General features: G+C 35.8%; 5 protein-coding genes across 6 annotated transcripts in view; 3 read left to right on the top strand and 2 right to left on the bottom strand.

The window, feature by feature from the left end:
* The window catches only part of LOC130472104 (uncharacterized), a 1015-nt gene extending 263 nt beyond the window's left edge, over positions 1-752 (bottom strand). Inside the window, exons 1-2 of the mRNA XM_056842543.1 lie at positions 554-752; positions 1-365 (exon numbers count right to left, since the gene is read on the bottom strand). The exon at positions 1-365 is cut by the window's left edge and continues 263 nt beyond it. Of these exons, the coding sequence (XP_056698521.1) occupies positions 1-365; positions 554-687 (499 nt within the window). The 5' untranslated portion in view covers positions 688-752. The remainder of the gene's footprint in view (positions 366-553) is intronic.
* Positions 753-39306: 38554 nt separating this feature from the next.
* LOC110788711 (uncharacterized) lies at positions 39307-43370 on the top strand. Its single transcript, XM_021993358.2, has 15 exons — positions 39307-39634; positions 39729-39859; positions 40221-40329; positions 40458-40522; positions 40647-40685; positions 41146-41242; positions 41347-41431; positions 41515-41667; positions 41754-41835; positions 41988-42067; positions 42158-42242; positions 42348-42416; positions 42523-42590; positions 42681-42729; positions 42817-43370. The coding sequence occupies exons 1-15, from the start codon at positions 39568-39570 to the stop codon at positions 43177-43179; spliced, it is 1542 nt and encodes a 513-aa protein (XP_021849050.1). The 5' UTR covers positions 39307-39567; the 3' UTR covers positions 43180-43370.
* A 491-nt stretch (positions 43371-43861) lies between these two features.
* Positions 43862-49664, bottom strand: LOC110788710 (mitogen-activated protein kinase kinase 3). The gene is made up of 10 exons (XM_021993357.2): positions 49187-49664; positions 47517-47723; positions 47175-47429; positions 46703-46921; positions 46455-46592; positions 46206-46373; positions 45972-46085; positions 45088-45195; positions 44541-44635; positions 43862-44429 (listed from the first exon to the last, which is right to left on the bottom strand). Exons 2-10 carry the CDS (start codon positions 47616-47618, stop codon positions 44060-44062), a joined length of 1569 nt encoding a protein of 522 aa, XP_021849049.2. The 5' UTR covers positions 47619-47723; positions 49187-49664; the 3' UTR covers positions 43862-44059.
* A 3504-nt stretch (positions 49665-53168) lies between these two features.
* On the top strand, positions 53169-59208 carry LOC110788709 (APO protein 4, mitochondrial). The gene is made up of 4 exons (XM_021993356.2): positions 53169-53393; positions 53527-53803; positions 56235-57110; positions 58820-59208. The coding sequence occupies exons 2-3, from the start codon at positions 53538-53540 to the stop codon at positions 56977-56979; spliced, it is 1011 nt and encodes a 336-aa protein (XP_021849048.1). The 5' UTR covers positions 53169-53393; positions 53527-53537; the 3' UTR covers positions 56980-57110; positions 58820-59208.
* An 818-nt stretch (positions 59209-60026) lies between these two features.
* On the top strand, positions 60027-71300 carry LOC110788707 (peptidyl-prolyl cis-trans isomerase PASTICCINO1). 2 transcript variants are annotated; one of them, XM_021993354.2, is made up of 20 exons: positions 60027-60391; positions 60479-60566; positions 60688-60757; positions 62511-62608; positions 63400-63522; positions 63623-63655; positions 64069-64127; positions 64772-64856; positions 64966-65124; positions 66344-66401; positions 67170-67318; positions 68058-68155; positions 68326-68395; positions 68949-69008; positions 69284-69340; positions 69691-69759; positions 69894-69971; positions 70107-70208; positions 70577-70648; positions 70749-71300. In XM_021993354.2, the coding sequence occupies exons 1-20, from the start codon at positions 60312-60314 to the stop codon at positions 71073-71075; spliced, it is 1935 nt and encodes a 644-aa protein (XP_021849046.1). In that variant the 5' UTR covers positions 60027-60311; the 3' UTR covers positions 71076-71300. The 2 variants fall into 2 exon arrangements, with proteins under 2 accessions (XP_021849046.1, XP_021849047.1); XM_021993355.2 differs by lacking the exons at positions 60027-60391; positions 60479-60566; positions 60688-60757; positions 62511-62608 and adding an exon at positions 62782-62877.
* Positions 71301-71574: the final 274 nt, after the last annotated feature.

The following is a 71574-nucleotide window of genomic DNA, read 5'->3' as shown; positions in this document are numbered from 1 at the left end:
CATGCCAACAAGGGATCCCCATCAATGTCCACCTGTAGCAACCACGGGATTTGTTCTCCAGATTCACCACAAAACAGTCTCCACCATGTTGAACCTCAAAAACATGCAAATCTGCTTGTATCAGCCTCATGTTGTATATTTCCTTCTGCCCCCTTTCTATCATCTTCACAACTGAAGGCATGATTGTACCCTCAAAGTTTTTCAAGCCTTGTCTCTTTGCACAGCATCTCATCATCACATATCTCCTGATCCATTCCATCAGAGACAAGATAGGTTTTGTCCTTGCATCCTTCAACACATTGTTGAAGCTTTCACAACAATTATTCAACAGCATTCCTGACTTGGCCCTAGGACTAAAACCATGCCTAGACCAATTACTAACAGGAATTGTAGTGAGGTAATTGAAAGCATCAACACTGAGCTTCTTAATCTCAGCCATGTTTTCTTGGAATTCATGTTGTACATTAAAAAACAAAAAAAATTTCAGAAACTAAGACCAACAGATGACTCACTAAATCTCAACAAAAAAATGGATGTGAAGGTATTAGTTTACTTTGGTTGATGACCTTGCTGCCTTCCAAAAGAACTCCTTGTAAACCTCCCCTGGGAATTTAAGTTTGAAGTTGGCCCATATATGCCTACAACAGAACCTTGTTTCAGCATTTGGGATGACTGTTCTGAAGGCATCAAACAACCCCTACATTGTCACAGAGATGCATTAGACATATCTTTAGTTAAGTTGACTTTCACATTATCATAGTGACCTAAGTTGACTTTTACAAAGAACCATTGATACAAGTGTGAGTGAAGCAAGTGTGAGTGAAGCAAGTGTTAGACTTTTCAAAAAATGGATTAGTTGAGACATAAGCAGTGAGTGAAGCAAGCAAAGTGTAGTGAAGCAAGTGTGACTGAAGCAAAGTTGACTTTCACATAGTGACCAAAGTTGACTTTCACATAGTGACCAAAGTTAACTTTCACATAATCCCAAACCAAAGTTGACACAGTGAGTGAAGCAAGTGTTAGACTCGGGTACGTGTCCAAGTGTTAGACTCGGGTACGTGTCCAAGTGTTAGACTCGGGTACGTGTCCAAGTGTTAGACTCGGGTACGTGTCCAAGTGTTATACCATTATAAGTCCAGCTAATAATAATAAGAAACCAATTCATCTAATAATAATAAGAAACAACTTGTTTCACAACTGAAAACAATAAGAAACAACACAACCAGGCATCAAGTCAACAAATTTAAGAACAAAAACAACCACATACCTTCTGCCTGTCAGATATGAAGGCCACAGTGCCATCTGCTCCTTCCACAGCTTCATCTCCTTTCTCATGCACCCAAGTAACTGCATCTGCTACAGAACCAAGATCCTTAACCAGCAGCTCCAAAAACCAGATCCAAGTTTCTGAGTTCTCTGTCTCAACCACAGCCCAAGCAACTGGGAAAATGTCGTTGTTCCCATCTTTCCCAACAACAGTCAGTAATATCCCTGGGTATGGACCTCTAAGGTGACACTCATCCACACCCAAAATTGGCCTACAACCAGCCCTGTACCCTTCTTTGCAAGGTTGTAAGCAAATGTACATCCTTTGGAACAGGGGAGGGGGTTATCAATGCTCTCAAGCTTGACCACAGTTGTGCTACCTGGATAGTATGTTCTAATTGCCTCAACATAATCCCAAACCCTCTTGTACTCATCTGCTGCACTACCATTAATCATGTTCCTAGCTAATCCCCTTGCATTGTAATATTTATAGTATCCCACATCTGACTTCACCTCCCTCCTGACTCTCTTGATAAAGTACTCCATGCTCATTGAGGTTCATCCCTAAAATCTTCCAAATATCTCTCTGCTAAGTACTCAGCAGTCACCTTATCATTGCCATGTTGATGACCACAGATATGCTTTAGGTTTAAGCTTTTAATTTGTACTGTCTCCTCACCCTTTAATTTCCTACAATGAACCTTAAAGGGACACTTCTTCTTCTGTTTGCAAGTACATTTCACTATCCTACCAGCTTTCCTAGGGCATCCACACTTCTTTTTACAGTAAACACTGACTCTGTGGCTCTTGTTATGCAAAAAATAATAATTTCCACCAGCATCTATCTGATGGTGCCTCAAAGCGTTCCTAAAACCTTATTTGAAGGAAATTTTAGCCCAACAGTTAGGTTAATCTTGTGCTTAAAATCTACATTTGGGTTAAAAACTGGGTATTTTCCCCCCTCATCATCAGATCCAGCTGGACTATTTAGTTCCTCATCAGTGTCATTCAGATCCTCATCACTGTCTAAGTGATATTCCCCATTATCACCTTCCCCTGCAACTGGATCTTGCACCACTACCTGCTCCACTGGCACCTCTCCCTCCACTGGCTGTCTGTTTTCAACCCCACCAACTAACCCACTAGAAAAAACCTCCCTCACTTCTGTGTCAACAAACTCAGCAAACAAGTCATCATCACTCTCATCCTCATAGTCTCCCTCACTCAAATACACAGACTCATCAGTGCTAGACTGTCATAACCAAAATCTAGGTCAGACCCAAAACCACCTGGTTCATCAGTTTCTGGGATTGCATCAAGCCCTAGATTAGCCCTACTAGGAACAAATTTCCTTTTGCTTTGAGTTGCCTTAGAAGCTGCAGATGTTTTTTTTTGTTTCTGGGATTGTTTGTGAGGTGGGAACTGAATCTGCAGTGGTTTGAGTTGTCTGTGGGATAGTTTCTGGTGTGGGAATGGGGTTGGTTGGTGGTGTGATAATTGAAGCAGCTGTATTGTTTTGGTGGTTAGAGGTAGGGTTTTTGTCACTAGCATCTTGTTGGGCCCCACTAGTACTACCCCCACCCCCAAATATGCTTCATGATGACTCACCCTTTGATGACTCACAACCCATTGATGAGTCACCAGAATTAATGCTACCCAAATCCCTTCCCCTAGGCCCCCCACTCTCACTTTCTGAATCAGTGTAAAATGTTACACCTGGACCAAATTTTAAACTCTGAAACACCTCTTTCTCAGGCTCATGGATTACATATAGATGGTACCACCCATCTGCCTCCCTACTAAACAGAAAATCAGGTATATCATTATCACTCACAAGTTGTTTCCTCTCAGTATACAGAGTCTTCCCATGCTCCCTATACCAAATTGTCCCCTCATTTTTATAGCCTAATTCACCCTTAATCCAGCCCACAAATTCAAAATAACAGACTTCTTGGACATTAGGGTGCAACGTTAACCCGTACTTACTACTTTCACCTTTCTCATACGTTGTTTTCCCACTACGAGTCACAAATTTACCCCCATGATAAAGCCTAATGTCTATTGGATCCTTCATTCTATATACGGGGTAATCAACCGGTATCCTCCCGTTAAATCTGGTTTACACATTACCAAAAAACAAACAACAAAGGACATAATTTAGGAACATGCTCCAATAAATACAATACCACTTAATAAACCAATCAAGCTAATTGAGGAAATATTTAACACTAATTAGCCATATATATCAAATTAACAAAAAATAAGCAAATAAATCCAATTAACAATCCCTAAGCATATCATCCTTTATTTAATCCAATTAACAACAAATGTATCAAACCCTAATTTTTTTGTCATTTCAATTGGGGACAAAAATTTGGGGCTTTTCAACAAAATTGGTTATTTAACATACATAATACTTTAATTAATTATCTAATCAGTTAAATTAATCATATTAGTCCACTAGCAATTAAACAAACCCTAAATTCCCAAATTATGCGATTAAACTAATACTCACCTTGATTTTTGGATTACTTTGAAGGTAAATATCACTGGCTTACTTTTACCCCTTGCCTTGCTGGTTCTGGTCCCCCTTGCCTTGCCTTTATTACCTTTCGCCATTGATGCACAAAAAAAGGACGAATCTTTCAGAAATATTTGTTCGATTTTTTTAGGGCTAAACAGATGCGAAAATGACAGAGGAGAGAGGAATTTTACCTTTAATACCCACTTCAACAACCTTGGTTCAATGATTTCTGACTTAAGCAATCAATTTCCATTAATGATGTGAAGAGGAAGACGAAGCTGAAGAGTTGCGCATCAGGAGAGAGAAAATCGAGGTGTTTCTCTTTTCTTTTCTTTTTTCTGGTTAGTTGGGGCAAGTGGGGTGGGGAATTAAATTTGGAGGGGAAATCTTAAAAAGTAAAAAAAATGGGTAAAAGTCAATCACGTGCTTGTCACGCGCCAGTCAACGCCGGAAAGTGATGGTTGACTGCTGGAAATTGACACTTGGTCCTGATTGACAAAAAAAATCCAATTTGGGCCTTGGTTGACAACTTTTTTTTTAAAAGGTCCTTTCTCACAATTTTTGTGTTTTAAAAGGACCTTTTTGACAAATTTTCCATAAAATTATAAGCCTAGACATTGTGATAAATTGAAGTGTAGAGTTAACAAAAATTAATGAGAAACACCGCAAGAAATTATTCTAATGCACATAACCAATTTATCTAAATCATAATCGTTATGTCCAGATTACACAAAACAGAACCGCTCTATCAAGATTATGCCTAGATCATAATGGATTTGTCCATATCACGTTTAGATCAAAATCGATATGTCCAAACTGTTAGGTTATGATACATATGAATAAACATAAATCATGCGGAAAATCCATAAAGCCAGGAAACATATTATTTACACATAATTATTTAGCATAATTCAGATGCATACACTTTGTAGCGTGCCCTCCCTAGCTGCGCCCGAACCGAACAAGAACAAGTCTTTAGGACTCCAAGTGTCGTCCCTCCGTAGATAGTCCACAGCACGTCCGGATCCACCTTAAGCTTGACCAACTAGAATCGCCCTTAAGGTTACTAGGATTTTCGGCTATTTGGGTTGCAAGTGTTTGGCTGATTTTTGCTTAAAAATCTTACCTTTGAATACTTCAAAAATCGTCTATTAAATATGTGACCCTAGGCCCTTATTTATAGAGTTTATGGAAAGAAATTATAATCCTACTAGGATATGGATTTATTAATTAGAATCCTAATAGAACTCTAAATAATAAATTTAATCTTTTAGGATTAGGATTTAATCAATGCACGAATTCCGATAGGTTTAGGATTCGTTACAAACACGAGTGTTGCACGACCACGAGGAACGCACGCACCCGCGCAGGCCTTGCGGCCCACACGAGCAGGCGCTGCCTCGCAGCCCACGAGCATAAGCCCGCGCGCGCCTATGGCCTTGCTGGGCCTGGCGAGGCTGTGGCAGCTCCGTGTTTGGGCGCTTGGCTTGCTGGGCGCGGGCCTGGCTTCGTGTTGGGCTTTCGCCTAGCAAGCCTCGTCCGATGCTAATTCGTACGATGCGATTCCGATTAAATTCCCGGTTCCGGAATTCATTTCCGATACAAACAATATTTAATATTTCCGATTCCGGAATTAATTTCCGTTTCGAACAAATATTTAATATTTCCGTTTCCGGAATTATTTTCCGATTCCGATAATATTTCCGATTCTGACAATATTTCCGTTTCCGGCAATATTTCCGATTCCGGCAATATTTCCATTTCCATTGATATTTTCCGATACGTACCATGTTTCCGTTTCCGGCAACATCTACGACTTGGATAATATTTATATTTCCGATACGATCCATATTTCCGTTTCCTGCAATATCATCGTTTCCGGTGTGTTCATTTCTTGCCTTTGACGATCTCAGCTCCCACTGGAACCAAGATCCGTCGATTCCGAATATCCATAGATGGAGTATTTAATGCCATTAAATACTTGATCCGTTTACGTACTATTTGTGTGACCCTACGGGTTCAGTCAAGAGTAAGCTGTGGATTAATATAATTAATTCCACTTGAACTGAAGCGGCCTCTAGCTAGGCATTCAGCTCACTTGATCTCACTGAACAAGTCTTTAGGACTCCAAGTGTCGTCCCTCCGTAGATAGTCCACAGCACGTCCGGATCCACCTTAAGCTTGACCAATTAGAATCGCCCTTAAGGTTACTAGGATTTTCGGCTATTTGGGTTGCAAGTGTTTTGCTGATTCTTGCTTAAAAATCTTACCTTTGAATACTTCAAAAATCGTCTATTAAATATGTGACCCTAGGCCCTTATTTATAGAGTTTATGGAAAGGAATTATAATCCTACTAGGATATGGATTTATTAATTATAATCCTAGTAGAACTCTAAATAATAAATTTAATCTTTTAGGATTAGGATTTAATCAATGAACGAATTCCGATAGGATTAGGATTCGTTACAAACACGAGTGTTGCACGACCACGAGGAACGCACGCACCCGCGCAGGCCTTGCGGCCCACACGAGCAGGCGCTGCCTCGCAGCCCACGAGCATAAGCCCGCGCGCGCCTATGGCCTTGCTGGGCCTGGCCAGGCTGTGGAAGCTCCGTGTTTGGGCGCTTGGCTTGCTGGGCGCGGGCCTGGCTTCGTGCTAGGCCTTCGTCTAGCAAGCCTCGTCCGATGCTAATTCGTACGATGCGCTTCGGATTAAATTCCCGGTTCCGGAATTCATTTCCGATACGAACAATATTTAATATTTCCGAATCCGGAATTAATTTCAGTTTCGAACAAATATTTAATATTTCCGTTTCCGGAATTATTTTCCGATTCCGATAATATTTTCGATCCTGACAATATTTCCGATTCGGCAATATTTCCATTTCCATTAATATTTTCCGATACGTACCATGTTTCCGTTTCCGGCAACATCTACGACTTGGATAATATTTATATTTCCGATACGATCCATATTTCCGTTTCCGACAATATCATCGTTTCCGGAGTATTCATTTCTTGCCTTTGACGATCTCAGCTCCCACTGGAACCAAGATCCGTCGATTCTGAATATCCATGGATGGAGTATTTAATGCCATTAAATACTTGATCCGTTTACGTACTATTTGTGTGACCCTATGGGTTCAGTCAAGAGTAAGCTGTGGATTAATATAATTAATTCCACTTGAACTGAAGCGGCCTCTAGCTAGGCATTCAGCTCACTTGATCTCACTGAATTATTAACTTGTTAATTAATACTAAACCGCATTTATTAGACTTAAGATTATATGCATACTTGGACCAAGGGCATTATTTACTTCAGTCTCCCACTTGTCCTTAGGGACAAGTGTGCATTTCCTAATTCCTTTGTCGCTCGATGCTTGCTCTTGAACATAAGGTAAGAGTTGTCATCCTTATTATGTCCAGAGGTGTTTCTCGGTTTCATAGTTCAACTGATCAAATAAACAGATAATCATAGCCTATTATTCATCCGAGCACGGCCATGCATTTTACAGTTTCTAACTCTCCGAGTGGCCTTGTACAACTTTTAAGCATCTCATCCCGATTTATGGGAGGACAATCCCAATCTTGCGATCTTGAGATTTGACTTCGTTTGATAGGTGATTACCTGAGCGTTGCCTTTATAGCCTCCTTTTACGGTGCGACGGTTGGTCAACGTCAAAGTAACCAGTTCTCAAACAAGTAATCTCAAATCACTCAGGTATTGAGGATTTTCTAATAATTTTAATGAAATTTACTTATGACAGATTTTCATCTCTTACAGTAAAGTTTCATAGGTCTGTCCGATACTAGTCTTCCCAAAGTAAGTATCTATGCAAATGATTGCGACATTGCCATGTCCACATAGTTCAAGAAACAGAACTACTAGTCATCTTGCATTCTAGTCGTCTAATGTTTTCTATGCGTCCATCTTTATAGAAAACTCCGACCAGGGACCTTTTTCAACTTTTGACATTCAAGTTCACTTGATAGACATTTCTTAGTCACAGGACTGGTCCTGACAGTCTATCTTGAATATATTGTCAAATTGAAGGGACTCATCATTTAATACTAAACCAAGATTAAATGGAATATGAAAATGCATTTCATATATGATAAATGTTCAACCCCAATGTTTTACAACCATGGGCCTCAAACCCATCTTTAAAACAATTCATGGAATTCAAATATGCTTGATTTCCAGTGCCTCACTGTGAGTGTTTTTTCTCACTTGTTGCATAGGTTTAGTTATCATGCTTTGTCAATCTTATTATCCTTTTCATCGAATGTTCTTCGAGATAGATGATAAGATCTTTTGAGTATATTTATTTTGTGATCTAGTCTTTCTTTCTACAATAGTGGTTCTACGCATTTTGCAATGAAGAACCATTAAGTCAACAAACATGTGATCTTCCCAAGTTCAATGAAGAACTCATTAATATAAACAACTCTGTTTTATTGCTTCTTAGGCAATAAGTACTTTTACTTCAACTGTTTAGGTTGCTAGTGATGCTTTGTTTGGATTTACTTATCCAAGCAGTTCACATATATGTGGAATACTTTCCAGCTGTATCTTAGAACATAGAAATTAATATTTTAATTTCCCACGCAACAACTCATGGTCTCCAATCCATGTTGCCATTTCAAAACACGATGCTCTATAGCTTGTCCTTATCAATGGTTAACTCTAAAGGGTCTTGCTTGATCCTTTGTCAGTGTTTATGCGTGTAGCATCAATATTTAGCATATCTTTATTTCCTTGAATCAATAACTATTCCTATGTACCTTTTCAAGTACCATAAGTATTCTTGATCTCAATCTAGTTGATCTTCACTTAGATCAATAGAGATTGGTATATGTTCGTCATGCCTAAAGTCATACGATACGTTTTTGGCGATCCTCATATTATATCATACATGATAAATTCTTTTGCATAATAATTCCCAATTGAATTCTATTCATGTAACTTTAGCTCATTCAATTTCAGTAGATACTGAATCCAGCTAAATTCTTTGACATGTAATATAGGTTAAGAATCTTACTTAGATTCTTTGATGTTTAACTTAGTAAATGCTTATACATAGTTCAAACATCCTTTACTTAGATTTATTCATATGGGTCAAATGTCTCCAATTGAGACTTTCGTGTTTGATTTAGTAAATGTCATTACTTAATCCAAAACAATATTATAAGATCTTTGTAAATAGATCTTAATACCCAGTATGTACTAAGTTTCGCCATGGTCCATCATTGATGAATAATTTCAAATCTAAGTCATTAGCATTTGAATGTTATTTCACAATAGAGAGATATGTCTGTGATACACATAGGACCAATTAAGTTTTACGTACTCCCACTAAACTTCTTATATATCTATAAGAGTCATGTACATTTTATGAAACTAAAATACTTATTAGCTTCACTAAAATACATTTCTTATTCCCAATTGCTTGCTTAAATATGTACTTAGATTTCATAAGCTAGCTTTCCTTTTCAAGTATTTATTTGGATCCACAAATCCTATGACATACCATGTACATAGTTTCTTCCAACTTTTGATTGAGGAATACGTTTTATCATCCAATTGCCATATGTACCAATATGCAATCATTGCTTGATTTATAGACTTGAGCATTACGATTATGCATGAGGTTTCAACACAATCCATGTCATGAATTTGCTTGTAACCTTTAGCAACTAATCTAGCTTTGTGTGTTAACACAATTCAATGTTTGATGGTTTTTATCCTTAAAACCAATTTGCAATCAATATGTGTTTAATCTATTCTTGCAAATCAACAAAATTTCAATTTTGTCATCAAAACATTAAGTATGTTTTATTGCCTTTAACCGTCTAAAACATTGAGTCTATATATGGCCTCTAACCATTTTAGGGAATCTAGGTTTCGTCATAGCTTTCTTACAGGTCACAAACTCATTAATCTACATGATAATAGTTTGACTGCAAGTTGTAGGTTTCTTCACTATCTAATTAGAAGAATCGCATAGCTTCAGTGGCCTGAACTCCATGTTTCTTTACTATCTAATAGAAGAATCTCATAGTTTCAGTGACTTGAACTCTATGCCTACTTGGGTATAGAACATCAAACAATAGAATATCAATAGCCACTTGAAAGTCCTTTGAATATTCTGTTCTCCTTGAAGCACTTGTAAAGTCTTCTAAGAGATGTCTATTCTTTAAAGCCACTTCTAAAGTCCTTAAAGAATACATGTTCGGATTTTCTAAAGAACTTCGAAAAGCCTCCTGAATGTTCGTTTATGTTTGTTGTTCGCCTCGAAGACTTTCGAGGTCTATTTTCTCCCACTTGTCATTTTGGAAACGAATCTCCAAAAAGACATTATTTCGAGCAAACAAACATTATGTTCTCAAAAATTCGTGGTAGAAACAATACCCTTGTGTCTCATTTGAATAAATCACAATGAAACATATATCTATACTTGGGCCTTAGTTTGTTGAACAACAAACACTAAGCTCCCACTGAGTTTAACAACTCTCTAGATATATATTATGAAAAGATATTTTGAAATTACTTTTCAATAGCTTTGACGAATTTGGTTTAGTTTGGTGGTAGTTGAGCATTTTGTTTTAGAAATTATAGGAAAAGTCTTTATGATTCATCATTGATCGAATCAAGTACTAATTGACTTCGATCATTCAACTTAGATGTGCCATATCTTATGGAGCTAGATTGTGAATTTACTACACACAATCATCGATGATCTTTTTTGGTCTTCAAGTAATCATCAACATGATCTAATCTAGATCTTTGTGATTTCTTGCCAGGTGGGATTTATACTTCTGAATCTTTGAACTAGCCAAACAGATTCAAACTTATATCACATTGATTAAATAAACCTATATTCACTCAAATCTGTGTGAAATAATAAAGTCATAAAACCTTTCTTTAGCTTTGAACTCTATCGTCTAGGCGTTCTAACAATAGTTCATATCTTTTGTTACTTTCAACAAGTAAGACTAGTTGTCTTAAATTAATCTAGAAATCAATGAACTTTCAAAAGTCCATCAAAATAGAGCTTTTGAATGTTAACTTGTTGATATGGTCTAAGAAACAATGCCAAAGATTAGTGGAACTCAAATCAAGGGGTTGATTTGAACCTAGTAAAGTTCTTATTGTTAAAGAGTTGTTTGTTTTAATCAAGCATATTGACTCATTGACCATTTCATTCAAATAAACAAACAAACATTGTTTTTGTTTTTCTTGAATGTGAGTCTTTCTGTGTTTGAAAATAGAAATTTAGGTATGCTGGTTATGGAACAAATAGCCATTAAGTTCCAGCCTTGAAAGGACTTAAAACAAACTAGATGACCCTACAACTAATGTAGCATTGCCATGCTTCATTTCCCACTTGTAGGTCATTAGTGTAGCCTAGCTTCCATTGTTTGAGTTATTACCGAAGTAAGAACCTCAAGCGGTATATGATACCAAGGAAGTTTGATCGCTAGGTCACTGCTCTTTAAACATAAACTTATAGGTAGAAACGGAATTGTAAGTTCCTTTCATTTGTTCCTTTGTTTTCCTATTTCTTGTACCCTTTCTAATAGCCTTAAGAATTGAATTCTCTAGTGTTGACTTTTATACTTTGTCCAATGTCACTCCAACAAAGTTCTTACCATTTATGTTGAATATTCTGTTTCAACTAGACTATCTTACCAGAAGCTTCTAAAGTTTTCTAAGCATCGATCTATTCGAATGTCTAAGGACTAGACTCATTCGAGAATTAAATGGACAAAGATATTAGGTTGTTAACCATTGGTAAAGCTGAGCGTTTAAACTCAATGCTTTATGATCTCAAAACTACATTGTATTTTGAATTCACAAGCACCAATCGGTTTTCCATTCGACTTTGATATTCGAAAACAACCATAAAAGTCGCTAAAAGAAACGTACATTTTAAATTGCTCATTTTCTCTCATTTCCGTGAATCGTTCTTGGATTCACTACCAATCGAGGAAATTTACTGTTACCTTTCTAAAAGGGTTTACTGCAGTGCAAGATATTTAATTATAAACAATAATTAAAACATACATTGAAGCATGCAAAGTCTAAACATTTATCATGAGTAATAACTTGAAAATTAAAGCAATCATGCAATTTGAACAAGTTATTGGAATTTTATTCGAATTTATTGTTCCGGCAGGTGTGAATAAAATAATTCCAATACCCTAAAATCATTGAAGAATTAAGCACATTATGTATTTAGACTCAATTCTAAAATCTTTTAGGTAAACAAAAGCCTTTTGCTAATAGTCTAGAAACTACTCTTGGTTGATAGGTACGTCTAAGAACCTATTAGGTAAACCTATCGATTTTGCCACGACATAAAAGGACTCCTTACTTATATCGTTGAGTTTCACCAAAACTAACATGTACTCACAATTATTTGTGTACCTTACCCCTTTAGTATCAATAAGTAACACCTCTCTATGGCGGAAAAATATTACTAAGATCGATGAAAAAATGATATCCAAGTAAGTGTTATTTTGGCATGGCACCTTTTAACTCAATTTTTAAGTTTGAAACTTAAGGCTTTTACTATGTTGGTTAGATTTTAAGTGAGCTAAAATCCTTAATCATGCAACATAATCAAGCTTTGATCTCATGCATATTTAAGACATATTTAAAAGCAATAAATAACTTAAAGCATGCATAAGATAAATGTGATCTAGTATGGCCCGACTTCATCTTGAAGCTTCAACTTCAAAGTCCGTCTTGAAAATCTCCGTGGGAGGCGCCATTTTCTTCAAATAGGATAAGCTATAATTAAACTAATTACAACTATTTGATGGTACGCAGACCATATTTGAATTGAAAAACGAATTTGGTGCTTTAGACCAATTACATTCAAATTAATGGTACGCAGACCATATTTTCTATCCTATTTGGGCCATACTAGTCACTTCATAACCTGCAAAACACTACATATACAATATATACCATTCACCCATTCATTATCATGAATGGCCCACGTAGTTGGTTAGTAAAACACGTTATGCATCACATAAATATTTGCGGCAATTAATCAAGGGCACCAATAATCTACCAATTATTCATTCCTTATTAATTCTAATCAAGTTGTTTAACCTTAAAGGATTTGTAGACCTAATCAAGAGTTTATGACTAAAATTGCTCCCACTTAAACCAATAAATTCATATGCTTTACTAATTTTAAACATAAAAATGTATTTCTAGTCTAACCGGAAACATACAAATTTAATTAAAATTTAAAGCTCATATAAATTTATAATTGAATCCACTTATTTAATTTATTTTCAGTCGAATTTAAATTAATTCAAGGTTTTTAATTTTAGTAAAATAATTATAATAAATTAAAATTTATAATAATTATAATATTCAAAATTAAAATCCAAGAAAATAATTTAAATTATTAATTTTAAAATTAATTAAAATTACTCAAACTGAAAATCTCAAATTAAAATTTGAAACGATTTAATCGTAACACAAGGCACGCACATCACCACGCAACGCACAACCATAGGCAACACGCACACGCAGCCATCGCTGGCCACGATGCGCGCAGCCTTTGTGTTGTGTCGTGCTGCTGCTGCTCACCCTCGCAAGGCAGCGCTCACTGCGCAAGCCAGCGCTCGATGCACGCGAGCCAGCGCTCGCTGCGCGAGGCAGTGCGCGTTGTGGCGCAGCTCGCTTGCTGCCCACACGCGACTGCTCGCTTGCCTTGCCCCTCGCCCTCGCCCATCGCATAGCACACACGGCCAGCTCCTTTGCTTCGCGCGCGCTACGCTATGTTGCTCGCTGCATTCGTACCGCACGGGCGACGAGCTCCCTTGCTCGTTGTCGCGTGCCCGCACTATACAACACCCCTTAAGGGTAACACGTAGCTTCCATTGCTTTGTGCGTGCAACATTCATGAGAGTTTTCATAAAAAAATTAAATTTTTTAATTTAAAATTAATGTCAAATTAATAAAACATATTAATTTCATAATTTTAGGGCAAAAAATCGAAAATTTATTAATCAATTAATTTCCGATTAACATGGATTCAAATCTAGGTCATAAAAATTAAAATTTTAACATAAATTAACAATTTTTATGGTGGATTTTAATCATTGGTACCTAATTAAATTATTAATTAATTATGAAAATCAAATCAATTCTAAATTATTCGAATTTCAACAAATTAATCATAATTACAAATTAGGTTGTATAATTAACAAGTCTAGGCATTCATAATTGTTAAACATATACAGTAGGTCAATCAAAAACTCAAGATTTATCAACAAGATTCGCAAATACTTAATTTAACATCTTAAATTTACAAACTTTTGCGTTCGAAAAACTAAAACTTCCGAAAAGTCATAGTTAGGCTTCGAATTTGGGAATTCTGGCTTCGGCCGAAAAAAAAAAAAATTGTCAAAATTTTAGAATGCCTTTTACATGCGGAATTGACACAAAAATCACTCGATTTGGATGAGTAACAAAGAAACTGCCGAAAAACTGCTTACATATAATTAAATAAATGCAATTTGCAATTAATTAACAATTACGAAAATTAATCACCCCTTTTAATTCTTTGCAAAATTGTAAAATTTAACCATGTTCATGCAATTTAGATTATGAAAATAATAAGAGGCTCGTGATACCACTGTTAGGTTATGATACATATGAATAAACATAAATCATGCGGAAAAACCATAAAGCCAGGAAACATATTATTTACACATAATCATTTAGCATAATTCAGATGCATACACTTTGTAGCTTGCCCTCCCTAGCTGCGCCCGAACCGAACAAGAACAAGTCTTTAGGACTCCAAGTGTCGTCCCTCCGTAGATAGTCCACAGCACGTCCGGATCCGCCTTAAGCTTGACCAACTAGAATCGCCCTTAAGGTTACTAGGATTTTCGGCTATTTGGGTTGCAAGTGTTTGGCTGATTTTTGCTTAAAAATCTTACCTTTGAATACTTCAAAAATCGTCTATTAAATATGTGACCCTAGGCCCTTATTTATAGAGTTTATGGAAAGAAATTATAATCCTACTAGGATATGGATTTATTAATTAGAATCCTAATAGAACTCTAAATAATAAATTTAATCTTTTAGGATTAGGATTTAATCAATGCACGAATTCCGATAGGTTTAGGATTCGTTACAAACACGAGTGTTGCACGACCACGAGGAACGCACGCACCCGCGCAGGCCTTGCGGCCCACACGAGCAGGCGCTGCCTCGCAGCCCACGAGCATAAGCCCGCGCGCGCCTATGGCCTTGCTGGGCCTGGCGAGGCTGTGGCAGCTCTGTGTTTGGGCGCTTGGCTTGCTGGGCGCGGGCCTGGCTTCGTGTTGGGCTTTCGCCTAGCAAGCCTCGTCCGATGCTAATTCGTACGATGCGATTCCGATTAAATTCCCGGTTCCGGAATTCATTTCCGATACAAACAATATTTAATATTTCCGATTCCGGAATTAATTTCCGTTTCGAACAAATATTTAATATTTCCGTTTCCGGAATTATTTTCCGATTCCGATAATATTTCCGATTCTGACAATATTTCCGTTTCCGGCAATATTTCCGATTCCGGCAATATTTCCATTTCCATTGATATTTTCCGATACGTACCATGTTTCCGTTTCCGGCAACATCTACGACTTGGATAATATTTATATTTCCGATACGATCCATATTTCCGTTTCCTGCAATATCATCGTTTCCGGTGTGTTCATTTCTTGCCTTTGACGATCTCAGCTCCCACTGGAACCAAGATCCGTCGATTCCGAATATCCATAGATGGAGTATTTAATGCCATTAAATACTTGATCCGTTTACGTACTATTTGTGTGACCCTACGGGTTCAGTCAAGAGTAAGCTGTGGATTAATATAATTAATTCCACTTGAACTGAAGCGGCCTCTAGCTAGGCATTCAGCTCACTTGATCTCACTGAATTATTAACTTGTTAATTAATATTGAACCGCATTTATTAGACTTAAGATTATATGCATACTTGGACCAAGGGCATTATTTCCTTCACAAACCAGAACAAATCTATACAATTTATGTCAAAATCGGGACCGGGATATCTAGATCATGTCCATATCAGAACCGATATGCCCAGATTAGAATATATCCATCTAGATCATGTCTGAATCATAACCGATATTCTCAAATCATGTCTAGAACTGAAAGAAAAAAAATCTATCCAAATTTTGTACGTCAAAAATATGAAAACGACAAATTTACGGTTCAAGTACAAATAAGTACAGATAAAAAAAAATTTAAAAAATCAAGAGTGATTCAAATACAATTTATAACTAAGATACGTTATAATTAATTAATATAAGTTCAAATATAATAAGTGAAACACAAAATCTTGTTTACAAAGGGTGTACAATAATTTATTGTACACCAAGCCCATTTTAGGCGAGCCCAATGAACTCACACGTGTGAGTTTATTTGAACTTTTTTTAAAATTTCTAAGGGGTTCTGCTTCCTCGTTCATTTTTTCTCTCTCTCTTCAACCAACATTCGTGTCTTTTCTCTCTCCTCCCTCTCTTCTGCGAATCCGTTTTGCTTGCGATTTGGCCGCGATTTGTTCCTGCGATTTTGCTGCGTCCTCTTCGATTATTCAAAGTTAGTCTTCTTCATATTTTTTTTCGTTTTTTGATATTTAGATTTTCATATTTTAGGTTTTTTACTAGGTTTTATGCGAGATTGTTTATTGATTGTTGCGATTTTTATGATTTTGTTTTTCAACTTTAACAATAGAGTTACAGTTGCTATTAATAATTATCCTTTTATATCATGTTTGTGTATGAATACTCAATTGATGGTTATAGTCGGCATTTTCTGAATTGTCATTTTGACATGATTACGGGAAAGGATTTGTGGTTGTGATTCTGTGACTGTTATGTTGATCATCAAAGAGGAGAAAGGCATTGATCGATCGATGTTTAACAAAACTAAAATAATGTAAACAAGCTATTGAAAAGCAATTATTGTGTTGTGGTTATAATAGGAGTATAGTTAACTGTATGCATGACCAATGCTACTACAAAAGGCTATTAGCTCAAATGGCAGAGCAATGTGCAATTATGTACATAATGTGGGTTCAAATCCCACATAGCCTACATGCTTGCAAGTTGCGAACTAAGTTATGGGTTTTACTTAAGTGAAAAGTTAGGAATATCAACATAAAAGTTAAGATTATCAATATAAAAGTTAGCCATGGTTTAGTAAAAGTTAAAAAAAGTTTTATATCAGTTTACCTAACTTTTACTACACAAAGACTAACTTTTAATGCAAAAAGGCTAACTTTAACTTTTTTTTTCACTAAATAAGACTTAACTTTAATGTCTGAAGTTTAAGTTAGGAATATCAATATAAAAGTTATCTTTGGTGTAGTAAAAGTTAAAAAAAGTTTAAATCAGTTTACCTAACTTTTACTACCTAAAGCCTAACTTTTAAAGCAAAAAGGTTAACTTTAATTTTTTTACTCAAAAAGACTAACTTTAACTTACTTGGGTTCACTTAAATAAAAAGTTATGGATATCAACATAAAAGTTAAGGATATTAATATAAAGTTAGCCATGGTGTAGTAAAAGTACGGAAAGTTATATATCAGTTTACCTAACTTTTACTTTCACTCAATAAGACTTAACTTTAATGTCTGAAGTTTAAAAATCGGAATATCAATATACTCCGTAAAAGTTAAGAATATCAATGTAAAAGTTAGCTTTGGCGTAGTAAAAGTTAAGAAAAATCTTATATCAGTTTACCTAACTTTTACTACATGAACGCTAACTTTTAATGCAAAAAAGCTAACTTTTACTTCTATTTGACTAAAAACGGCTAATATTAAATTTTGAGGTTTCACTTAAATGAAAAATTATGAATATTAATATAATCCGTAAAAGTTAAGAATATCAATGTAAAAGTTAGCTTTGGCGTAGTAAAAGTTAAGAAAAATCTTATATTAGTTTACCTAACTTTTACTACTTGAAACGCTAACTTTTAATGCAAAAAAGCTAACTTTTACTTCTATTTGACTAAAAAATGCTAATATTAACTTTTGGGGTTTCACTTAAGTGAAAAATTATGAATATTAATATAATCCGTAAAAGTTAAGAATATCAATGTAAAAGTTAGCTCTGTCTGGCGTAGTAAAAGTTAAGAAAAATCTTTTATCAGTTTACCTAACTTTTACTATTTGATCGCTAACTTTTAATGCAAAAAAGCTAAATTTTACTTTTTTTTACTCAAAAAGGCTTATTATAACTTTTGGGGTTTCACTTAAGAGAAAAATTCGGAATATCAATATACTCCGTAAAAGTTAAGAATATCAATGTAAAAGTTAGTTTTGGCTTAGTAAAAGTTAAGAAAAATCTTATATCAGTTTACCGTTTTACTACTTGAACGCTAACTTTTAATTCAAAAAAGCTAACTTTTACTTCTTTTTCACTAAAAAGTGCTAATATTAACTTTTGGGGTTTCACTTAAGTGAAAAATTATGAATATTAATATAATCCGTAAAAGTTAAGAATATCAATGTAAAAGTTAGCTCTGGCGTAGTAAAAGTTAAGAAAAATCTTATATCAGTTTACCTAACTTTTACTACATGAACGCTAAGTTTTAATGCAAAAAAGCTAACTTTTACTTTTTTTTTACTCAAAATGGCTAATTATAACTTTTGGGGTTTCACTTAAGTGAAAAATTCGAAATATCAATATACACCGTAAAAGTTAAGAATATCAATGTAAAAGTTAGCTTTGGCGTAGTAAAAGTTAAGAAAAATCTTATATCAGTTTACCTAACTTTTACTACATGAACGCTAACTTTTAATGCAAAAAAGCTAACTTTTACTTCTATTTGACTAAAAACGGCTAATATTAACTTTTGGGGTTTCACTTAAGTGAAAAATTATGATTATTAATATAATCCGTAAAAGTTAAGAATATCAATGTAAAAGTTAGCTTTGGCGTAGTAAAAGTTAAGAAAAATCTTATATCATTTTACCTAACTTTTATTACATGAACGCTAACTTTTAATGCAAAAAAGCTAGCTTTTACTTCTTTTTCACTAAAAAGAGCTAATATTAAATTTTGGGGTTTCACTTAAGTGAAAAATTATGTACTCCTTCCGTCCTGGAATACTCGACCCGGTTTGACCGGCACAGAGTTTAAGGGACTTGAATTGACTTATTTAATTTAATAGGTAGTAGTTGATAGTGGAATATTATTTTAATGTAGTTAGTGGGAAATGTGTAAAGGGGTGGGGTTGGGGGAGAGTAGGGGTTGAATTTTTAATTATTTTTTGTATGGAGTAGGGGGTAGGTGGGTTAATAGGGGTGGAGTGAGAAATAATATAATATTGTTAGAATATTTCCATTTTTAGAATCAGGTCAAGTATTAAGGGACGACCCGATAAGGAAAACAGATCAAGTATTAAGGGACGGCCCGATAAGGAAAACAGATCAAGTATTCCGGGACGGAGGGAGTATATTAATATAATCCGTAAAAGTTAAGAATATCAATGTAAAAGTTAGATCTGGCGTAGTAAAAGTTAAGAAAAATCTTATATCAGTTTACCTAACTTTTACTACTTGAACGCTAACTTTAATGCAAAAAAGCTAATTTTTACTTTTTTACTCAAAAAGGCTAATTATAACTTCTGGGGTTTTACTTAAGTGAAAAATTCGGAATATCAATATACTCCGTAAAAGTTAAGAAAAATCTTATATCAGTTTACCTAACTTTTACTATTTGAACGCTAACTTTTAATTCAAAAAAGCTAACTTTTACTTCTTTTTCACTAAAAAGGGCTAATATTAACTTTTGGGGTTTCACTTAAGTGAAAAATTATGATTATTAATATAATTCGTAAAAGTTAAGAATATCAATGTAAAAGTTAGATCTGGCGTAGTAAAAGTTAAGAAAAATCTTATATCAGTTTACCTAACTTTTACTACTTGAACGCTAACTTTAATGCAAAAAAGCTAACTTTTACTTTTTTTTTACTCAAAATGGCTAATTATAACTTTTGGGGTTTCACTTAAGTGAAAAATTATGATTATTAATATAATTCGTAAAAGTTAAGAATATCAATGTAAAAGTTAGATCTGGCGTAGTAAAAGTTAAGAAAAATCTTATATCAGTTTACCTAACTTTTACTACTTGAACGCTAACTTTAATGCAAAAAAGCTAACTTTTACTTTTTTTTTACTCAAAATGGCTAATTATAACTTTTGGGGTTTCACTTAAGTGCAAAATTCGGAATATCAATATAATCCGTAAAAGTTAAGAATATCAATGTAAAAGTTAGCTTTGGCGTAGTAAAAGTTAAGAAAAATCTTATATCATTTTACCTAACTTTTACTACATGAACGCTAACTTTTAATGCAAAAAAGCTAGCCTTTACTTCTTTTTCACTAAAAAGGGCTAATATTAAATTTTGGGGTTTCACTCAAGTGAAAAATTATGTACTCCCTCCGTCTCGGAATACTCGACCCGGTTTGACCGGCACAGAGTTTAAGGGACTTGAATTGACTTATTTAATTTAATAGGTAGTAGTTGATAGTGGGATATTATTTTAATGTAGTTAGTGGGAAATGTGTAAAGGGGTGGGGTTGGGGGAGAGTAGGGGTTGAATTTTTAATTATTTTTTGTATGGAGTAGGGGGTAGGTGGGTTAATAGGGGTGGAGTGAGAAATAATATAATATTGTTAGAATATTTCCATTTTTAGAAACAGGTCAAGTATTAAGGGACGGCCCGATAAGGAAAACAGATCAAGTATTCCGGGACGGAGGGAGTATATTAATATAATCCGTAAAAGTTAAGAATATCAATGTAAAAGTTAGATCTGGCGTAGTAAAAGTTAAGAAAAATCTTATATCAGTTTACCTAACTTTTACTACTTGAACGCTAACTTTAATGCAAAAAAGCTAACTTTTACTTTTTTTTACTCAAAAAGGCTAATTATAACTTTTGGGGTTTTACTTAAGTGAAAAATTCGGAATATCAATATACTCCGTAAAAGTTAAGAATATCAATGTAAAAGTTAGTTTTGGCGTAGTAAAAGTTAAGAAAAATGTTATATCAGTTTACCTAACTTTTACTACTTGAACGCTAACTTTTAATTCAAAAAAGCTAACTTTTACTTCTTTTTCACTAAAAAAGGGCTAATATTAACTTTTGGGGTTTTACTTAAGTGAAAAATTATGAATATTAATATAATTCGTAAAAGTTAAGAATATCAATGTAAAAGTTAGATCTGGCGTAGTAAAAGTTAAGAAAATTCATATATCATTTTACCTAACTTTTACTACATGAAAGCTAACTTTTAATACAAAAAAGCAAACTTTTACTTCTTTTTTACTCAAAAAGGCTAAAAATAACTTTTGAAGTTTCATAATAAAACCAATAGCCTATGTAGGATTTGAACCTACATCTCCGCGCAAGTTGCACGGTGCTCGACCAGTTGAGCTAATAGGCTTCCAAAAATAAAAACACACAATGTAGAACATATATAGCTATCATCAAAAGATTATGCAGGGGAATACAGACAAAAATGATCCAAAAAAATGATTTTCCCTATTTCAGTTATAGGTCAAACCAGTTCAACTAGTTACTGCTTACAAATAGACCTTAGTCTCCTGGTTAAGAATAATCTAAATACTAAAGATGCTGCTCATATAAAAATAGCTTCATCCTAATGTTAATGACCACACATTTCACAGTAGAGATCGATCCTCAAAGTATTATCTACAACTTTAAAAGACATTGTTTTCAATATGCTTGCATGGAAATCGGAACTAAAAGGGCCTCCCGTCCATATACTTTAGAGGAAGGGACCAAAGACGATAAAGAGAACATGCTCTTTTCTCTTTTCTCTTTTCCTAATATGAATAAGAAACACCTTTATCTCAATGTAACTCTCACAACCTATCGCTAATAAGAGTGTTCTTAAAACTCAAGCAACTGAAAATTTCATACCAAACAATTGAGGTTATTAAAATTCCAAAGCAATGACAACAATTAATCTACCTAGTTGCTGTTGCTGTTGCTGTTGCTGTTTGTTTGAATTCAGCTACCCTATACCTATAAGTATCTACTTCAGTTAGTTGTTAAATTTTCTTAAGATATAAATGAATCATATTTTTGGTAACTGAATGAAGTCAGACTCCTGTAAAAATGTGTGAAGATTATGTCGGTTCTGGTATATGCTCAGAGTGCAAAGGAGAGGAATTTGTGCTTCAGAAACTACCAGAATAAAGGGCTGCCAGGGCTAGGAATTAGGATGATTTCTAAGGATGCAACTAGTCGCTATACATGATCTGGGTAATGATCTCAGCTATGCAGTCAAGACTCAAGCCCCTCAACAAAAGCCTCACAAGTGAACTAAAGACACAACCACAAGGTCAGCCAAAATCAAATTGCTTCCCAAACCAAAAAACATCAGAACAACAACACCAGGAAAAACGCACTAGTACAGGAACACGCAGTACAACGTCATCAGATCAAAATAGAATATCAGATCACCAAAACCAAAACAGCAGAAACAGTAAGACCAGGAACAACGATCCTCACAACCACAAATTTGACCTTATGGCAGGAACAAAAGAGCATAATCAAGACAACAACTACTTAGAAAATCAATCAAAATTAAATCAACTAGGCATAAGAATAGATCAACGAATTTGTATCAATCTACCAAAACAATAACTAAATCCAAATATTTTGAATTTATACTACCTAAGTTCCTCAATCTATATATATATAAAAAAAAACTAAATTCAAAGATGTTGAATACATACCTACACTATGATCCTCTGCGAATTAGAGTGAAGATCAACCGCAGAAGGATTCAAGCTCGAATTTGCAGAATTTTATCGCCATAAAACCATCGCAAATTCGATCGCAAATCTTCTTCAAATTCGATCAGAAATTCGAGATTGAATTTGCCTCGCCTTTTCTCTATCTGTTTTGTGTTTTTTTTTTCTTCTAATTTTCTCTTCCTCTTCTTATTTTGGCAGGTGTAGATGAAACTGCCTAAAGGGCGACTGTTTCAAAAAAATTCGCACGTGTGATAGTTTGGTGTAATAACGTACACCTGTTGCGCACAAGACCGATTGTAAGTGAAAATAACACACTTAAACTAAAAACATTTTCTAATATTTTTTTTCATTTTTCTAAATCAATCTAATCATTTTTTAATTCATAATTCAATCTCAATCACAAGTGTTGTGGTAAGAAAAAAAAAATACCGTATACATGCAAATTCACAATCACAGTCAACAAAGTCAAAGAACGACAAGTTGGCGGCGAGACCACCAAAATGTCAAAATTTCGAAAATATTCCCGCCCCTTCTTCCTCCCGCCACCCACTGGAAAACTTAAAAACACTGCAAACATCTCAATCCCCTAATTTTCTCTCTCCTCTCTTCCCTCTTTTTTCATCTCACTACTCTTGAGATTCAATAACCTCAACCTTCGTTTCCCAACAATGGCGATCTACAACTCTCGCTCAGTCCTCCACGACGCGTAATAGAGTACAATAGCGACAAATTATGCAAAAACGACCTTAAATGCAAATAAAACGTGACGAATGCCTAGAAATGCAACCTAAATGCGCCTAAAATACCCCATAAAAATGTGATTCATCAATTTCCCCCAAGCTAGACTGTTGCTTGTCCCCAAGCAACACTGAACTAAAGACAAAGAAATGAGACGCACGTGACTTTCATTAAACCATGGCAAGACCGATTCAACTCTCGAGCAAACAATCAAACAAAGTTATTGAGACAAAAATCTAGCTCGGATACAAATAGAACCACAAAGCATCATGATCCACAATTGAAACAACCAATCTTAGCCACAAACTATTCTCAATCAAGCTAGTCGTTGCCGCATACCTTGTAGAATATGAATATATGATGCAACATGGGGTAAGATAAGAATAGCAAGAAACGATTTTCATTCAATCACAAAACAAACATGCCGATCAAGAGGTCTTTAAAATAAGCTTGTAATGGGGCTAGGTAAAAAGAAAGGGTAGGGTATAATTTAGGAAAAAGTGAGAGTAAGGTCCAACTGGGGGAGCAAATGTGAACAATATGCGTCGGCGTGATAATGCCGAATATCCAACTCCATCAAACCATGAAACCCGAACAATCAACCAAGTTATAACCAAGGGAAAAACATAATATAATGTCAATGATCTTTCTTCATTCCCTTTCCCTGCTTTCAAACTACATACAAAAACGAAAAACATATTTTTTTTTATTATTTTTCTTTGATTTTTCTCTTCTTTTTTTTTTCTATTTTTTTTTCTATTTTTTTTTCTACTTTTTTTTTCTATTTTTTTTTCTATTTTTTTTAATGAAAAATGAAACTTAATAATGAAATCGAAGGTACATAACTGTTACAAGCTTTGGTGCCAAAAATAATATGCACTATCTCCAAAACACATATCCAACCATAGCCTCGAACCACGAACTATTGGCTTAGTATGCCAATCAATCAACATCAATGAAACCATTACGAACACCGAAGCTCCCCCAAGCTAGACTCGGGACAAGTAACCAACGGGGCTAATAGGGCTCAATTATGTGGAGTTAAAAGAATAAAAGGACAAGGCTACAACATGGGTATGAAAGGCAGGAACTGATGTTTCTAAATTCGTCTGAAGGCTTCCTAAGAGAATGGCCTCTGTCATACGCGGCTTGCGTGAGTTGCAACTAAACTACTAATGAATCTCAAGCCAAAATCACACGATAACAAGTCACATCAATCACACAAACACATAGTAAGGTGACCTACAACGTAATTGGCTAGCTATTCCTGACGCGAGACCAACATCTTACCGCGTACCATTCAATTGTTTCACACAATGCTAAGCAGTTATCAATGTATAGCACAACCGACTGAATTTCGAAATCATATCTAAGTTCAAAAGAAGCTCAAGAGAGTCAAATAAAGCCCGAACACGGTTTGAAAGTCGAATGCAGGACACAAAGGCGCACGAATGAAAATGAAATGCAACTAGAATGAAACATTAATATTAAGAAAGCAATACATTTTTTTCGTTGTACGTAAACTCCCACCCCTAGTGAGTGGTACAAAGCGCACAACACCTATTAAACAATAAAACTTGACTAAAGTGCAACTAACATGCGCAAACTGATGATGACAAATATCCTCCCCCAAGCTAAACAACACATTGTCCTCAATGTGAACAAAGAGGATGCAAAACACAACATGAGAATAAGGGAGAAAGACAACTCACAAACAAGGAGCTTAGCACCAAAGGCTTTTGACGCCACTGCGACGATGTGGTAATGAAACTAGCCAAGAAACCTAACAATGCTTGTACCTAGAGAGATATTTCATCACTTAAGCACACATTAGGTGGTTAGTCATAATAAAAGGAATTAAAACAGTAAACCAGGTTGCCTCCCGGTAAGCGCTGATTTTTAAGGTCCCGCACGACCCTACTCAAATTGTTAATCAGAAGAATCCAACGCCTTGAGTAGTTTATCAAATGCCCCTGCAAACATATCATTGAGCACTACATATGGCTTAAGTAAAACCACATTCATCCTCTCAAATAGGGTATTAGATAAATAAGCAGAAAACCCAAACTCAAAAGAAAAAGAATAAGAAGAAGAAGAAGAAAAAGAAAAAGAAAAAGAAAAAGAAAAAGAAAAAGAAAAAGAAAAAGGAGAATATATACAAGTTCCCTCTAATTGCTCCTCAGGCAATGTAAACGTTTTAGAATGAGCATCAAGGTCGGCAAGGTCAAATGTATCATGGAATGGAGACCTATTGATAAAGTGCGAAAGACTTAACATGGGGGATGTAGGAAAAAGATCAAGCCTCCGCGAGAACGGGACATAGGCGAGAGGAGATATAGGCTCAACATTAATGCTTTTACCTATAATTCCACCCCCGTGAACAAACTCATCACTAAAATCGTCAACTAAAAGTTTCGCAACCAACGGTTTCTCAACCATCGATTCTACAACCATTAGTGATTCCTTATCCTCCAAAGTCTCCGTTATATCCAAGTTTTCCTCATCAGTGCCAAAAGTCAAATGATAACCTTCCTCCAACGAACTAACATTCTCAACAAATTCACCATCATCATCATCATCATCATTATAAAGGATTTTCATGTCACAATAAGATGGTTCGAGTTGGAAATTTTGCATATCAAATCGAAGGAAAGGGTTGACAGTACTAACATATGACTCGTTATAGGGACAAAGAGAAGTATCATGGTCATGACAATGACAATAAGAACAATAATACGGGGGAGGGGTGTGAGTTTGAGGAATAGGAAAAGAAATTTTTTGCAGAGTAGGTTCAACAAACATTGTCATCTCCCACTCATATGTATCTCTAGCTAATTGCTCGATCAAGTCCCAACACTCTTCTGGAGTCTTCTCCACAAATACATAACTACTCATGGAATCCAACACCAATCTTGTATCTTCATTCAATCCCTCATAAATCACCATACATAGTTCCCATTGTTCAAAAATATGATTTGGACCAAGAAAATCTCCAAGCCTATAATAATATCTCCAAAACACTTCATTCTCAAATTGAGGAAAACAAATAGATGCCATTTTATATTATAAAAAAAGGGAAATTTTATACACAAACGAAAAAAAAATATATACAATATAGTCTCACCAAAAATAAAAGCTAAAAAGAAAAATAAAACCGTCTCCCCGGCAACGGCGCCAAAATTTGATAGGTTGTCGTACACCCGTCAAAAATAAAATCCTAGCGAAACCTCCTAACAATGCAGTAGGGTAAGCAGGGTCGAATCCACAGAGAGATGGCTATTTAAATCTAGCTTTCAAGGTATGGCGAAACTAACAATGTCACGAAATTTAGGATTGAATGTTTAAACTAAAATAAATAGAAAAATAAACTAAAAGATCTAGGGCAACGGTTCACCATGTTCATAGTTCAAAATCAATCAAAACATCATCAACAACTCAAATATTCAAATTATCTAGAGCACAAGTTAATCCTACGGTCGGGTCTTAACACTCTGAATTCAACATATGCAGTACGATCGCTAACATAATCAGAATTGCTACTTGTAGGTAAGCCTCTAAAATTCGATCTTTCGATTCTAAATTCTATTAGCATGATTTAATCAAACAATTGATCAGATTGCAAAGATTAACAATATAAACCTAATCAACTAGAAATATCAACGAATAATCAAACCATCAACAATAATAATAAGGATTCATAATATAAACATGGATTCCCAAACCCTAGAAAGCAAACTACTCAATCATGAAACGAACAATGAAAATCAAATCTAAGAATGAAAACATAATTAAAAGCAATAAATAAAATAAAAAGGAAAATCAATAATACCTCCAAGAATTACATTAATGGAGTTTGTAGAAAAACTATAGTTCATGAAAAAGAAAAGAGAGAAAAAAGAACGTGAATTAGAAATCTAGGAGAATTGAAACCTAAAGGAAAAATAAAGCATGAGGGAAATAAATTAATTCCCTTAAGTATTTATAGTTTCTCTTTTCTAAAACAAAATAAATAAATAAATAAATAAATAAGAAAATAAAAAAAGAAGTCGTCAATGATTGGTCGATGGAACGATGACGTGGCGATAAAACCCAAGCACGACCAAGTTGGACGGACAAGAGGATAATATGCCGCGAAATATGGCAGCGAGGGATCTTGGCGAGCCATCCCTCGCTGGCCCGATGAAGCATGTAAAAGCATAAGCAAGGCAGAGGCAGCGAGGGATCTCGCGCACCATCCCTCGTTGGCCTGGTGAAGTGTATAGCAAAGCAAAGCAACGAAGCAATGAGGCAGCGAGGGATCTCGCGCACCATCCCTCGCTGGCGTCGAGCCATCCCTCGCTGGTGTCGAGCCATCCCTCGCTAGGAACTGTTGTGCTCGTGAAGATGGTGGGCGTAGCGTTGCCGCAACAGCATCGTCACACTTGTTTTCGCCATAACTCTTGATCCAGAGGTCCTCTAAGGCCGTGTGACCCATCGTTGGAAAGCTCTTTCAGTCTACTTTCTAACCCAATCAAAATCGTCTCGTTCCGATCAGTAGAACTTGAGATATTATCAAAAGAGTGAACGCTTGTCAGTTTTGATGCTTAGAAAAGTAGCGTTTAGCTTCGTTGTTGACTCGAAATTTATCCCAAAAGGCATGTAATGATCCTCGAGTCAACATATCGTTCTTTTATCGTTCAAATCAACCCTAAACACTCGAATGCAACCAAATGACCATAGAATCACCTGAAATATTAAGGAAAACACAAACGACGCGTAATAGAGTACAATAGCGACAAATTATGCAAAAACGACCTTAAATGCAAATAAAACGTGACGAATGCCTAGAAATGCAACCTAAATGCGCCTAAAATACCCCATAAAAATGTGATTCATCACTTTGGCGTAGTAAAAGTTAAGAAAAATCTTATATCATTTTACCTAACTTTTATTACATGAACGCTAACTTTTAATGCAAAAAAACTAGCTTTTACTTCTTTTTCACTAAAAAGGGCTAATATTAAATTTTGGGGTTTCACTTAAGTGAAAAATTATGTACTCCCTCCGTCTCGGAATATTCGACCCGGTTTGACCGGCACAGAGTTTAAGGGACTTGAATTGACTTATTTAATTTAATAGGTAGTAGTTGATAGTGGGATATTATTTTAATGTAGTTAGTGGGAAATGTGTAAAGGGGTGGGGTTGGGGGAGAGTAGGGGTTGAATTTTTAATTATTTTTTGTATGGAGTAGGGGGTAGGTGGGTTAATAGGAGTGGAGTGAGAAATAATATAATATTGTTAGAATATTTCCATTTTTAGAAACAGGTCAAGTATTAAGGGACGGCCCGATAAGGAAAACAAATCAAGTATTCCGGGACGGAGGGAGTATATTAATATAATCCGTAAAAGTTAAGAATATCAATGTAAAAGTTAGATCTGGCGTAGTAAAAGTTAAGAAAAATCTTATATCAGTTTACCTAACTTTTACTACTTGAACGCTAACTTTAATGCAAAAAAGCTAACTTTTACTTTTTTTTACTCAAAAAGGCTAATTATAACTTTTGGGGTTTTACTTAAGTGAAAAATTCGAAATATCAATATACTTCGTAAAAGTTAAGAATATCAATGTAAAAGTTAGTTTTGGCGTAGTAAAAGTTAAGAAAAATCTTATATCAGTTTACCTAACTTTTACTACTTGAACGCTAACTTTTAATTCAAAAAAGCTAACTTTTACTTCTTTTTCACTAAAAAAGGGCTAATATTAACTTTTGGGGTTTTACTTAAGTGAAAAATTATGAATATTAATATAATTCGTAAAAGTTAAGAATATCAATGTAAAAGTTAGATCTGGCGTAGTAAAAGTTAAGAAAATTCATATATCATTTTACCTAACTTTTACTACATGAAAGCTAACTTTTAATACAAAAAAGCAAACTTTTACTTCTTTTTTACTCAAAAAGGCTAAAAATAACTTTTGAAGTTTCATAATAAAACCAATAGCCTATGTAGGATTTGAACCTACATCTCCGCGCAAGTTGCACGGTGCTCGACCAGTTGAGCTAATAGGCTTCCAAAAATAAAAACACACAATGTAGAACATATATAGCTATCATCAAAAGATTATGCAGGGGAATACAGACAAAAATGATCCAAAAAAATGATTTTCCCTATTTCAGTTATAGGTCAAACCAGTTCAACTAGTTACTGCTTACAAATAGACCTTAGTCTCCTGGTTAAGAATAATCTAAATACTAAAGATGCTGCTCATATAAAAATAGCTTCATCCTAATGTTAATGACCACACATTTCACAGTAGAGATCGATCCTCAAAGTATTATCTACAACTTTAAAAGACATTGTTTTCAATATGCTTGCATGGAAATCGGAACTAAAAGGGCCTCCCGTCCATATACTTTAGAGGAAGGGACCAAAGACGATAAAGAGAACATGCTCTTTTCTCTTTTCTCTTTTCCTAATATGAATAAGAAACACCTTTATCTCAATGTAACTCTCACAACCTATCGCTAATAAGAGTGTTCTTAAAACTCAAGCAACTGAAAATTTCATACCAAACAATTGAGGTTATTAAAATTCCAAAGCAATGACAACAATTAATCTACCTAGTTGCTGTTGCTGTTGCTGTTGCTGTTTGTTTGAATTCAGCTACCCTATACCTATAAGTATCTACTTCAGTTAGTTGTTAAATTTTCTTAAGATATAAATGAATCATATTTTTGGTAACTGAATGAAGTCAGACTCCTGTAAAAATGTGTGAAGATTATGTCGGTTCTGGTATATGCTCAGAGTGCAAAGGAGAGGAATTTGTGCTTCAGAAACTACCAGAATAAAGGGCTGCCAGGGCTAGGAATTAGGATGATTTCTAAGGATGCAACTAGTCGCTATACATGATCTGGGTAATGATCTCAGCTATGCAGTCAAGACTCAAGCCCCTCAACAAAAGCCTCACAAGTGAACTAAAGACACAACCACAAGGTCAGCCAAAATCAAATTGCTTCCCAAACCAAAAAACATCAGAACAACAACACCAGGAAAAACGCACTAGTACAGGAACACGCAGTACAACGTCATCAGATCAAAATAGAATATCAGATCACCAAAACCAAAACAGCAGAAACAGTAAGACCAGGAACAACGATCCTCACAACCACAAATTTGACCTTATGGCAGGAACAAAAGAGCATAATCAAGACAACAACTACTTAGAAAATCAATCAAAATTAAATCAACTAGGCATAAGAATAGATCAACGAATTTGTATCAATCTACCAAAACAATAACTAAATCCAAATATTTTGAATTTATACTACCTAAGTTCCTCAATCTATATATATATAAAAAAAAACTAAATTCAAAGATGTTGAATACATACCTACACTATGATCCTCTGCGAATTAGAGTGAAGATCAACCGCAGAAGGATTCAAGCTCGAATTTGCAGAATTTTATCGCCATAAAACCATCGCAAATTCGATCGCAAATCTTCTTCAAATTCGATCAGAAATTCGAGATTGAATTTGCCTCGCCTTTTCTCTATCTGTTTTGTGTTTTTTTTTTCTTCTAATTTTCTCTTCCTCTTCTTATTTTGGCAGGTGTAGATGAAACTGCCTAAAGGGCGACTGTTTCAAAAAAATTCGCACGTGTGATAGTTTGGTGTAATAACGTACACCTGTTGCGCACAAGACCGATTGTAAGTGAAAATAACACACTTAAACTAAAAACATTTTCTAATATTTTTTTTCATTTTTCTAAATCAATCTAATCATTTTTTAATTCATAATTCAATCTCAATCACAAGTGTTGTGGTAAGAAAAAAAAAATACCGTATACATGCAAATTCACAATCACAGTCAACAAAGTCAAAGAACGACAAGTTGGCGGCGAGACCACCAAAATGTCAAAATTTCGAAAATATTCCCGCCCCTTCTTCCTCCCGCCACCCACTGGAAAACTTAAAAACACTGCAAACATCTCAATCCCCTAATTTTCTCTCTCCTCTCTTCCCTCTTTTTTCATCTCACTACTCTTGAGATTCAATAACCTCAACCTTCGTTTCCCAACAATGGCGATCTACAACTCTCGCTCAGTCCTCCACGACGCGTAATAGAGTACAATAGCGACAAATTATGCAAAAACGACCTTAAATGCAAATAAAACGTGACGAATGCCTAGAAATGCAACCTAAATGCGCCTAAAATACCCCATAAAAATGTGATTCATCAATTTCCCCCAAGCTAGACTGTTGCTTGTCCCCAAGCAACACTGAACTAAAGACAAAGAAATGAGACGCACGTGACTTTCATTAAACCATGGCAAGACCGATTCAACTCTCGAGCAAACAATCAAACAAAGTTATTGAGACAAAAATCTAGCTCGGATACAAATAGAACCACAAAGCATCATGATCCACAATTGAAACAACCAATCTTAGCCACAAACTATTCTCAATCAAGCTAGTCGTTGCCGCATACCTTGTAGAATATGAATATATGATGCAACATGGGGTAAGATAAGAATAGCAAGAAACGATTTTCATTCAATCACAAAACAAACATGCCGATCAAGAGGTCTTTAAAATAAGCTTGTAATGGGGCTAGGTAAAAAGAAAGGGTAGGGTATAATTTAGGAAAAAGTGAGAGTAAGGTCCAACTGGGGGAGCAAATGTGAACAATATGCGTCGGCGTGATAATGCCGAATATCCAACTCCATCAAACCATGAAACCCGAACAATCAACCAAGTTATAACCAAGGGAAAAACATAATATAATGTCAATGATCTTTCTTCATTCCCTTTCCCTGCTTTCAAACTACATACAAAAACGAAAAACATATTTTTTTTTATTATTTTTCTTTGATTTTTCTCTTCTTTTTTTTTTCTATTTTTTTTTCTATTTTTTTTTCTACTTTTTTTTTTCTATTTTTTTTTCTATTTTTTTTAATGAAAAATGAAACTTAATAATGAAATCGAAGGTACATAACTGTTACAAGCTTTGGTGCCAAAAATAATATGCACTATCTCCAAAACACATATCCAACCATAGCCTCGAACCACGAACTATTGGCTTAGTATGCCAATCAATCAACATCAATGAAACCATTACGAACACCGAAGCTCCCCCAAGCTAGACTCGGGACAAGTAACCAACGGGGCTAATAGGGCTCAATTATGTGGAGTTAAAAGAATAAAAGGACAAGGCTACAACATGGGTATGAAAGGCAGGAACTGATGTTTCTAAATTCGTCTGAAGGCTTCCTAAGAGAATGGCCTCTGTCATACGCGGCTTGCGTGAGTTGCAACTAAACTACTAATGAATCTCAAGCCAAAATCACACGATAACAAGTCACATCAATCACACAAACACATAGTAAGGTGACCTACAACGTAATTGGCTAGCTATTCCTGACGCGAGACCAACATCTTACCGCGTACCATTCAATTGTTTCACACAATGCTAAGCAGTTATCAATGTATAGCACAACCGACTGAATTTCGAAATCATATCTAAGTTCAAAAGAAGCTCAAGAGAGTCAAATAAAGCCCGAACACGGTTTGAAAGTCGAATGCAGGACACAAAGGCGCACGAATGAAAATGAAATGCAACTAGAATGAAACATTAATATTAAGAAAGCAATACATTTTTTTCGTTGTACGTAAACTCCCACCCCTAGTGAGTGGTACAAAGCGCACAACACCTATTAAACAATAAAACTTGACTAAAGTGCAACTAACATGCGCAAACTGATGATGACAAATATCCTCCCCCAAGCTAAACAACACATTGTCCTCAATGTGAACAAAGAGGATGCAAAACACAACATGAGAATAAGGGAGAAAGACAACTCACAAACAAGGAGCTTAGCACCAAAGGCTTTTGACGCCACTGCGACGATGTGGTAATGAAACTAGCCAAGAAACCTAACAATGCTTGTACCTAGAGAGATATTTCATCACTTAAGCACACATTAGGTGGTTAGTCATAATAAAAGGAATTAAAACAGTAAACCAGGTTGCCTCCCGGTAAGCGCTGATTTTTAAGGTCCCGCACGACCCTACTCAAATTGTTAATCAGAAGAATCCAACGCCTTGAGTAGTTTATCAAATGCCCCTGCAAACATATCATTGAGCACTACATATGGCTTAAGTAAAACCACATTCATCCTCTCAAATAGGGTATTAGATAAATAAGCAGAAAACCCAAACTCAAAAGAAAAAGAATAAGAAGAAGAAGAAGAAAAAGAAAAAGAAAAAGAAAAAGAAAAAGAAAAAGAAAAAGAAAAAGAAAAAGGAGAATATATACAAGTTCCCTCTAATTGCTCCTCAGGCAATGTAAACGTTTTAGAATGAGCATCAAGGTCGGCAAGGTCAAATGTATCATGGAATGGAGACCTATTGATAAAGTGCGAAAGACTTAACATGGGGGATGTAGGAAAAAGATCAAGCCTCCGCGAGAACGGGACATAGGCGAGAGGAGATATAGGCTCAACATTAATGCTTTTACCTATAATTCCACCCCCGTGAACAAACTCATCACTAAAATCGTCAACTAAAAGTTTCGCAACCAACGGTTTCTCAACCATCGATTCTACAACCATTAGTGATTCCTTATCCTCCAAAGTCTCCGTTATATCCAAGTTTTCCTCATCAGTGCCAAAAGTCAAATGATAACCTTCCTCCAACGAACTAACATTCTCAACAAATTCACCATCATCATCATCATCATCATTATAAAGGATTTTCATGTCACAATAAGATGGTTCGAGTTGGAAATTTTGCATATCAAATCGAAGGAAAGGGTTGACAGTACTAACATATGACTCGTTATAGGGACAAAGAGAAGTATCATGGTCATGACAATGACAATAAGAACAATAATACGGGGGAGGGGTGTGAGTTTGAGGAATAGGAAAAGAAATTTTTTGCAGAGTAGGTTCAACAAACATTGTCATCTCCCACTCATATGTATCTCTAGCTAATTGCTCGATCAAGTCCCAACACTCTTCTGGAGTCTTCTCCACAAATACATAACTACTCATGGAATCCAACACCAATCTTGTATCTTCATTCAATCCCTCATAAATCACCATACATAGTTCCCATTGTTCAAAAATATGATTTGGACCAAGAAAATCTCCAAGCCTATAATAATATCTCCAAAACACTTCATTCTCAAATTGAGGAAAACAAATAGATGCCATTTTATATTATAAAAAAAGGGAAATTTTATACACAAACGAAAAAAAAATATATACAATATAGTCTCACCAAAAATAAAAGCTAAAAAGAAAAATAAAACCGTCTCCCCGGCAACGGCGCCAAAATTTGATAGGTTGTCGTACACCCGTCAAAAATAAAATCCTAGCGAAACCTCCTAACAATGCAGTAGGGTAAGCAGGGTCGAATCCACAATGAGATGGCTATTTAAATCTAGCTTTCAAGGTATGGCGAAACTAACAATGTCACGAAATTTAGGATTGAATGTTTAAACTAAAATAAATAGAAAAATAAACTAAAAGATCTAGGGCAACGGTTCACCATGTTCATAGTTCAAAATCAATCAAAACATCATCAACAACTCAAATATTCAAATTATCTAGAGCACAAGTTAATCCTACGGTCGGGTCTTAACACTCTGAATTCAACATATGCAGTACGATCGCTAACATAATCAGAATTGCTACTTGTAGGTAAGCCTCTAAAATTCGATCTTTCGATTCTAAATTCTATTAGCATGATTTAATCAAACAATTGATCAGATTGCAAAGATTAACAATATAAACCTAATCAACTAGAAATATCAACGAATAATCAAACCATCAACAATAATAATAAGGATTCATAATATAAACATGGATTCCCAAACCCTAGAAAGCAAACTACTCAATCATGAAACGAACAATGAAAATCAAATCTAAGAATGAAAACATAATTAAAAGCAATAAATAAAATAAAAAGGAAAATCAATAATACCTCCAAGAATTACATTAATGGAGTTTGTAGAAAAACTATAGTTCATGAAAAAGAAAAGAGAGAAAAAAGAACGTGAATTAGAAATCTAGGAGAATTGAAACCTAAAGGAAAAATAAAGCATGAGGGAAATAAATTAATTCCCTTAAGTATTTATAGTTTCTCTTTTCTAAAACAAAATAAATAAATAAATAAATAAATAAGAAAATAAAAAAAGAAGTCGTCAATGATTGGTCGATGGAACGATGACGTGGCGATAAAACCCAAGCACGACCAAGTTGGACGGACAAGAGGATAATATGCCGCGAAATATGGCAGCGAGGGATCTTGGCGAGCCATCCCTCGCTGGCCCGATGAAGCATGTAAAAGCATAAGCAAGGCAGAGGCAGCGAGGGATCTCGCGCACCATCCCTCGTTGGCCTGGTGAAGTGTATAGCAAAGCAAAGCAACGAAGCAATGAGGCAGCGAGGGATCTCGCGCACCATCCCTCGCTGGCGTCGAGCCATCCCTCGCTGGTGTCGAGCCATCCCTCGCTGGGAACTGTTGTGCTCGTGAAGATGGTGGGCGTAGCGTTGCCGCAACAGCATCGTCACACTTGTTTTCGCCATAACTCTTGATCCAGAGGTCCTCTAAGGCCGTGTGACCCATCGTTGGAAAGCTCTTTCAGTCTACTTTCTAACCCAATCAAAATCGTCTCGTTCCGATCAGTAGAACTTGAGATATTATCAAAAGAGTGAACGCTTGTCAGTTTTGATGCTTAGAAAAGTAGCGTTTAGCTTCGTTGTTGACTCGAAATTTATCCCAAAAGGCATGTAATGATCCTCGAGTCAACATATCGTTCTTTTATCGTTCAAATCAACCCTAAACACTCGAATGCAACCAAATGACCATAGAATCACCTGAAATATTAAGGAAAACACAAACGACGCGTAATAGAGTACAATAGCGACAAATTATGCAAAAACGACCTTAAATGCAAATAAAACGTGACGAATGCCTAGAAATGCAACCTAAATGCGCCTAAAATACCCCATAAAAATGTGATTCATCACTTTGGCGTAGTAAAAGTTAAGAAAAATCTTATATCATTTTACCTAACTTTTATTACATGAACGCTAACTTTTAATGCAAAAAAACTAGCTTTTACTTCTTTTTCACTAAAAAGGGCTAATATTAAATTTTGGGGTTTCACTTAAGTGAAAAATTATGTACTCCCTCCGTCTCGGAATATTCGACCCGGTTTGACCGGCACAGAGTTTAAGGGACTTGAATTGACTTATTTAATTTAATAGGTAGTAGTTGATAGTGGGATATTATTTTAATGTAGTTAGTGGGAAATGTGTAAAGGGGTGGGGTTGGGGGAGAGTAGGGGTTGAATTTTTAATTATTTTTTGTATGGAGTAGGGGGTAGGTGGGTTAATAGGAGTGGAGTGAGAAATAATATAATATTGTTAGAATATTTCCATTTTTAGAAACAGGTCAAGTATTAAGGGACGGCCCGATAAGGAAAACAAATCAAGTATTCCGGGACGGAGGGAGTATATTAATATAATCCGTAAAAGTTAAGAATATCAATGTAAAAGTTAGATCTGGCGTAGTAAAAGTTAAGAAAAATCTTATATCAGTTTACCTAACTTTTACTACTTGAACGCTAACTTTAATGCAAAAAAGCTAACTTTTACTTTTTTTTACTCAAAAAGGCTAATTATAACTTTTGGGGTTTTACTTAAGTGAAAAATTCGAAATATCAATATACTTCGTAAAAGTTAAGAATATCAATGTAAAAGTTAGTTTTGGCGTAGTAAAAGTTAAGAAAAATCTTATATCAGTTTACCTAACTTTTACTACTTGAACGCTAACTTTTAATTCAAAAAAGCTAACTTTTACTTCTTTTTCACTAAAAAAGGGCTAATATTAACTTTTGGGGTTTTACTTAAGTGAAAAATTATGAATATTAATATAATTCGTAAAAGTTAAGAATATCAATGTAAAAGTTAGATCTGGCGTAGTAAAAGTTAAGAAAATTCATATATCATTTTACCTAACTTTTACTACATGAAAGCTAACTTTTAATACAAAAAAGCAAACTTTTACTTCTTTTTTACTCAAAAAGGCTAAAAATAACTTTTGAAGTTTCATAATAAAACCAATAGCCTATGTAGGATTTGAACCTACATCTCCGCGCAAGTTGCACGGTGCTCGACCAGTTGAGCTAATAGGCTTCCAAAAATAAAAACACACAATGTAGAACATATATAGCTATCATCAAAAGATTATGCAGGGGAATACAGACAAAAATGATCCAAAAAAATGATTTTCCCTATTTCAGTTATAGGTCAAACCAGTTCAACTAGTTACTGCTTACAAATAGACCTTAGTCTCCTGGTTAAGAATAATCTAAATACTAAAGATGCTGCTCATATAAAAATAGCTTCATCCTAATGTTAATGACCACACATTTCACAGTAGAGATCGATCCTCAAAGTATTATCTACAACTTTAAAAGACATTGTTTTCAATATGCTTGCATGGAAATCGGAACTAAAAGGGCCTCCCGTCCATATACTTTAGAGGAAGGGACCAAAGACGATAAAGAGAACATGCTCTTTTCTCTTTTCTCTTTTCCTAATATGAATAAGAAACACCTTTATCTCAATGTAACTCTCACAACCTATCGCTAATAAGAGTGTTCTTAAAACTCAAGCAACTGAAAATTTCATACCAAACAATTGAGGTTATTAAAATTCCAAAGCAATGACAACAATTAATCTACCTAGTTGCTGTTGCTGTTGCTGTTGCTGTTTGTTTGAATTCAGCTACCCTATACCTATAAGTATCTACTTCAGTTAGTTGTTAAATTTTCTTAAGATATAAATGAATCATATTTTTGGTAACTGAATGAAGTCAGACTCCTGTAAAAATGTGTGAAGATTATGTCGGTTCTGGTATATGCTCAGAGTGCAAAGGAGAGGAATTTGTGCTTCAGAAACTACCAGAATAAAGGGCTGCCAGGGCTAGGAATTAGGATGATTTCTAAGGATGCAACTAGTCGCTATACATGATCTGGGTAATGATCTCAGCTATGCAGTCAAGACTCAAGCCCCTCAACAAAAGCCTCACAAGTGAACTAAAGACACAACCACAAGGTCAGCCAAAATCAAATTGCTTCCCAAACCAAAAAACATCAGAACAACAACACCAGGAAAAACGCACTAGTACAGGAACACGCAGTACAACGTCATCAGATCAAAATAGAATATCAGATCACCAAAACCAAAACAGCAGAAACAGTAAGACCAGGAACAACGATCCTCACAACCACAAATTTGACCTTATGGCAGGAACAAAAGAGCATAATCAAGACAACAACTACTTAGAAAATCAATCAAAATTAAATCAACTAGGCATAAGAATAGATCAACGAATTTGTATCAATCTACCAAAACAATAACTAAATCCAAATATTTTGAATTTATACTACCTAAGTTCCTCAATCTATATATATATAAAAAAAAACTAAATTCAAAGATGTTGAATACATACCTACACTATGATCCTCTGCGAATTAGAGTGAAGATCAACCGCAGAAGGATTCAAGCTCGAATTTGCAGAATTTTATCGCCATAAAACCATCGCAAATTCGATCGCAAATCTTCTTCAAATTCGATCAGAAATTCGAGATTGAATTTGCCTCGCCTTTTCTCTATCTGTTTTGTGTTTTTTTTTTCTTCTAATTTTCTCTTCCTCTTCTTATTTTGGCAGGTGTAGATGAAACTGCCTAAAGGGCGACTGTTTCAAAAAAATTCGCACGTGTGATAGTTTGGTGTAATAACGTACACCTGTTGCGCACAAGACCGATTGTAAGTGAAAATAACACACTTAAACTAAAAACATTTTCTAATATTTTTTTTCATTTTTCTAAATCAATCTAATCATTTTTTAATTCATAATTCAATCTCAATCACAAGTGTTGTGGTAAGAAAAAAAAAATACCGTATACATGCAAATTCACAATCACAGTCAACAAAGTCAAAGAACGACAAGTTGGCGGCGAGACCACCAAAATGTCAAAATTTCGAAAATATTCCCGCCCCTTCTTCCTCCCGCCACCCACTGGAAAACTTAAAAACACTGCAAACATCTCAATCCCCTAATTTTCTCTCTCCTCTCTTCCCTCTTTTTTCATCTCACTACTCTTGAGATTCAATAACCTCAACCTTCGTTTCCCAACAATGGCGATCTACAACTCTCGCTCAGTCCTCCACGACATTAAGTCAAGAGAGCTTCAAGGGTTTCAAGGTACACCCTCTTTTATTCACTTCCCACCTCTCAGATCTTCCGGGTTTATTGTTAAATCTTAAACAATTTACTTATATTTAATCATTTTTTTCAGGAAGAAAACGACCATTATTCGCATATACTACCTCATTAGACGACCGAAATGACGAGCCTAGCTGCAGTACAGGTGTTGCGAGCTCGCATAATGGGGTTTCCACTCCCCCTATGTCTGTTTCCTTTGCCAAGGTTACCTCTAATTACTTATTGTTTGCCCAGATTTCTGTTTTCCCTTGTCAATTATAATTTGGGGTTTCAGCGGAGTGGGTAAATTTATTTTGTTCCATCTCTGAAATGTTTGTAGTATTTGATGAAGTACGATTTTAGCAGACAATTAAGATTGCCCAATTACTAGATTTTTGACATATTTAGATGGGATTTATTCTCCGTACCAATTTTAATTTGTGTGTGTTTTATTAGTTCATTTTTCAATTTGGTACTTTTGCAGACAATTAGAAATGCCCAAATAAATTTGGGATTTTGTTTTATCTGGCAATTTTATTGTGGGTGGTTTTTTGTGTTAATTCTTTAAAACTTGGTGTCTATGCAGACAATTAGAAATGCCCACATTCTGGGTGTTACTGACGAAGACGGATATGTGAACTTTATTGATACTCGTTTGAAGCTCAATCCTTCAGCAACCGAGCAAGAAAATGCAGGTTTTTTAAGAAAAGAAAAAACCCTTTTGGTTGAATTTAATAATTGATTTTGATTTTGGGATTCTTATAATGAATTCAGATGGTGAGCTTATGGGGTCTAATGTTGTATGCTAATCTGATCGATGCAGAGAAAGCGATTGTTTCGAGATGGGTAGCACATGAGAATTCTGTATATGATATCTGCTGGACTAAGGTAACTTCCTTTCTTCATTTTAATTGTCTGGGTTTGATTCATGATTTTTGGTGGCACCATTTCTGTGTTCAAAAAGCTATGTATGACTGAAACTATTAGTAACACTATACTGTGTTTATTGCAGGATGATACTAGTGTTCTGACAGCTTCAGCAGACCATACTGTAAGCTACTAAACTTCAGAGCTTACTTTCTGCAATATTTAGTTGTAAAACTTTACTCCCTCCGTTTCTTTTTGTTCTTGTTGAAATCTTTTAGTGAGACAAAAAAGTCAAACTAGAAAGAACATATAGAGATGTAAGGAGTAGCTTACTAGGTGATATTTTAGGGAAAAGTTAAGATGAACATATTTGTATTTAGTCCTTCGTCACAGCCTACTTGATGCACTGATAGTTCATAGAAAATTCCAGGTTGCTATATAATGAGCCGGAGCATTGATTTGCTGTTGTCAAACATCACTTTTTAATGCCTGTCTGTTTACTTAATAACTACATTAAACTCTTGGCTCATTTGCACTTTCAAATGAATACCGTGGTTAATGAAAATGAGTGCTTGTACATTACCAACAAAGAGTAGTGTTCTACTTAAATGTTTGCTTATGTGAATTATCCTTTTTCTTGGCAGATTAAGTTATGGGATGTTGAACAAAAGAAATGTTATGGTTTGTTGAAAGGTCATGAAGGCAGTGTTAAATCCGTTTCCTGCCATCCTACAAATTCTGGTAAGAAGATAATTCTTCTGCTCCTTCTGAATCAGTTGCTTAATATGCTCAAATGGTGTACATTTGTTTACTTTTTTGTATTGGTTTCTGTACTATCCAAATAGATCTTGTTGTATCTGGCTCAAGAGATGGTTCCTTTGCGCTATGGGACTTGAGGTGTAAACCTCACCAAGGGATGGAATGGATAACGTAAGTTGATAATACATTAGTTCTTTTGAATCATTATATCTACGTCAAAATAGGTCAATCTGATAGGTACTTTCTTGTTAAAGATCAACTGAACAGGTTAAAGGAGCTCATGCCTCAGCTAAACAAAAGCGGTCCAGAAATAAAAAAGCAGCTTCGCCTTTGCCTTCAAGGACTGTGACATCCGTTCTTTATCTTAAAGATGAAATCTCTATTGCCACAGCAGGGGCAGTAGACAGGTATTGCAAATGTCACTCCCTGTTGAACCTATGTTTAGGACTAAATGTTTCAATCTGTATTTATTTGACACAAAATTCCAATTCAGTGTAGTAAAGTTCTGGGACACAAGAAATCTTCGAGCTCCAGCTGCTCAAGCTAGTCCACTTCAAGGGTCTATGACTGAAATGGTTAGTGTATTAGCATCGTGTTTTCTTTCTATCCTAATAAATCCTGGAGAAAATATTTCATTCCATCATTACCAGTAAGACTTGGTAATCATCATTCAGCTCAATCCAGTTCTTTGTATAAAGTCTCATTTATGAGTTTGATATGTTTACAGAAAGGAAGACAACATGGGATAACCAGCCTATCCCAAGATCTTAATGGAGTGCTTCTTTCTGCATCTTGTACAGATAACAGGTACATGTCAGTTTATTAGGCATAATTTCAGATGTTGTTCTTGCTTTTCCTTAAATTTGATTTGTGGTTTTTTTTTGGGTTTTGTTTCAGAATATATTTATATAATGTTCTTCAACTCGAAAAAGGTCCTGTTAGTTCCTTCACAGGCTCCAAAATTGGATCATTTTTTGTAAAGGTAAAACATCCATTATTTGCATATACAAATACATGAAACTGAATGTATCAATATCAATTGGTTTTGATCATTCTCTAATTTGATTAAGAATCTGTTTGATTGTAGTCAACCATCAGCCCAGACGCATCTCATATACTGAGTGGATCTGGAGACGGAAATGCCTACATTTGGCAGGTTTGAACTCACTCTTCAACTTGTCAAAATCTAGTGATTTTCCATATAAGTTTTTTTTTCCCCTTTTCATAAAGTAGTTTGCTCAACAAATATTTTCTGAAACCAGGTAGACAATCTTGATCAAGATCCCATTTCATTGAGACGCCATGAAAAAGAAGTAACTGCGGTTGATTGGTATGTCTTTAACATGTAGCAGTCAATTTTACTGTCTCACTGTTTAGCAACAAATAGAAACTCATCCATGCATTCAATTTTACACCCCAGGTGCCTACAAGAACCAGGGAAGATTGCCACTGCTTCAGATGACTTCACAGTAAGCAATAATAATACGACAAAGTTTAAATGGAGTTATTTATAGTCCTTTTTCTCCTTGATATTAAATTATCTCCTTGTTTCCCAGGTTTGCTTTTGGAATATCCAAAATAGAAACTATCTGTCACCAAGAACAACAGCTGTTCGGAGGAGAATAATGGCGGTATCTAATAGTAATACCGACTGCATTGAGCCCTGTCTGCAGAAGGAAAGCCTGTGTAGTTCAAGTCATAATGAAGAAATAATTCAAGATCAAAGCTTAATCGAGTTGATGAAGACACCAGAAACTATACCCAACCAGTTCTGTAGAGATCGATTACTACAAGGAGTTAACTTAAATGAAGCCTTTGATAAAACTCCTGAATCTGCATCAAGGAGCCCTTCTTCTGTTCTAAGTCCTCCATCTTCCGTGAAAAAAAGAACAATTCGAGATTACTTTGTGGTGTGTTAGGCATCTGAATGTGGAAATGTACAGGTCTCTGTTATAATATTGAATATACTCCTGTTGATTCTTACACCATCCTCAGACCATCAGCTCTTATCCTCCTTTTTTCTCAAGGTTTTTGTAGTAAAAAGCTTGATGGTATTGTACTTGGATGTTCTTCATTCTTGAGGATAAATGATGAAGTAACTTTTGTTATCTTTTCATTTACATTTTATGTATCAGTAGACTGTATTCTAATAGAATGTGGAATATCTAAAAGACTTTTGATTGAGGAGTGGTGGACTTGTGGTAGCTTAGTTGGTAAGAGTATTCCAATAGTAAGACCTTCCCTGAACACTCATCCCCAGTGGATTGGAAATAGCTGCAAAAAACTTCATTGCTGAATAACAGAGATTTGTATTTAATAGGTTTTGATTGACTTTTATAAAAAAAAAATGATTTATAAACATTTTAAAGGGTTACGGAGTAAATGAATAATTTTATACATTATTTGTGATTTTGAAGGAATGTTTTTTATTAAAACGAAAAGTTTTATCACTAAAAAACACAGAGTAGATAACTTTATCCCTCAAAAAAAAAGTATGAAGATTAACATTGATGGATATTAGACAGAATATTCAGAGAGTAAACAAAGTTGAGATGTAAGTAGTCTAAGTACTGACTTTGACTTGGAATTAAGAGTGAAGAATTGTAGATAATGATGTTCTATTTTTATATTGGAAAACCATAATAAACATACATGCTCAGCAGTTGCAAAATCAGCTGAAATATACATTTTGAATATATAGATGATGCTACTAATACTGTACAAATTGGATTTACAAGTTACAAGGTTTTAATAACTTACAAAGCTCTGCAAACTAAAAGAAGGCATAGGGCAATAATCCTAACTGTTCTCTGACATGATGTAAAGCTCTTGGTTAGTTATGTAGTAACATCCGATGGCGTCTCCTGCTTCAATGATAAATTGCTCCTTAAATGTTCCCATCCGCTTGTTTGATATATCGATGTTGAGATCTCTGAAGTTCGGCAAGCCTTCTACTTGCATACCATCACCACAAATGATGAACTGGTTTCCAACAATAAGAGATCCAGATACACGAATTGCAACTCCACCTTTACCATGAGCACGGCATTGCACTTTCTCTACAACGTGGACCAGCTTTTCAGGAGGCCATTTCCCTGCTAATTTTCTCCGCACATCCGACAATTTAGTGAAGATATCATTTGATCCTACATATTGCTTCTCAGAAAAACTGGCAAAAGAAGAATGAAAACTTGTTAATTTACACTTCATATGAACATGAGATAGCTTTCTTCTCAATTTGACCTTTTTTTAGTGTGATAAAAGACGAGGAATATATAACCTTAAAATGGATTGTTCGTTGTAGAATGACTTTATTTGCTGCCACTCTTCATCATCAAGTCCATCAAAGAGCAAGTAATAGTGAATACTAAGCATCTGCATAACAATAAAATTTACAAACTGAGAGAAAACACAAGAACTCTTAATTATAAGTTCTCAGCTCAAGCTGCGTCAGGCCATCAGCCCTCAAGAATCTATAGTGGTGTAGCAACACATGAATTTGCACATCCTAATGCAGACACCACATATATAAATAGTAAGAATAAAAGTTTTTCATTTTTTATATTGAAGTTTGGGTTCGTAAATTTTAGTCTCCTAACTTTTGACTGGTTAAACCAGAGTCTGTACAAGTAGTCAAGTATAGATTAGAAAAAACAATACTAACACCTAGGAACTAAATCAGAACTTCAAAACTGACCACTCATCAGCAACTCCTAAAGATAACATAATGTGAAGGGAAAGTCTGCTTTTCATGTATTTATATCATATGAAGTAATTCAAACCAAATTACATACTTGTATAAGGGTACAGAAGAGCGAGAAACTTACGTCAGCCAAATCCTTCAATCTTTGTACAGGATCGAAAAGACTTTGGACAAAAGCTGCTAAGTCAACTTGGGAATCCTCGTACTTTGTAATAAATGGGTGCGAAAGAAGCTGCACAAAAACAAAATATAAATCCAAAACCATACATCTCTGTCCTCAATCCTGACATAACATCCCGAGATCGAGATGCACTCATGAACTCACAGGCCTATAAGTCACAGGGAGTCTCCTAACAGGACAAGGGGTATCTCAGAACAGACACGCTTGCCCACGGCAAACATTTCTCTTATAAAAGGCTTAATCTGAATTATAGGCCTGTCAGGAATGAACACCAATGGTGCAAAACTTTAATTGGGGTTTCTGGAAGGACTAATAAGATGATACAACAAAATTTTAATACTAAGGATATCTATGTATGAAAATAAAATATGCAATCACATCTTATGCATTTGAAGGGCATTTCTAGACTCCCTTGAAAAGAGTTCCATAAAGCATTGTGTATTTTGGGGGGCTTTATAGATGAGAATGAGATATCTAAAGCACTTGATTATTTGTATGAAACTCTATTCAAAGCATTACAAACAAGACAAGAGACAGGGAGCTCATTTGTATAATTAGAAAGTAAAATACACATATCATTACAAGCTCACTAAAAGGCTCTCTTCCTCCACTAGCAAAGTATCATAGTCCCAACAGTTACAATTATCCTGGTGAGTGAAAGTTCAACCAAGAGTAGCCAACATGCATAAGCGTGTGCGCATGATGTGTCAAGTGTCATATACAAGGAAAATCCTGAATAATCCAGCACATATTAAGTAACGTATGTGAACTAATTCTATTGGGTATTTGGGTGTGTCAGAAGAAAGCATAAGTAACATATAGTTCACCTGCTCCGCTGTAGGCCTTGCCTCAGCATCCTTTTGTAGACACGCATCAATAAATGAGCAGAATTCCGACGAGAATTTTTCCTTGGATGGTGAGGGAGAAGGATCATCCAAGATCTATACAAATGAAATCGAAATAAATATTGTTAAAAACATGTGATTCTACGTGCTAAAACAAAAAAATAAACAAAAGAATAAACGCAAATAAAATTACAAGAAAGAAGAATAAAAGATAACCTGTAGCATAAGAGTAACAGGTCCATCATTCGCAATATAAGGAAACTCTCCTGTGCCACACTCAAAAAGTGCAAGACCAAGGCTCCAAATATCAGCAGGATACGAATATGAGTCATTACGGATTCTCTCCGGAGACATATATGTGACAGTTCCAATGAAGGTGGCACACTGAAACATAAATTTAAAAAATAAATAGGATTATTGATAATACGTTAAGAAAATTTATCTTATGTAATAATCGAAACTAACCATTGCCATTGAATTCTCCAGCCCAGCACTTATGCCAAAATCTGTTATCTTTGGCTCCCCCTTGAGGTTGATAAGCAAATTGGCAGGCTTTATGTCTCTATGCACCAAATGTCGAACTCCATGCAAGTAACTTAGTCCCTTAAGAAGAAAAAAACATTATTTAGTGAAATAGCACAAACCCCATCAGATCACCAACATCATATCAGGTACAAATGAGATAAAACAGTGTAAAAAAAAAAGATTTGTACATGCAGAAGCTTTCGGACAATAGCTGAGAGAACATATTCTGGTATACACTTCTGAACTCGTATGATATCTGCAAGAGAACCACCATCCATGTACTCCAAAGCAATACTTATTTGTCCGGAGTCGGGAATATAAAATGCCCCATAGAATTCAACAAGTCCCTCAGAACAAGGTGCCTCACACAACGTCCTGATCTCAGTGAGTAGTTGTTGTCGTTTTTCCTGCATAACACATATACTATCTTTTAATTTTACGATCACAAAACTTCACAAAGTATAATATTCATTCAAACCATCATTAATACAACATCAAGAACAATAGGTTAATAAAGTTTATGAGCACATAGTTGGTCATTTGAACCCGACAAAGAAATATTTGGTTAAAAATCATGCACTGTAAAAGTGCAAGGTTTATCATCTTGTGAAACAATTAAATTCAACAATGGTGATAAGTCATAATAGAAATTAAACCTACCTTTTCAAAAATATTAATCTTCTTCAATGCAATAATTCTATGCGTGGGTATGTGAATAGCTCTCTGGACAATACTACTTGCACCACTGCCAATAGCTCCAAAAACCCTCATCTCACGGGATGCAATTCGATATGTCTTTTCACTAGGGCTGTTTTCATCCACAGGTGATGAGGTGCACTTTTGTAATCCTAGCTCATTGAAGTTGTAAACTCCATATGATCTGCTCAGTAAGTTAATGGTTCCACTATCTGAGAGCTAAAAAGAAAAAAATAGACATATTAAGGAATGAAACATTCTATACATCACCACCTTCTATTCAATTTTAAAAATAGGCAGATTTACCATGTCGGAATCACCACATTCAAGGGTAGTTCCAGCTGAAAAACCTTTCTTGGCATCAAATAATGGAGTAAGCTTCTTTTTCAAAGCCTCAAGTGCAGCCATTTGAGAATCAACTTCGGAGATAAACTAGATGCAAAGGAATAATGAAGACTTCTTCAAAGCATCCTATTTCGAGGTACTATCTTACAGTGTTAGTCACTCAAACACCTGAAAATAACTCCAATATATTAGCGTAGTAACAAACTTAGTAATCGACTTGATATGTATATATAAGAATATGATTGCGTTGACCGAATAAATGATGAGAGCTTAAGAACATAAATTAAACATAGAAGAAAAGGTCACATTAGCAATACTGCACTACAGAACCTATGTTAGTTGCCTGTGTTATCCATTCTTTTCCCTCCATACCGTCCAACACAGCTTAGATCCCTTCTGCAACACCTTGAAGAATGTAGGAACACCAGTAGAGGAGTTGGTCGAGCTTGAAGAGTTGAAGGACTCTTTGGCCTTAGTCTATTCCAGTATGCCTTCCCTTTTCTAGCATACTATCTTCTTCCCAATGCCATATCTAGGAAAAGTTACTCCATGGTGTCCAAATTTCCAGAGTAGGATCCGTTTGGTAGGATGTAAAATGTTTTCACTGCAAAATGATTTTCCATGGAAAATATTTTCCAAGGGAAAACGCAATTACAAACTAGTTTTTCTTTGTTTGGTTCCTTAAAAGAAAATGGGAGAAGATGGTGAAGATTGAGGGGAAGAAAGGAGAGGGAGTTAAGGAGGAAAGGAGAAAAAGTGGTTTCCCTCCCTTTCAAATGGAAAAGGTCTATCCACCTTTGAGGGAGTTATGGAAAATTATTTTCCATCCCTTGTCAAACCAAACAACGTAAAATGATTGAAAAGAGGAAAATCGTTTTCCATGAAAACGTTTTACACCCAACCAAACGGAGCCTTAATCAAAGGAGTTTTGTATTGTCTAAGATTTATAAGTCTTATCAGAAGAGCAGTGTAGATCTAAGAAACATTCCAAACCCAGGCCAGACATCTAGTACAGAAAAACAATACCATACCTACTACATGTCCCCATCAACTGAATTATTTTGAAAGTTAACAATAACAATGAGGAACTTTTACTAAATTAATACGAGTATCGCCTTATCGGTCCACAGCTACTGAAACTAACCTATCAGAACACAATATACTAGCAGAAAATTTATGTAACAACAACAACAATAGGTTTAATGAACAAATACAATCACAGTTACAAAAGGGGAAAAAAAACCCAACATTGATATTTGACAACGATCATAAATAAATAAACAAACCTACAAAACAACTGTATTTTCGACCTAAATGCAGGGAAAGGGTTAAAATTAGCGCCAAGAAAGTTGCCATTAAGCAGTGGAACTCAAATCATAGTTTGGCTATGTTCTGTTCACATTATTGCCACTTATTTCAGAAAAGAAATAAGATTGATCAAGTATAATATATAACCGAAAGAAGTTTGAAAATCAGGTGAATAGAACGCCCCCTTACTCATCTTCCACTAATAGTGATTTTGTGATTTAGCCATGGAGGCGCGATCACGACATCAAATAGACCAATTAATAATTACAAACTACAAATATCAATACTTGATTTTAGGTTTTAGATCAAAGAGGTAAGCTAACCTTTTGATTTGATACGGAAAATCCACAGTAGGAGAAGTTTAGCGGCTGCGCACTGACGAATGATGAAACTTTCCGGTACTTCGACGGCGATGCGGTGGACTTGACAGAGGCTGCGGTGGTAGGGGCAACGGCAAGTGGAGTGAGTAGGAGATAAATTAACGATATTATTGGCCCCTTTCAGTTATTTGGAGGAAGGAGTAAGCAACTAACTTTAGGGTGCGGTGTAAACTTATACGCAAATTCTTATGGGGTTCTTGTCCAACTTTCGGAACTTTTATCCGTAACCTTTAACCAGTGTCCGGTACAAATTTCTACATCCAACGGCAACCACCAATCACCGGGTAAAACATCCAGCACCCAAAACCATGTACCGGATTAAATTTTGGTAGTTGTCTTCCAAAATTAAAATAAATATTTTTTGTCAAGTGATTGCAAGATTAATATGCATCAATGGGGACCAGGAGTATGGATGAAAAAATCTTGGGAAGAAAGGAGAGAACGAATGAGGATTGAAAAAGGGTGTTTTAGTCTTTTAGAGATTTAAGTATAATTGAAGTGTATCGTTATTCGACGCCCGCGTAGACTAAAATCGCCCGCATTATTTATATGAAAGGACAATTCTACCCCTTTTCATTTTCCCTTCAAACTGCCACCCCTTCTCCCCCTTTTCATTTTCCCTTCAAACTGCCACCCCTTCTCCCCCACCACCATCTTCTAAATATATACAAGAATTTGGTGTAACTGGCAGCATAATGCTTGCCGTGATTCTAGTCCTAATTGTCTACACAAATGGAATGAAATATGTTTGCTAATATGGCAGGATAATATTTCCCTTGATTCTAGGACTAATTAATATATTTGCTAATTACAAAGAGATTTACGTTGACTTTTATGTTATCTATCAATCACCATCTCCATCTCCCTTCAACCTTCACCTTCGAAAATTGTGGCCTTCAACCATGGTCTACCGCACGGAAAATGGAACCGCCGGGGGTGAGCCGCGCACGGTCTTTGCTTGGTGGTCATGGAAGCGAAGCAATTCCCGTGCGCAGCTGACATGATCGACAAGCAATAACCGTGCGCGATCTTGCCATATACCTGTGTTCCATGGTCCGCGCACAACTTTTGCGGGGGTTCCTTGGCCGCCGCGCAAAGGTTGTGCGCCAGCAACACGGTGCTCGTGCACTAGATTTGCACGGCCACCGTATCGCCGGCGCACAGCCTTTGCGCGGCGGACATGGAACCCCCCAAAAGCCGTGCGCGGCGTTTAATTTTTTTTTAAAAAAATTAAATTAAATTCACACCATACCTTGCGCGCAGTGGAGGTAATGAAGGAGGCGGCGGCGGATTGGCGACAAGGGAGGACGAAGGAGGCGAAAAGGGAGGATGAAGGGGAGGCGACAAGAGGTCGACAACGGAGACCTCGAATTCCGGTGGTAGGGAGTTTTCTGACCGGAGTTCTAGAAGGTGGCCGGAGTTTTTGTGAGGGTGACATTAATGATGGGGAAGGAGGGAAAGGGTGAGGGTGATTTTTTTATATAAAGGGTAAAATCGTACTTTACTGTAAAAAATGCTGGCGTTATTAACGAATTAGGGCGTCGATTAAAAATCCCCTAATTGAATTGTCCTGCATTTAGGTGTTTTTAAAATGTATTTAGTACTTGCGATTCTTATTTTCAAATGGTATAAATACTCTGTATTGTATATCGAAGTAAAAGTGTACTCAAAATGCGTAAAAGTTAACTTTATATATGTAAAAGTTATCTATTTTTAGTGATGATTTTTTTCATTTTAATAAACAAAAATTCTTCAAAATCACTAATAGTATATAAATTTAATTATTTAACCCTTTAAAATATTTATCTATCAACTTTTTTTTTATATAATATAAAAATTATAAGTTAAAGTGACAAAAAATTGCATAAAAGTTATCTTGGTGTACAATAAATTTATTGTACACCTTATGCGCGCAAGACCTTTTGGAACTTATATCATCCGAACTTACAATCTGTTTTATTTACCTGGTTTTCACTCATTTTTTTGAAACTTATTATAGCTGAACTTATTAGAACTTATCAAAACTTATTTTAGTTATAAATTCTACCCGACAACCCTTATTTTTTCCGAATTTATCTTATATGATTTTATTTTTCCTGAAATAAGTGAAAGTAAGATGAGCAGAACAAGGCTTTAACTGAACTCATCTTAACTTATATAAATATTAAATATATTGTACTCCCTCCGTCCCTTAATACTCGCACCGCTTTCCTTTTCGGGTCGTCCCTTAATAATTGCACTGCTTCTATAAATGGAAAATTTTACCAATATTATATTATTTCTCACATTTACCTACTACCCCACCTACACCCCTACTCTCTACAAAAAATCATTTAAAAATTCACACCCCCCACTCACTACTCCCTACCCCTTACACATTTCCCACTAACTATATTAAAAAAATACTCCACTATCAACTAACACCCATTAAATTAATAAGTCAATTCAAATGTCTTAAACTCCGCACCGGTCAAACCGGTGCGAGTATTAAGGGACGGAGGGAGTACATTGCAATTTTTAGATTGTATATTTTTTCATTATAATTACGAGAATGCCACTTGATATGCAAATCAAGGGGATTGTTTTGAAATTTCTCATGTAGCGTAGTATACGTAATATTCGACCGAATATTCCCTCTCTCTCTAAAATTAAAACATCGATCTCCCTTCTCTCTAAAAGTCCAACCTAAAACCCTAACCCTTCATCGCCATCTCGAGACGGCTCGCTGGTGGCCGGAGCATCACATGCTTGCCTAAGGTCGCCGACGAGCCGTGTTTGGTGTAAAGTTTTTTTTTCCGCCGTCGAAGTAGATCGACGGTTTTTGTTACGTTTCCCAGCGAAGGTGAAGGGGACAGGGGAATAGCTTTTCCAATAAGCTTCAAACTCCGCGTGTTAGCATCCATTTTCGTTGGTTCGTTCGTACTGTTAGTTAGTGGATCAACCTTCAATTGCACGGTTTTCGAGCCGGAGGTAGACGGATCTGGTTTTCTTCAACCTTGGGCTTCCTATAAATTTTTAGCTCCTTCCATGGTACGGGCTTATGAATTTTAAGTTCCTTCCACAGTACAAGCTTAAATTGCATAAGTCAATACCATGGTCGAAGCTAAAAACTCATAAGTCTGCACCATGGGTACAAGCTTAAAATTCATAAGCCTATACCATGGTACAAGTTTAAAATTCATAAGCATATACCATGGTACAAGCTAAAAATGCATAAGTTTCTAAAAGAAATTTCGGACCAAAAAAAAAGAACTCTTGTGAAGACTCGGTCATTTTATCGCCAACGATGTGATGGTGGTGGCCGGAGATAGTGGTCGGAGTTGGTGGCCGGTGGTGGTGGGAGAGAATTGGAAAGTAATATTAAGTAAGGGTACTAATGGAAAATAAAGAAAAATAGAGGGGTGGATTTGAGTAATATGGGGCGGCTTTTAGCGCTCCACTTATATTAATTGCTATGGTAATATTATTAAGGGTACAATTAACTTCCAATCACCTCCAACAAAAATAGAGTAGGTAAAATGCCTAGTGAATGTTTAACAAAAGGGAAAAAACAAAATGTTTTCAACTATCACCGAACTCGCGACCTGCTGCTTTGAATAGGGCTTAAAATAAGTAGTTAAACCATTGCTCCAACCAACATTATTGTTACACAACACCACGTGTTTTGTTTATAAACTCTAGTCTTTTGGGCTTTATTAAGCAAGGTAATTAATTCTAGTATGAACACGTCACACCGTCAACTTGATGATGTGACTTGCCACATATGAATTTTTGTGAGTTGCTTTATGATATAATTGGTTAAAAGTAATTTTTATTTTTATTTTTAAGTGGTAAAATATATTTTTGACCTTTTTTAGGTAGCAACAAATAATTTGTCCAATTTTTTTTTGCCAAAGTCAATTTACCCTAGAAATTAACCATAAAATTTACTTCCATCAGCCATGTATACCCCAGAAATTGAAAGATCAAAGCTTTGCTGCCCAGTCCCCCACCCTCTCTTTGCCGTCGCCCTACCACCGCCGCTCCCATCCTGTCCACCGCGTTTCCGTAGCCAACCCACCTCTCTATCGGAGGAGCATCGTCAAAGTTCGTTACCCAGTAGACGCTGAGCCCCAATTTCCAAGTTGTCTGGATTTTTCCCTTGAAAAAGGTAATCTTACCCTTTTGTTCTAATAATGAGTTTGAATTGAAATCAAATATACTGGGACCATTGATTCGAATTTTGAGCTGTTTTTAAAGCTTTGATTTGAAAAAACCCCTCGTTGAATTTGTCTGTGCATCAGGAAATCTGTTCATGGCATTGTTTAGGCATAGGAATTGGTGTAAAATTCTGGTAGATAATATAGAGATTAATGAAATTGGGAGAAGATGGTATGCTACAAATACGAAGGTGGACTGGGATAAGCTAAGGCCAATGATAAAAAAGAGGATAGAGAATAGGGCTAGAGGATATCCAATCAAATCAATGATTCCAGTTGCGGAACAAGTCCTTCAAGCTCGATCTGACCTCATCCGTGGTGTTTCTGCACTCCTCAAGGTGTTGCCAGTTGTATCCTGCAAGTAGGTTTGAATTTCTGTTTTGATGATTATTGATTGGTTCTTTTGCTTGTGTTTGTGTTTCAATTTAACCCTTGATTGCTATCTAAATTGAGGAAATTGAATGTCGAAAAGCCAATGTATGGAATTAACTATGATTGAAACTCGAGGAATGAAGATAAATTGTTTTAGATTCAAGTTTCAATTGAACAGACAGATTTGCCAATTATGCTAAGTAAGCAAGTAAGAATTTCTTATTTCTCCAAGGAAAGGTACAAACTGTCGGACTGTGTTCGTGACCTGGTACATGACAATGGGGTCACTGGAAAATCGAGTGTCATGATCCGATATTCCTCCTATTCATCTTCCTCATGTTTTAACTGCTGAGATTTTGAAGAGAAAGTCCCACCATTGTAGTCCACCTGGGATTGATACCGAAATAACTCGTTTAAAGGCCTGAATAATAGTAAGACCAGCTTCATTTTGTCATTAACACTTTGTTTGCATAACAGGAAATGGAGAGAAATAGAGGGAAGAGAAAGTGAGGGATACAAGCTCCCTTGTTTGGATAGAAGGTCGGGGAGGATCCATTTTCGCTCCCTATTTAATCAACATCATCCCTCTAAAATTGGAGAGATTCGGAAGGAGCATGAAGCTTACCTACCTTCCCCCTCCCTCCCTCTCTTTCCCCTTCCCTTCCTCCTTTTCCCCTCCCCTCCCCTCCCTTTCCCTTCTATCTTCCTATCCAAAGACACCGTAAAGTATTCTTCGGTGCCGGTACCCTCTCTGAAGTTAGAATCAAAGTGCAACCTATGCTTCAGCTATCCCTCCTCTTCCTCTAGAAATCTGTTGACCGTTCCAGTCAGGCCCTGGGCGATTACTCCCAAAACTTCGCCTCTACTTGTAGTGCACATGAGTATGAGAAAGGTACTTGAGGTACTTTTCCTTCTTCTGTACATTTGCTCCAAGAGTTTGATGTTCTTGTTTGTTTTAGACTCTCAGTTTCTGAGCCGGTATCTTTCCTCTTGCTATATGTCTGCACACAGTCATGTGGTCGTATAAAGGAGACCTAGAAGGGCTAGAAGCCTAGAACACACCCTATGTATTCTCATAATAGCATTATAACCTATCCCGTCAGAAGAACACCTACCAGTTCACAATGCAAAAAACATTGGGCCCGGATTCTGCACCCGGATTCAGCACCAGCAATACAGGGGAACCTACACTTGGAGTCTTGGAGAATGACACTTATTGAGTCTCTGTTTCTGCACTATTCGAGTGTGTTAAGCTTGTATAAGAATGCAGTGTACAAAAACGCTTTAATCTTCATAAGAACCTTAGGGCTTGTTCAACATCTTTTTTAGTTTCTAGTTTTCAGTTTAGAAAAAACCTAAAACTGATTTACGTTTTTGTTTTTTGTTCTTTTCCAAACTGATAAAATATAGTAACAAAACTAGGAAGTAGCACGCAGTAATCTGAAACTATGGGAGTACACAGCAATGAATCTCAAAACATAGAAAAGCTACTCCATCATGGTGACATGATAACAGTGACATCTATGAAAGATAATCACTACAAATTTACACAATTAAAACCAATTGTTCTGAATTTCGAGCTTTATTAGTACTGCTTATCTCAATTATTGTCAATAGTAGTTTTATAAAAGGAACTGCATAATCATGCATCTTGTTTGGAACCATGTCACACCGATTGATCTGATCAAATAGGGCAGTTGAGACGGTGTTTTGTGAAATAAGTAGATTCTGTTAAAACTGTTGTGTGTGTTGACTTATACGAAGTAATAATTTTACTAAGATGTATGCCCTGCATGCATGCTTTCTTTTGTGTCTTTCGGCTCTCTCCTTGGCTTTAGGGACCTGTGTTCCTTGCCTCCTCGGAACGGCTCATGCCTCTCAAAACTATAGGTCCTTGGAAGCTTTTCACCTTGTGCTTTTAGAAACTATGAAATATTGAAATTGCTTCCATCCATCAAATTTATGGCACTGAGTCAAAGATGTAATGGAGATGAGAACATAATTCATCTAGCATAGGTAGAAAAACTGAATCAGAAGGTTTTCTTATTTGTTTGTTGTGTATTTGTAAATTCTTGAAGCTTTATATATTTGATGGTATTCCCTTTTTAACAAATTAGAAGACTCGAGTCTAACATACTTCCTCCAAAATAAATATTTAAGAACATAAATATATGGCTGTATAACTAATGATGCCAATATTTCGTCAAGCCTTGCCAGAGTGATTTACAAGATTTTCTCCTTTTATTTGTGGAGTGATCGTAAATTTCTTGAAGCTTATTATTGGTATTCTCCTTTTGACAAGTTACAAGACTCAAGTCAAATATTCTTTCTGAAACTCAAATTCTTTTCCAGTACATATCTGCTTTATTTTTTGCAGTTGCCTCGTCTATTCCACTTTTGATTGCTGCAACTTCTTTCAGGTACTGTCCGGAAGTACATGTTGGTGAGTCAGGTCATCTAATTCGTACGTGTTGTGGTCACAGACGGTTGAACAAGAATCAGGATCATCAATGGATCAGGGCAAGTTTAAATGATATACTTGTCCCGGTGGAAACATTCCATCTTGATAACATGGTTCAAGATGTGATCAGACACGAGCAAAGATTTGATTTTGAGCGTGTTCCCGCTATTGTTGAACTGTGCTATCAGGCAGGAGTTATTCCACATGATTTGGGTCTTCAATCTTTGGACTATTTGTCGAACTCTACAGTAGATTTTGCTTTGACCGGACCTGATTCCTTGTCTGCAAGTGACTTAAGAACCATAGGAAACAGAACATTAAGGGCATGGGAAACACTTAGACATGGTGTGCAGAAGCTCTTGTTAGTCTATTCAGCAAAGGTCTGCAAATACTGTTCAGAAGTTCATGTGGGACCATCAGGCCATAAGGCCCGACTCTGTGGAGTATTCAAGTATCAGAATTTTCGAGGGAATCATTTCTGGGAGAAGGCAGGCGTAGATGATTTGGTGCCACCTAAGATAGTGTGGTGTCGTCGACCTCAAGACCCTCCAGTACTTTTGCATGAGGACCGCAATTACTATGGACACGCACCTGCTGTAGTGGATCTCTGCATGAAGGCTGGTACTGTGCCGCCCGTGAAGTATCTGTGTATGATGAAAGCTCAGGGTTTAAGAGGGCCTTCTCCAGATAAGGTTTTAGGCTAAATGTACATCTTTGACTGCTCTTAGCTTTGCATTCATTTGCCACCGTCTATGCCCTATGGTTTTTGATCTCAAGTAGATTCTGCTATAACATGATCTTACATATTCAAAGAAGCTTTTCGGATGACAATCTGGTATGTTCTTGTTACCCAATTCATTGTAAATATCAGTTTGTTTAAGATGCTTAGATTTAGTTCATTTTTACATTCATACTCGTGTTGCCGAGATAAGCAAACTGGTAAAGCCTATGTTACTCCGACTCTTCATTTTACCTCAAGTACCCGTGTCGGACCCTCGACCCTCCGACATGGATACGGACACTCCGACACTTCATTTTCGACTTAATTCCTGAATATTTTTCATAATTTAGCCGAGTCGGATACTTGGACACGTACCCGAGTCCAAGTAACATAGGGTAAAGCCCACAAAGGCTTGGATCAGTAGTGGGTGGATGTGTGTTTATCTAGATATAGCCAATTAGAGGTTTTAGAGTTGATCAGTTATGGCCCAGTCTGATACAGTCCAGGTTTGGGCAAAAAATTTCGACCCTGAAATGTGGCGCCAACTTATGTTTGTTCATGTCTATCCCAGCTTGGCCTATTCCAGTCTGAAAATGTGGACCCTTCTGATGTTCCAGGTTGAAATTGGTCAGGTTTTGTTTATGCTGCCCATTTGGCTATCTGACTGATGAAATACGATGAGAAAGCCAAATCAAACAATTTATCGCCCCTTGGTTTGTGAAGAGAAGGTTTTATCTTTCGTGTTCCTTCAGCTTTCTTGACACTTAATTTTTGATACGAGGGGAAATAAATATGAAGTGAAAAATTATGTGAAGTATGCAGAAGCTCCACCTAGGATTTCGGTGACTTTTTTTGAAGCTTACGATCTTACATCAGTCTTTTATTAAGATAATGCTAGGTATCTAGAAAGGGTTGTACTCTATCACGCAAAAATTGTCTTTGTTCACTGTTCCACAAGTATGGAGGGTATCAATGAGAGAGATTTCACCAATATTGTGCTAGTATGAATTGTGGAAATAAGGAAAAAAAACTAGGCATTTACGACTTGTGATTTCTGCACTCCGGAGTTGATTTCCACACTTAATTGCCACATCTCTCTTTAAAGATCAACACATAAATAAATTTGAGGTGTGTGGAAATCTTATTGAGGAAATGGCTCGTTTCATAGAGATTGTAAGTGAAGTGTATTTGGCTCTTTTGCAAGACTGTGAGCGACCGACCATATTAACCTCCCTTGGTATGAAAAGGTCCGAAAATATCAAGTATCACTGTCATATGACCTTCCACAGGGGAACAATATTACCAAAAGGACTTAGCAGTCCTGGAGCTGCAATCTTAGTATTGTGCGGTTTTCTTACTGGTTGCTTGTATCTTTTATTGTCAACTGTTAGTTTTGGTGTAAGAAGATGCCAAACTGTTGTTTTTCATTCCCTAAATTCTGGTTGTTAATTCCTTGTCAAATTTCTGATAAGGATTTAACACCAGTGATTGTAGTTGATATTTGGTTCTATTAATATAAGCAGATTCCTTTCTCTCTGAGAGTATTTGGTTATTTTACTGATGATAATCCATCAAAGCATGTCTACGATTAATTTGACTACTGATGTAACTACAGAAAACAAACGCTTAATGAAATATTTTGTTATACTCGTTTGCTTTTATAGTTTCGGTTGTAAACTTGTAGCTACAGAAGATATTGGAATTTCCTGTAAATCACCTCTGCATAACTATTTGTTCAGATATTCCTGCTTTTTTGCATGTTGTCAATAATGATTTTGGTAGTTCTGCCCCTAACATTGCATCTATCATTATTTGATGATCAGTTTCAGGTGGTGACAAGTGTAGATCACTCCTCAAGTCCACAAAATTTCAATGGCAAGCTCGCGCAAGTCTCTGGAGATTATCAAGTAAAGAAATTACTTCATGAAAATTACTCACACACCCATATGGAACCCCTTACAGCTTAGCTTCCAGATGGAAGATGGTTGGAATTGTGTCATTTGTTACTTGTTAGTGTGGTTTTGTGTAATGTATTTAGTTAGAGGTGGTTATTTGCATCTCTAAGTATAAAGTCTTTACCCACATTGTAAGATCAAACATTGGATGCAAGTATTTGATAAAAGGGTTTGGTGTCATATGATGAAATTTGAAACTAACCATGCTTCGGTTGGCACCTAAATTTAATGTTGCAAGTATTGAGCTTGTTTGGTTATTGGCTTCTTGTTGGCTTTTTTAGCTTTTGGCTTTTTCATGTGGTCAAACAACCAATATAGATGTTTGGTAAGTTGGCCTTTTCCCTGGCCAAAAAGCTGCAAAATTCAAAAGCTAGTAAGAGTAGTTTTTTTACATTGGTTGTTGACTTTTCATTTTACTAAGTACATTTTATGAAAAAGCTAGTAGTGAATAACCAACTTTACCAAACACGTTTTAGAAAATCTACAGTCAAACATCCAGCATATAAAGCCAACACAAATAGTAAGTCAAACAAGCCAAGTAAAACATCCAATTGCCAGCCATTATCTTGTCCTTCAACATTTGGAAACTTATACATCAAACACAAAGGCAAAGGAACATAGGTGGAGCTTTTTGTAGAGATCACTATGCATTTATGTGCTCCCATTCATGTCTACATTATGCGATTTCACCTTTAAAAACAGTTTTAGGGTTAATAAGTTTAGATATGTCTAGATTTAGGTGAAGATATGCACCCTCAATTTATCCTATTAACAAAGATAAACTTAAGCTTTTTTTTATTTTTCTTTTGAGGAGAAAGCCGAGCTAATGCATTAAATGGACAAATATCCAAGAGTACATAGGATGAAATCTCTGTAAAACCGTAATTTTCCCCATACATGTTCTACACCAAAATGTACTACCTTGACAAGGTGATGTACAATAAAATTCATTAAACTCAACGGTAAAGCCAATAATAATGGTTGGTCTCTTTGAAGCAAAACAAATTGACAAGGCAGGAAGGGGCGTTGTATCTGTATTTGAACTACCAATAAAATCGACACTCTCCCTCAAAATAAAAAACAAAAAAAAACCGACACTCAGCTGCGCGGTCTTCATTTCTGCGGACGAACTTCCGCATCGACTAGACTATTGCAGTAATCATACTCATGAATCGCAAAACCTAATTTTTTTTAATCAAATCCTTAATTCCTTTTCTTTGGTTAGCATTCACCTCAATTCGCCAAATTCCGTTCAAATTAAGATTTTCGAGTGATAATTCTGAGGTAATTTCACTAAAATCAAATATTTTCGCTCAAGTTACTTCCAGATTACAAGCAATTTCTCCATAGTTTTCGTACAATGGCGGTGGTATCCGAAGTTGAAGAGCAGAATCCTACGCTTCCGACGAATAAGAAAGAGCTTTCTGATGATGATAAAAGGTATTGTTTGTAAAATTCAACATTTAGTTGTTTAATTTGTGAAGATTTTCTCATAAAATTTGATCTTTCAATATATGGAATTATCAGAAAGAAAAAGAATCTAGTGCCTGGGGGATTGTTGAAAGCTGAGATGAGACCTGGTGGTGGAGATTCTAGACCTTCTGATGGTGATCAGGTTTTTTAATTGTTAATTTTTCATCATTATTATCATAATTTGATACTTCCATAGTTCAATGATTGTATTGCTTAATTATGATTTTAATAGATTATTAATTATTCGATGACATTTTTGTTAGGTAATCTACCATTGCACAGTGCGTACATTGGACGGAGTTGTTGTCCGATCCACCAGAAAGGAATTTGGAGGTCCGTTTGGCCTTTTTCTTTATTATTGAATATTAGTTTGGGTGTATAAGAAGCTAGAAAGGGAAATGAGGTAGACCGGATGCGGAGCTAGGTTTCGGGTTTTAACCTTAGACTTTAACCAACTAGGCTAGATGGCATACACGTCGTATTATTAAATTATTAAATGTGAATTACTGGCTTAATAAGTTTCTGAAATAGTTGTAGTAAGTTAGAAACCATTTATGATATTGTTTGTTTGATCAATTAGGAGATGGTTTTTGTTTACACCCATTTTCTGGATGCTCAATGAATTCTGCTCCTCCAACTATGACTATAACAATGATAACAGCTACTGCAGTTTTAAAATTTTAATTTGGGAGACGCGCACTGGGAGAAGGGGTTCGGAATCAGAATTTCTATTATGTCGTGTATATCTTCATTCCAGAGTATTGTCCTAGTTAATCTTTCATGCACATCAAAATGTGGAAAAGATTGTATAATAATAAGTTTTAGTCTAGTTTTGCATTTAGTGCATAGAGATGTATGATGAGCTCCATCAATTTGAAACATCCCAAAATGGAAGGAGGGTTTATTTAATAGTTCATTACTGCTTCCCACCATTCAAAATTTCAAATATACTTTTTCATGGTGCGTCGTTTCAGTCTTTCAGGTGTAGCATCCTTGTCAAGTTCAGGGGTAGATTTCCAGTTTTCTTTTTGTCCAGACCTCAGCTTGAGATATACATTTGGTGTTGGTATTGTTGTTGTTATCATTGGTGATTATGTTGTGTTCTAGGGTTTGACATTTACTTTCAATATGTTAGATGTACACAATCATTTCTAAGTGCTTTTTATAATGTAGATATGTGCCTGTGATAAAAATATGTCGATATGTGCATTTGTCAAATGTTCAATGCTATACACGGAGAGTCGGAGACTGGTGGATGGAAACTAGAGTAGTGCAAAGAAAAACAAGCAAACCAAGATGTAGCAGTTAAGAAACCAATTTATGGATTCTTTGTTAATGGCTACCATTTTTTCGCTGTTGGACAACTTCCTCTAAAATATTTTGTTGTCAGATAGCTCTTGTGATGTTCCCACTGTAAAGATATTGGTTCTTCAAAAAGGGAATATATGATACCAAGAGCTAAGACATTTTAATTTCTATTGGGGAGCAACCAAGCAGTTATCTTTGAGTTGATAGGCTGATATAGTGAGCTCATACTGAGAAATAATCCATGTAGTGGATATCTTTAAGTTGATAAGGTGATAGAGTGAGCACATAGCAGAGAGTGAAGGGTGAAGATATGTTCTGTTGTTTTAAATGTAGAATGATGCAGCCATGGGGAACCAGAAATGTTGATTCAGATTCTCTCTTTTTTATTGTCACTTTTTTTCGTTTTACTGTGATCTATTTTCTTTATTCTCCTCTTTGTCATCGTCTTATTCCTACATGTAGTTTGAGTCTCTATTCTCCAGTGATGCTTCCAAATGTTTGGCTCTTGATTTTTCTTATTCGTTGAACGGTTGGTTGTGATGATATAAATCTAGTCAACTCTTTACGATGGGATCCACACTCGGTGTTCTTAGTCATCCAATTGTTGACCGAGTTGCTTGTAGGCGCTGTAGCATTTTCTTACAGCTATCTTTTTCTGGGTTCATTTTGGTGATTTGGTATTTGAGGGCTAAAACGTTCTTTTTGAAGTTAAATTTACACCTCGAATTCTCGAAGCCACAAAAATATGTACAAGTAATTAATATTTCTGCTTTAGCAGGTACGGGAACTCCTGCAAGGCAAATTTTGGGTAAAAGCAAGTTGCTTCTGGGATTGCTTGAAGGAATACCTACAATGCAGAAGGGTGAAATTTCCATGGTATTTTTCTATTAGCTCGACTAAGTGCAACTGTAGTAAGCTGTTTATAAAATATCAACGTTATACCTATGATCTAGACAACCATGGTAAGTCATGCATGTGCTTGGTACCTAGATGATATGCCATACCAATCAATTAAAAGTTCTCTTCCAGGATGATCTACTCTTCTCTGGGGATGTGAGGGAACTGAAAACAGTAAAGCAAAGAAAGATATGGTTTCAGATTGAATGGACATAGAAGCCTGCTGCAAAGAGCTACACTAGATAAAGGTTGAGAAGCATGAGAGTTCAGAAATTTCTTCTTGCTAAAATTGTTACTACATGACTACACTTCATCTATTGTGTTACAACATTTTAATCCTGTGATGCTTTTGGTTGCGGGCCTTGTGGCATAGTGATATTGATGCAAATTTCCCGAGGACAACATCCGTCATTCGCATGGATGTGGTGGCAATTGGTGCTGGTTATTATGCAACCTTCTAAGATCTCGTGAAGTTTCCTTTGATAATTTATAGGCCCCTCATATTGACAGCAAGCAAATGTAGGAAGTTGTTATTTATGGTAACCATGCACGGCGATAGGTCCTTCTTGATGCACCATGGAAACTGGCAGTTAATTCTCACTTTAGCTGCTCTCTGTCTGCATTACAAAATTATTAAAAAAAACAGTACTCTCCAAGAGAGTTAATTGTCTGATGTTTTCTGATCTGTGTTGTGCATGTATTTAGGTGATTCTGAGCTTCTTACTTTCCTGCATTTGGTTTATGATTTTGTTATTGTCTTTTGTATCCAGTTCAAGATGAAATCTGGGATGCATTATGGTGAGCCTGATTGTCCAGTTCCAGTGTCAGACAACTTCCCAAAGGATGCCGATCTTCACTTTGAGATTGAGCTCATTGATTTTGGCAAAGCCAAGGCAAGATTTATTTTTCCTATAAAGATGATTTTGTTGTATTTTGATACGATAACCCGAAAGATCCCCACATCCCTTGATCATTAATTTTGTTTAATTTCAGGTTATTTCTGAAGATCTGGGAGTTGTGAAAAAGGTATGAACATGATAATCTTTTTTGGCATATAATATCCTATTTCCTTACCCTTTTTTCATACGTAAATTATTCATGCCGATGAGCACTGGGATAATTCTCATGTTGGGTTTTATTATCCACCTTCTTTTTAGTATCATTTTCATTTGCATGATATTCATTGCATCTGCTTTGTCCCTCTTTGGAACTAGCATTGCTTATGCGATCATGTTTATACAAGTATTCTTTTGGCATGTAATATAGTAAAAAAGCTATAAACTCAGATCATAAGAGAAATGATGAATATAATGTTTCTGTTTACCCCTGTTCCTAGAAAGATGGTGATAATTTGCATCAGAAATGTAGCATTATGTAATACATGGATGGTAATTCATCTTCTTTTCCCAGTGTATTTATACTTTCTTTTACATGTGTAGGTCATCAAAGATGGACAAGGGTGGGAGTCACCTAGGGCTCCTTATGAAGTAAAAGCTTGGTATATGATTCTTCCCTCACCATCTTCATTTTTCCTTTAGGCTTTTGGTTGGACTCGGCTTAATAAGATGGTTGTTCAAAGTTTAAAAATATCTTCTCTTACAACCTACTACGATGGGTCATTTGGTTTTATATCCATAACTAGGAAGAGAAAGGAAAGGAAAGGAAAAGAGAGAGGAAATACTAGGGCATGATTTCTGGCTAAGTCAGTTTCCTCCACAAGTTGCAGTGCTAGTTAATGTTTTCTGTCATTGCTTGATTGGTGACTTCCAGTAAGGTGTCTAGGCCCCCAAGATTCTGGCTACACTATGGCGGATGCGAGATTTGGCGATTAGGATGGTGTTTGAAGGAATAGGTTAAGGGATTCTATATTATTGGCTGAGGGGCATTGTACTTTACCTTCGAGGATAATACCCAAGTGGTGAAGCAACGGGGTTCTTCATGTTCCTTAATTTTATTTTATTTTGTCAAAAAAGACCACTGGACACGTGGAAATATAAGCTCTTGATTTTCATTATTTTAAAAGTGAACTTGGTTTATCAAAAAAGTTATGAATTCTTGTCATCAGAATTACTACATGCTTGTTGTGAACAGTGAACATTGGCCTTCGATTATCTCTTCAGGTATATCTATGCTTTGTTTCAGGATATCTGCTAAAACAACTGATGGTAGGTTGATTTGGAATCATACAGAGGGAGATCCGTTTTTCTTTACTTTTGGTAACTCAGAGGTTAGTATGTCTTGGGGTCAGCTTCTTATTGGAAAGTTTCAATCTGAGTATCACCTCTCTTCATGTTCTTCATGGAACAGATGCCTGATTTGTAACTGTGTGATGACAGTTGCCTAAAGGTCTTGAGATGGGAATAGGAACAATGACAAGGAGGGAGAAGGCCATGATCTATGTAAAAAATCAGTACTTGACTGAATGTCCAGTCCTTCCTGAAGCAATAGGTCTGGAAGAAGTTCACTTTGAAGTCGAACTTGTTCACTTTGTCCAGGTTTCTTTCATATTTATATAACAATTGTGCATACTTTATTTCATGTACTTCAACATTTTTTTTGTATTTTATTCACTGTTACCTGATTTGCTAGTATGAGACTGGGTACGGGTTCGCAATTCGCTATCTAATTTGCCAAATTAGATCAAAATTGTACCATTTTCATGTTGTAATTCGCCTTTTTTGGTTCTCAATTCGTGGGGGTGATTAGAGAATTGGGTAACACTGATTTTATTTGATAAAATGTATCGTTTTATGGAAAATTGCCTAACTGATTTCTTCAATTGATGACTTTCTCGGTCGCATGTTAAGCAAGTGCTTGGTTAGCAGTTAGCACTAGCATCTTCAGTAAGATGTAGAATGGTCTTTAAGTGTTAAGTTGTTTGTTTTCACCAAATTTCCCTAGTGAGCGATCATCTTTATGAGTTATGTCGCCACTTCAACTTTCTAATAGTGGATAGCATGGATTTTATACGGGGAGCTACTGATATGTTGGTCTTCAGTTTCATCTATTTTGACAGAATGATCACACTCCTCTGTTCTATCTCTGATTTGTTGTTCAGTTAGAGAGTGCTTCTTTTATATATTCTATTGTAGCTGTAAGCTATGTATGTTAGGCCCTGTTCTCTTCACCTTATTGTTGCTGAACTATAATTGATTTTACTGAGATTAAACTATTTCTACTCATTAAAACTGATTTTTACTGATTTCTTTGTTATTTGTTCTTTGAAGTTACTGATTTTTACTGATTAATACTAAATTTACTTATTATAACTTGCTTTTACCGATCAAAATTATTTTTGTTGAATTTATTTTTGTAAAGGTGAAGAGAACATGGCCTTACACAGACTCTTCATTTCACCTCAAGTATCTGCATTGGATCCTCGTCACTCTGACATGAGTATGAGCACGTAGGCTTTGTTCTACTCAACATATTTTGTCTGAATTTATATTATCTGAAATTATCTTATCTGGAAAAAACTTATTTTGTTTGGAAAAAAGTATTCTGTGAGATTGTTTAAGTTTTTTTATTGTCTAAGCTTCTTTTGCCTGAAATATCTTAACTTATTTTGTCTAAAATAAGTCAAACGGAATAGAGCCATAACCACTTGAAAACTCTCACACACATGAGAAGTTAGAACTTCTTTGTCATTTGAGTGATCTACTGCATGTTATATGATAAGATTAGGTCATAAAAAAAGGGTTTCTGCAATGTCAGGTCCGTGATGTGCTTGGCGATGGACGCCTCATCAAACGACGGATCCGTGATGGAGAAGGTTCATATCTTAATTAATTTTGTCTTAAATTTTTTGCCGCCGTGTTTTTTTTCCTGATAATATACCTTGATCAAATAATACCAAATGATTTCTTGAATCCTTGTGATGTCAATTGTTTGTTTTTCCATTAGTCCATCACATGTCCCACTGGTTTCTGGATGAGGATAGTGGAGGTGAAAAGATATTGCCACATTATCTGCATTGACTATTATATGTGCATGCATTCTAACAGACTATTGGAGCTTGCTGAATGTGCACTCTAGTCGCAGTCTATATACCTTGAAAGTTTTACTGGAATGTGCGGGTCCATCGACTTGTGCGTTCCTCGGATTAGATATTGTAGTATGCTGTGGCTCCAGTATTTACTTGTGGTGGCTTTGGATTCTCTGGATTCTAAAGCAAAATCACTTCTTGTTTCTATTTACTGTTTTTTTTGTGAGGTTCTAAATGGCTGTAGTTCGTTGCACTGTCTAATTTTTGTACTCCAGTAATTCCAATCTGTTGCGTTTTTCAAGATTATGTTTACTTTGCCTGCCCCTGAAGGCCCTGAGTGATGCTTACTTTTTACTATGGAAGTGAATAAGTAAAATTTGAGTGTATTATATTAAATTTTCCTCCAAAGATGATATCTGTTCTGAAGGGTATCTAAAATTTATTGTTCTGTGATAATTTGTTTAGATTCAATTTCTGATTAGTCCTCACAGTTTTATATCTTGTGTATGGTTAAGCTTTTCTAATCTTCCTTTTCTTACTCTTTCTTATTACTAGGGGAATTTCCCATGGACTGCCCACTTCAGGACAGTCAACTGTGTGTCCATTACAAGGGAATGATTTTGGATGACAAGAAGACAGTCTTCTGTGATACAAGAATTGATAACGATGGCCAGCCACTAGAATTCTGTTCCGGAGAAGGGCTTGTAAGTTGTTATCTTTATCACACACATTAGAAGATAGATGTAATTTCATTTTAAAATAAATATACGTAATTCAGAATCATTTATGTTATCATTTAAGCAATAGCTCCCCTGCCCGTGTTAGCACTATGAAACTGCCCAATTTTGAGTATGTTCACTATATTGTATAAATATGTGCCTTTTCGACACAAAGTAAGTGCTAAGCAATTCTAATTTGTCAATTTGACAATATTCCCTTTTTTTGCCAATGTTCAGTGTATTTATTTTATCCTGCCCGCAGCATTTATGTTTGAAAATTACTTTCTTTTTTCAAATACTATGTATTGATTTAATATGGGTACTCTAATCTCTATGTTTACCTCCTAATTTCTTTGAATAAATCTAAACATCATATCAGGGACGCAATATGTTGCTGCCTAGTGAACCTAGGATCTTTCAAGTAGTTCGGGAGTAGCCTTTACATGCATATGTATTGTCAATTAGTTAAACTCTTTAAAGTGATAATTATATTTGCTTTCATGTTCCTTCTGGCCTTTTTATCAAAATCAATATCGACTGCTTTTCCCTCCCTTTCTCCCCGACCTCATATGATGATAAGTTGATTGTTTAGGAAGTTTACTTATAGCTATAATATCTTGTGAAAAGTTTAGGAAAGGCTTTTTTCCCCCTCTCCACCTGGAGGGAGCTGAATACTTGCATACATACATTTATGTGAGTGGCTCATATTTCTTTGCCATTGTAGGTACCGGAGGGCTTTGAAATGTCTGTTCGATTAATGTTGCCCGGAGAGATAGCTCTTGTTACATGTCCACCTGATTATGCATATGACAAGTTTCCGAGGTTACTTTCCCATATTGTTTGAACTACCTTCCATGCCTTCATCCAATTAAATGAATGCTTGGCGGTGGAAGGAATTTTTTCGTTGTTATTGAATTTAATCGACCTTCTTTGGTGTTTCTTCTAATATATATATGCTGATTTCCATCTCTCGTGTTTCTTTTGGTTCCTAGGCCAGATAATGTTCCTGAAGGGACATATGTAGAGTGGGAAATTGAACTGCTTGGTTTTGAGATGCCGAAGGTACAAAAGTTTCAACTTTCTTGTTATTAATTTGAAAAACTCAACTGAGGGTAGATGTGCAAAATATAAGAATAACAAATGAATTATGAGCTGGGGTGCTTAACAAAAACCAGCAGGGAATTGGAACTCATACTGTTCATTATTCCAGCGTACGATTTCATAAGGAAAAGGATCGATTAAAATTTAGGGTAGGCTCGTAGGGAAGCTTGTATAGGATGTAGTATGTCACTCTTTCATGTTTTTATTGCATGTCATCTTGTTATTAAACCCTCATATCATCCTTGGAGTAAGAATAATTTCTTGGTTTTCATATTACAAGAAATCCTAGTAATAGGTTGTTAGAAAGTTATAGGTATCTTTGATACCTCGCTGACCCATGAAGCATTTTTTTTTATTTTGACAGCTACATGAAGCATTGATACTACTATTAAGGTTGTTTGTAATCTTCGTAATATGAAGGATTTTAGCAAAGCTTATTGTTAGTTCTACTTTGTGCATATACTGAAGGAATTTTTTGTTTTCTGTCTAACATGACACTGGTCTTTCTTGACAGGACTGGACTGGTTTAGATTTCAAAAGCATTATGGCCGAGGCAGAGAATATTAGATGCACGGTATTGCACTTGCATTGATATGTTACTTTTACAGGATCAGTGTTTCTTTGCCTAAGTTGCCCATCCGTTTTCTTGTTATGTGTCATTATGGGCCGTCTGTAGGGCTATTTGTTAATTAGAAATTTTGATTCTGTTACCTTACTTTTAATTGGCGTTATGAAATTAATGCTTTTAGTGTTAGTGGATTGAAAATTGTTTGCAGATGTAGTTTTTAGTCCATGCTTTCTGCTTCAAAGAAATATAAATTGAAACTTCTTTTTGTTGTTCGTTGTCAGGGTAACAGGCTTTTCAAGGAAGGGAAGTATGGATTGGCAAAAGCCAAGTATGAGAAGGCATGTGTTTCCTTTCTTTAATGCATAAACCTTTACTTGCATGGATTAAGCAGAAGAGTCAACTCTTCAATATGTGTATTGAATTTGATAACTCTTATAAATAGGCATTAAAAATAAAGCAGAGAGGTGGAACAAGAAAAACACATTGCTTTGTGTGAGAAGTTGGATTTTTCCAGTTCCCTTGCAGATTTTTCCAATTCATAGCTTATTGTGAAATGCCTAATTGGCTTTCATTTCATATTTTTGTTTCAACTAATACAATGTGATTCTTTCAATAAAAGGACTTTGGCTATTACGTACTTACACCATTTTTGTTTTAACTAATAGAGAAGATACAATTATCCTTACAGGTGCTTAGGGACTTCAATCATGTTAATCCCCAGGATGACGAAGAAGGGAAAGAGTTTCTGATTGCAAGAGTATGTCTCTTGAAACAAAGTAGATCATGTCCTAAAATTGGTGCATTACCTTTTGTTTTTTCTTCTTTTTCTTTTTTGTGACTGTACTGGAATGTTCACTTGGTATATTACTAATTATCTGATTTGATGTGCAGAATATGTTACATTTAAATGTTGCTGCCTGCTATCTGAAAATGGGGGAGTGCAGAAAGTCCATTGAAACATGTGACAAGGTACGCTACGTGGAAACTCTACTACCTGACCAGTCACAGATGAAATTGGGATATGTTTTAAATACTTATAGAAAGTTATTTAGAGAGTGACGGGTGATGCTCTGAAGTAATTAGGATGTTACAATATCGTTGTAGGTATTGGATGCCAACCCTGTCCATGTCAAAGCTATATATCGCCGTGGAATGGCCTATATGGAACTTGGAGAATTTGAGGAGGCAAAAAATAATTTTGAAAAGGTATATTTCCTCTTCCCTTTCTGTTAATGAGTTATAATGTCTATTTGATACGGGAAATAGAAATCAGTTATTTTTCTGGTTTATATAAGCATTATTGGTTTTAGCACCAAAACAGAAAATAACCGAAATTATGTTATAACTGTTCAGTAGAAGTTGTTAAGCTTCTTGGTTGTTTCCTTAGTAGTGATCTGCTAATTAACGAGCTATAAATAAGCTGTACAAACTCATTTGTAGATTTCATTCATTCATCTAATAAGAATCTCTCTCCTTTCTCTCTATGTTGTCTTCACTTCTCTCTCTTGTTTCTATCAGATTTTGTAGGATCTTTTGATCCTCAATTTTTAACTGTTTCTTTCCGATGATGGCAGATGATGAAGTTTGATAAATCATCTGAACCTGATGCTAAAGCAGCCTTACAAAAACTGAAGCAAAGAGAACAGGTATTTGTCACTCTAAATTCCATGTTTATGCATCTTGCTATACTCTGTCTCTAGTACTGTGAATACCAATCACTTACTGGTATTACTCACTTTTGAGCAGGAAGACGCAAGGAAAGCTAAGAAGCAATTTAAAGGCTTGTTTGACAAACGACCAGGTGAGATTGCAGATGTTAGCACAGAAAGGGCCGAGCAAATGGCAGACGGGAACACTTGTGAGAACAATGATGATGAAGATTCAATTAAAGAAAATGTAGAAGAAATAACAGTAGCACCACCTAAAAGGCGTCTTGGGTTAATTGTCGGGTTAATTTGTATTTTGATCTTTCTCGGTTTTTTCATAATGTTCCTCATTTACGGTGAAGAGCTGCTCGGAATATCTTCTCCACCGGATGTTATGCCGCTACTTGACATTGATGATGAACTGTAGACAATTTCTGGCAAAGGCTTGAAGATTCTGAGGTAGGATAGTTGTGCTCTAGTCTAAGTAGATTTATTCAAGTGAACTTATCATTGTCAATGTGAAAAAGACAGACATCAGAGATTGAAGAGGAAAATATACAAGGGTATTTTCACTAATTGTATGTTTTGTTGATCAATTGTTGGCCAATAAATGACATTTAAGGAGGATTTCGACAATAAAATCAATTGACCATAGTGGGAGTAATATTTCTAGCTTATAAATTGGTATTTTCTTTTCTGTTTCTCCAATGTGGGACAACTTACATGTGGATACAAGTAAATTTTAACGGTATATTTAGAATTCAAAGACAAATTTCTTTCTTATCTAACTCACATAGTTGTTTAACATCGTTCAGTGAAACTGATTGTTTTTCTTCACCAACGAGATCTTGAATTAGTCACTAAGATTGAGAGTTACGGAGTACAATAGGTCACGACTTTGTATCCCCTTTTCATATTTGCAATTT

The sequence above is a fragment of the Spinacia oleracea genome, chromosome 4, assembly GCF_020520425.1.
Source record: "Spinacia oleracea cultivar Varoflay chromosome 4, BTI_SOV_V1, whole genome shotgun sequence".
NCBI lineage: Eukaryota > Viridiplantae > Streptophyta > Magnoliopsida > Caryophyllales > Amaranthaceae > Spinacia > Spinacia oleracea.
Note: the sequence above shows the minus strand (reverse complement) of the source record. Positions and strands in the feature narration are given on the sequence as shown.

What these genes read in the sequence shown, in the direction of transcription:
- LOC110788711 (XM_021993358.2), top strand. Translation starts at nt 39,568, where the DNA reads ATGGCGATCTACAACTCTCGCTCAGTCCTCCACGACATTAAGTCAAGA. An exon ending in ACAGCAGGGGCAGTAGACAG is followed by an intron (nt 41,668 to 41,753) that starts GTATTGCAAATG and finishes ATTCCAATTCAG; the next exon opens with TGTAGTAAAGTTCTGGGACA. An exon ending in TTGGATCATTTTTTGTAAAG is followed by an intron (nt 42,243 to 42,347) that starts GTAAAACATCCA and finishes GTTTGATTGTAG; the next exon opens with TCAACCATCAGCCCAGACGC.
- LOC110788709 (XM_021993356.2), top strand. Translation starts at nt 53,538, where the DNA reads ATGGCATTGTTTAGGCATAGGAATTGGTGTAAAATTCTGGTAGATAAT. An exon ending in TTGCCAGTTGTATCCTGCAA is followed by an intron (nt 53,804 to 56,234) that starts GTAGGTTTGAAT and finishes AACTTCTTTCAG; the next exon opens with GTACTGTCCGGAAGTACATG.
- LOC110788710 (XM_021993357.2), bottom strand. Translation starts at nt 47,618, where the DNA reads ATGGCTGCACTTGAGGCTTTGAAAAAGAAGCTTACTCCATTATTTGAT. An exon ending in TGGAGAATTCAATGGCAATG is followed by an intron (nt 46,374 to 46,454) that starts GTTAGTTTCGAT and finishes TTTATGTTTCAG; the next exon opens with TGTGCCACCTTCATTGGAAC. An exon ending in CAAGGCCTACAGCGGAGCAG is followed by an intron (nt 45,196 to 45,971) that starts GTGAACTATATG and finishes GTTTTTGTGCAG; the next exon opens with CTTCTTTCGCACCCATTTAT.
- LOC110788707 (XM_021993354.2), top strand. Translation starts at nt 60,312, where the DNA reads ATGGCGGTGGTATCCGAAGTTGAAGAGCAGAATCCTACGCTTCCGACG. An exon ending in TTGATTTTGGCAAAGCCAAG is followed by an intron (nt 63,523 to 63,622) that starts GCAAGATTTATT and finishes GTTTAATTTCAG; the next exon opens with GTTATTTCTGAAGATCTGGG. An exon ending in TTACTTTTGGTAACTCAGAG is followed by an intron (nt 64,857 to 64,965) that starts GTTAGTATGTCT and finishes GTGTGATGACAG; the next exon opens with TTGCCTAAAGGTCTTGAGAT.